Source organism: Solanum dulcamara, chromosome 11 (genome assembly GCF_947179165.1).
Source record: "Solanum dulcamara chromosome 11, daSolDulc1.2, whole genome shotgun sequence".
NCBI classification, from domain to species: Eukaryota; Viridiplantae; Streptophyta; class Magnoliopsida; order Solanales; family Solanaceae; genus Solanum; species Solanum dulcamara.
Genome location: NC_077247.1, coordinates 28,100,358 through 28,172,446, shown reverse-complemented (window position 1 = coordinate 28,172,446; position 72,089 = coordinate 28,100,358). Strand labels below are relative to the sequence as shown.

The following is a 72,089-nucleotide window of genomic DNA, read 5'->3' as shown; positions in this document are numbered from 1 at the left end:
TCGATCATGAGGAAGAGGCATTGGAGCTGGAGAATAAGTGAGGAAGGAGTTGAGTCATGCCACGATATTAAATCAGGCGCTACATGGGAGGAAACCTATAAATTGGTGTAGTACTTTTAATTTTAATGTTGTAATTTTTATTTTTTAGGATAGATTGAATTTTTTTTGTTTCTATTGTAATTTAGTCTTAGGTTGATTTTTAATTAAAAAACAAAAAACAAAAAACAAAAAAAAGGTTAGAATGCGCATGGAGTCCGCGACAAGTCTGTGTCACACACTTGTCCCCCCGCAGTTCAACTGGACCCAATTAAGTATTTCAGACCTTTTGAATTTTTAGGTCCAAGTAAAGTTCCTGCCAGGTCTGCGACAATATCAGGCACCTTCGTAAATTAAAAAAAAAAAGTCACACTAAACAGTTAAGTCTGCGATGTCTCTGCATCGCGAACTTAAGCCTAGATTTGTGAATCTTTGATTTAAAAAAATGAGTTTCAACCTATTTTTAATAAAATACCCATTCCTATCCCCTTTTATTATCCAAATCCGACCCAAAACCTTATTTCCCTCACCCAAACTCATGATTTTTCTTATGCCCCAACGCCCTAACTCCCTTGTCTTCTCTCAATTTGCATTGCTCTCTTGGATTTCAACTAGTTCCGCTTGTGTTTTCATCTTCTTCAAGTTATCAAGGTATGTGTTCTTCATTTTTCTTCACTTTGGGAGCCAAAAATTATTGTGGGCATACCTTTTTGTTCGAAATTTCGAATTATTTATTATATTTGGCTCAAAATTTATCGTAAATTATTGTGGGTGAGAGAGATATGCTCTTGAATTGAACTTTTAGGATGCTTTTGTTGGGTAAACTCTCTTGAACTAAAACCCTAGGTTGAAAACTTGTAAGAAATTATTAACATTGTGATTCCATGTACATGTTATGTGAATTTTTGAGTAACATACATGTTTATTTGTGGGAATTTTGAGAAAACTATGCTACATTGGTATTATATGGTGAATTCTTGAATAACATGCATCCCAAATTGTGGGTTATTGTTCGTATTATGCTAAAATTGATGATGTATGTGAATTATTGAGTAGCATAAGAGGTTAATTGGGGATTGAAGTGTTATGAAATGTGTTATTTCTATAATTCTTGAGTAGAGACAATAGGGTAAAACCTAAAGTAATATGTGAAGTATGGGTCGAAGAATCGTTTGTGCTTAGGTGTAATGAGTGAAGAGGAAGCGTGAAAAATCTTGTAGGATTATTTATGCATGAATAGTGATTGTTCCTTGAGTATTTGAGTAAAGGTTCAAATGAACTCATCTAATGTGATTGTTAGTGGTGTTTGAGATTGCATGTTATTAAACTATAGTAAAATAGGGAAGTATGATAACCTTACATTGTTATGCCTTCTATGATAACATTCAAGTGTGGGGTGGTCCATTGTATGTGTTTATCCTCTTGTTCAAAGTGAAATATTGAAGGTTCTTATGTAGTCTGGTGTACGTATGCAAGTTATCATGTCTTCTAGCCATCGATAAGGAAAAGAGTTAGCCTCGAGCAGCCGCAAGAGAGACAGAGAGGTTCCCTCAGTACCACCCGCACTTCCTGTCCCACATGGGTAGTCCTAGCATTATGGTCTAAAGGCAGTTAACCAATAGGGCAAAAATTGGTACAAGTGCCACACTAAATCCAAATATTTTCTGGATGTGCCGCTTGATGATGAAAATTTGGCGAGGGAGTTTCCCCAGATTATGTAGAGACTAATGGAGCTTAACATGAGTTCACATTTGCGGACCCACAACCTTGCAACTTGCACATGGTTGGCGAGTTCTACGCGAATTTCCAACCCGAAAGCCAAACTCATTATGTCATAGTATGAGGAGTGGATGTCCCTTTGTCCCCTCTGGTCATTAATGAGATTTTGGGGACTCCCGAGTTTCCTCCAGCGACATTGACAAAGCTGAACATTCACCCGCCTTATCATGATATCAGATACACTTTATGCGGGCCTTCGTACTGCTAAATGGGTGTGAAAAGGAACAAAGGCTTCTATCTCTAATATCCCTATGCCCACATGAACAGGGAAGCCAGAGTTTGGGTCAAAATTGTTATGCACTGCCTCATACCCGAGCTACACTTCACAGAGATCACTAGGGACCGGGTATGCCTTGTTTACGCCCTTATGAAGAAAGTCAAATTATTGTTAGGGTTGTCCTAAAGTCCTCCATGAGGAAGGCAAGGGTACACAAAGGTAGGGGGTATGCCTTCGGAAGTTGATCACTTTGTTGTGATGACGTGTAGGGGTACCTAAAGATCCCCTAGATTATATGAAACTCCTCTCATCGGAGCCCTTATATGTCACCAAGACTAAGGGACTAGACACCTCTTATGGGCCTACCCTCACTTTAATAGAACGGGCAAAGAGAGATGAGTAGATCATGGCCCATATGTACGAGTTAGAAATGCTCTGTTACAGGACCAGGTGCCGACCATCCCTAATACCCCCTAAATGATCATGCAAATGTTATTCTAGGAATTGTGCCCAAATTATTTGAGCCTACTTATGATGATGTCTCCACTGATGAAACCAAATTGCGGACAGGGTCCAATATTGTGTCTGATTTTAAAGAAGAAGAGGTAGAGCCCTTAGCCCTTGCAGATCCTGAAACTGTAGAGAAGATGAACGAGTAAATTGGGCAGTTTCCTACCTCACTTTTACTCTATGTTGATATTTTATCGCACCGGGGACAGTGCTACATATTTTAAGTGTGGGGTGGGGGATTGATTCTTGTTTAATTGTAAACTCTATCTTGTTTTTTATTGTTTTTGTTTCTTAGATTGTTTTTGTTCGTTTTGGGTTACATGGCATTTGATTTTAATTCTTTCATAATAGATAGTCCCGTTGAACCGTATATAAAAAATCAGAGTGTCATAGGATTAAATAAAATTCATACTGAGTAATGTTGCCCTGTGATGGATGGATGACGACTGGCCTAAGGGTATTCACCGTTATTATGTAGTGTGTGTGTAAGGTGTCCTGCTAGGTTACATGGTTATATAATTGGCAAGTTCCTTGTGAAAAGTATGAGATTAAATAGAATGACTAGTCACGACACCTAAGCTTTATTTTAGACTCAAAGTATGCATGCTTAATATTGAATTCAAGTGAATGTTTGGTTGAAGGTTCATAATAGTTGTCATTCTTGAATTGGGCATATGCCATGTGTGTGAGGTTTGTTTTATTGTCCATGTTATTTCTTGATTGATAGAACTTGTCTATTGTGTGTTTAAAGCGAAATGAGGAGTTTAGAGTTGAGGAAGTGATTTAGGCATTTCTTTGGTAGCCTCATTTTTATACCACTTTGTTGTACCCACCTTGATATGAATCCATAATTACCCCTTTTGAGCCTTTAATTGGTTTGGTTGGTAGCCTTGTATGAAGCCTATTCTCATTTTTTTGAGATCATGAATTTGATCCAAAGAGCCTAAGCGCTTAGGAAAAATAAAATTAAAAGAATAGGAAAAGTTACAATCTTATGCCCCAAAGTGATAGTCATTTGTGCTTGATAGCTTAAAAAACTCTTATTGTTAGGGAGTGAAAAAAATAAAACATTGGAATTTTGAAAAAATAAAGAAAGAAAAAAATGAAAAAGAGAAAAAAACCCTACAATGAGTGTTTAAGTGCTTAAAAAGAAAGGGGTGAACTAAGAAGAAAAAGGGGTAAAAATAAAGTTGTTGAGAATATGTTTGAAGTGTAGAAAAACTCCCTACAATGAGTGTTTAAGTGCTTAAAAGAAAGGGGTGAACTAACAAAAAAAGGGGTAAAAATAAGGTTGTTGAGAATGTGTTTGAAGTGTTAAAAGTAGTGTATTAAAAAGCTTGGGAACATAGCCACTATTCATATCCAAAAATAGTATCTACCCATCCCCTAGCCTACATTTGTCACGACCCAAGCCTAGGGCCTAGACGTGACATGGCGAATGAGGAACCCGAAAGTACCTCAAACAAGCCTCTTAGCATTCTTTTAGCCTTTCATAGGTAATGATGATAAATAAATAAGCAGAAATCATAATAAATCTTCAACTTACATATGTCCAACAATACCTCTAACTATTAGATTTAACGGGGCTAAGACAAGTCCCTAGCTCACCCTCAATCATAATAGAAGAAATTCCATAGTAAAATATCTTAACATATCATAAACTAGAAAGATAAAGGAGTATTGTTCCCGGAACATGGGAACTCACCAAAAGTAGTCTTCAATGGAATATCAACTAGCCACGTGGAGGAGAATGAGGAGGAGCACTGATCCCTACATGGTGATATCATGTAGGCAAAAGAGTATGCATTAGTACTTTGAATGTACTAAGTATGTAAGGATGCATGAACATTGAGGAAACATTAAAACATTTATGTAATATGGAACATAATTTAATGTATGCATAATAAATCATATATATATCCTTTAAAATATTCATTTTGTGGGAAATTAACCATAACCGACATTTAAGACCATGCGAGCTATTACATGGAATCCAACATAACCCCCTACGTTGGCCGGGGAGACTACTTGCCGGGTAGAACTCCGTCAACTTCATTCGTTTCTTTAACTTTAACTTTAAGGGCTATTTATGGATCCATTAGCCTAAGCCTACAAGGGCTCCTATGTTGGCACATAGTTAATGAGACAAGGGGTTGCTACTAGGATTCCCTTACCGAATCCCACCTCAATGCCTCATTCGGTGCTAAGTCAATCCCACGGAATAGTTTAATACTTCAAAATATTCATAGCATATAACTTGAGAATTCAAACATCATATTCGGTAGAATAGCTCATTAAAACATTTGATAATTCAAATATGCAAGAATTGTCCTTATTGCATAAAGAATCCATGATTCATATCATTTCATCATTCTTTCATTTCATAAGACTCCCTTTTTGATCATAGATATTACTTTCATAAATATTTATTTGGAGTCAAAGCTTTCAAGTCAAACTTTATTAAAAACATAGTAAAACTAGGTGGGTTCAAATCACTTCAACTTGCAAATATGTATGTAAATAAATATACATAAATACTTTGAAATCCATTAATTAAAAATCATGCTTTAAACAACCCACCATGAATTTCAAGAACCTTTAAATAGATAAATAAAAGAATTACTTGTAAACCATTAATTCATACATATGAAATTATGTTGCATCAAAATAGAGCAATAATCATTAGTTTAACCATGATTCATATTATTAAGTAAAATTAAGAATTACCATAAGAAAATATTACTTGAAATCAAGAGACTTAATTGAAAGAGTTTTTGGACTACATGGGTGGAAGAACCCATGGATAAATACCCACATAACTTAGAGTAGAGCTTAGAGAAAATAAATATAATTTATCATATAATCAAAATAATTTAGACATGAGAGTGGAAGGAATACTCTCATTGAAGCCTTACATACCTGGAAACCGAAGTTTTAGTTGGTACCGGAAGACTTAATGACCACTCTTGAGTCCTAGCTTTTCTCCTTGCCGGAACGTTTTGTGTACTACCCGGAATATATAAATTACCGGAATAGTATTTCTTCACTACTAAGAACTAAAACTATATTTGAGAATGTGTAAAGAAGTGTATAGAGAGAAGATTTGCTTGAGAAAGCTTGATGAATAAAATGAGGAAATAAGGTGGGTATTTATAGGTGGGAAAGAGGACCTAACAATAAATAAAATAATTATAAATAAAAATCTGAAAATTTAGTGGAATATATTGATGTCATGGATGATGTTAAATGGAGGACAATTTATGTCATGAGTGATGTCAAATGTATCTAGATCTTTCTATGGTAGGTGAAATGAGTTATCTTTGACAGAATACTCGTTTTGGGAGCTACGTTTGAATAAGATAAATTCCTTATTAGGATTTGGTGTCTTCATAAGAAGTGTAGATATGGAAGTCTAGTTTCATATCGTTCAAGAATCAACCAATTTGGATAAACCTACAGTGAGATATGAGTTTTCTTCTATAAACACTCATTTCCGTCACAGCATCCTACCTTACAAAGATTAATTTATTTGACCTACTTAACCTCCGAATCGTAAAATATGGTATTCATAAAAGTTGTAGGTAATGATCTTGTGGTTACTCAGAAATTTGAATCACTCAATTTGGATATTCCTATGAAAAGTTATGACCAAAATACAGAGGATGTATCATGTTTAGGCAAAAATTGAAACATCGTATACAACGTTTTTAGGGGATGTTACAACATTACAATCCCGAAAGTCCGAAGTGATCCTTAATCTTAACTTCCTTAAAGTAGCGACGCATTACACTAAGGTAAATCCTATGGTTCATCTTGAGTAACAAGTGAATTCATTTGGGAGAGTGAGCGAACTTCATCGTTGATACCCATTGTTGTTTAAATTGATTATATTTGTGAGTGAATATGGGTAAATTCTTTGTGGTGAGGGCACATGTTCATTCAAGGAGTGGTAATTTTGCATGATTCTTGACTAAAAAATTCACATGATTTTACGGTATTATAGAGTCAACTTTTGAGGTAAGGTTGTGTTGGATTTGTCATTCTCGTGGGAAATTCGAACATGGTTGTTGTGATGTGAGCTTTTTATGCAATCAGTTGTGGCTGAGTAGGATTTCCTTATGTACAGGTTGTTTTAGTGTTGCATACATGAGTTTGAGAATTTGTTCAAGGATGAACAAACTATAAGTGTGGGGTGGTGATCTTGGGTGTATTTATGCGCCCAATAACCAACATAACCTATATTTGTAGCTTAGTTTGAGAACAAATTCCCTAAGTTTATTGCAATTTTAGAGTCATTTGTATGTACTTGAGCTAACCAGCGTGATTAGATACTTTCAGGGCTAAACAAGGAAGAATGGACCTTGAAAGGGCATCATCATGGAAAGTAGGAGCTTAGGAATGAAATTGGGAGGCAATAGTGGAGAATTTATACTGCAGGGAGCAGCTCTGCATCGCTCCAATGATCCAGGAATGAAGGCCTGATTTTTACCTGAAAACCTCGCTCAATAGTTGAGTCTACGCCAGCTCCGCTTCGCGGACCTGGTTGCTAAGCAATGTAATTCTACCGAGGAGCTAAAGATTGAAAAACTATGAAGGAATGAAACAAGTCTACATCGCGGACTTCGGTGCCAGTTATGGTTTTTCATGATTTTTGAGCCTATAAATAACACACTTGTAATTTTCATTATTCATTATGTATTTTATTTTGGAGATTACGAATGGGAACGAAGAGAGAACTACTCTAGTGTTATTTTTCTCATAGAGAACTACTCTAGGGTTATTTTTCTCATTCTCTTTCATTTTAACTACTCTTTAATGTTCATTAATTACTTTGGTATTGTAATTCAAACTATGAGTGACTAAGTTTTCTTATTATAGGGTTGTAGCCACAAGATTATGGTGTAATATTACTTTGCTTTAGTTGATAATGGGTATGCATTCATGATTACTCTTACCTTCTTGATTTTACTATTTTAATGTCTGGCAAACATTAGGATAAATTTATTGTCTACATTGAACTCAGATGGATAGGAGATAGAACATGGAATGTAGGGAACATATTTGTTCTAGGACTAACTAGGATGATTTATGTATAGGGTGCCCGTGGCACATAACTATACACCATATTTGGTTATTAAACATGATCATAACATTAATGCATTTTTGTTGGTTAACGCTTATCCGCGCTCATCAATGTAGTTAGGTTGTCAACAAAGGTAGGAAATTAGAGGTTGGAAGACCATGATTGTAACATCAATCCTGTGAATTGGTGATTTAAATGAACCATTGGATACCAAAGTACTGAATATTATACCCAACATCTATAAATGCTACAGCCCTGGAATTTATTTTAATCTAATTAAATCTCCAGTGGAATCATTGAATCGCCTTTAGTAGTAGTTTACAATTGTTTAAAATTAGAAGTAACAAAATACTTCAACTCTTTACAACACACGCAATTAATTAGTTCATTGAAAAGAAATTAAAAGCCTCATTAAAGTCCTTTGGATTTGACAATTCGTCTTTGAAAAAAGTCACTTTACTACATGTGAGACAGCGTACACTTGTGTGTACTTTGGTAGCAACAAGAAACTCAACATCAACATCTCGAATATGAGTCAAATATGCCAAACAACCACCTTAGCTGACTTAGGCTTGTACACCTCTTCATACTCTAAACTTTCACTCTCTGAGATCCCTAGAGTCACGGTCTTAGCATTATGGTTAAGCACAACATAATAGGGGGACAACCATGTCATGCCTAAGATCACACCAAAATCAGTCATATCTAAAATTACCAAGTCAGCCCAAGTCTGGAAAACCATAAACATAACAGGACAAGCACGATAGACATGGATAACTATAACAGACTCTCCAACTGGGGTAGAAACATGGATGGGGGCATCAAGTACATCACAAATCATATCAAAACCCAAGGCAAACTGTACTGACATATATGAATAAGTAAAATCTGAATCAAACAAAATAGTAGTCATTCGGTCACAAATAAGAATAGTACCTGTGATCACTGTATTAGACGTCTCAGCCTCTATCTTGCCTGAAAAGGCGTAAAACTAAGCCCTATCATCTTGATGAGCCACCTCCTTACCTGGTTGCACTGCTATTCGACCTACATTACCAATTTACCATTACCTCGGCCTCCAAGGCCTCTCTAATTTCCTCCTCACCCACCTTATGGACATCCACTACCAGTACCACCTCTGCCCTTTGGTACCACTACTCTGGTCTGATATGGCGCTGAATCAGTCCCGTGAGGATGGGGATACTATCTCCTCATATTTCCTAGCTCTCTACAATTAAAATAGTCATGCTCAAAGGATGGCCTACTGTTTGGCATGAATGAGGCTCTCTAACCTTCTTGGATAGGATTCTGCTGTGGAGTACCTGAGTGGGCATAGCTAGTTGAATTGGCCGGGCTATAATTGTCGGCCTGCTTATTCCCCTAGAATAAGATCCCTAGAAGTTACCTGTGTTTTTGGGCTACTTGGCCAAAGATTTGGTTTGCCCATTTCATCAATCCTTATACCTTTTTCATAAAGTTTGTCACTTCATTAAAATTCTTACCTAATGAGGTCATATGGACAGACAACACTTGCAACTCGGTATTTAATCCCTTCACAAATAGTCAGATCCTCTTCTCTTCTATGGTCACCAGCTGAGTAGAATACCTGGATGGTGTGTGGAACTTAGCCTCATATGAAGCAACAGTCATACCACCCTGTTCCAAGGCCATAAACTCACCCTTCTTGTGATCTCTAAAGGTCCGAGGTACATATTCTTTTAGAAATAGAGCATAGAAATAAACTCAAATAAGTGGGGGGGGGGGGGAATTGGAGAGAGATACTCCACATAGGCCCTCCACCACTCCTTGGCTTCACCTTGCAGCTGGAAGGTCGCAAACTCAACCCCATGCTGGTGGACCATTCCCAACTTGTGCAACCTCTCAGAATAGTCAAGAATGAACTCATAAGCATCCTCATTCTCAAAACTGTGGAAGACTGGAGGCTTAAGCTTCAGAAACTTAGTCAGCATATCATGCTCAGTGTCAGTCATCACTGGGCCCATAAGTGGACGGAAGAAGGCATTAGTGCCTAACACTCCATCTATCTAAGGAACTGCAGTAGTAAATGGGCGACTAACTGGAGCTGGTTCTATGGGCATTGTGGGAATAGCTCTAGCGCTGGACAACTCATTAAAAAGGGCCATGATCTGCTGAGCTAAAATTAGGTTTAGAGGGGGAAGACTTGCAACCGCAGCTTGGGCGTCCTCCACTTGTTCAGAATTTTCTCCTTCCTAGACCTCTACATTCCCATCTACCTCATCTTGGGGTGCGGGAGGGGCTTCTTATCTCAATATCTCCTTAATTGGAGTTTTACCCCTGGTGGGTGCTACTCTTCCCTGACCTCAACCGCGTTCTCTTGTAGTTGGATCCTCTTCTGGCTCGAAGGGAGCTACGGCTCGAACACCATTGTAGCAAGTGTTAACCATCTACAGAAAAGAGAATGAAAGAGGCTAAATACCAATTTGGATCACCAAGTATCAATTGGAATTAGGTTATAGCACGAACAAAACAAGATAGAAAACTTTTTCCTAAAGTCCTGTAGCCTCTTGAAGAAAAGTACAGACGTCTATGTACCGTTTCACAAGACTCTCATTTTTTGTACAACAAGATCAACTAACCTAGGGTGCTGATACTAACTTTTTTACAACCCTGACTTGCCGTGATTGTCACCCACTCTAACTGTGGTGGGAGAAACACTATTACAACCCACACTAAGCAGCAATAACAAGCCATAAGCAATTTAAGATGTGGAAATATGTTAAACATAGAAAAAGATGCTGACTCCCCATAAACTCAACCAATCCAACTAAAACATAAGAAAATATTCCTAAAATCTGAAAGCCATTGTACTAGAACTCTAATGAAATAATAAGTCTAAAGAAAGGGGATGCAACCCAGAAAAGTCATAACCAAAGTGTTCGAAACTCTAAGTCTAGGAAGGAGCGACCAGGATAGAAAAGTTCTCATGGTAGCCTAAAAGAACTTGCTCACCCTTGAACTCTATAAATCAATGATCTTCTATGTGAGGTCTCTCAACCGCCGCCTGAAGATGTCCTATACTCAATAAAGAAAAATAATGGTGTACTGGTAGGATCACGTAGCTATTCTGGTAAATGAGATATGAATAAGTAACTACAACACTGTAAACACACATCTATAGAATACCTTACAATTTATTTTCTCATGAACAACACATATACATATACATAGGTTAGCAGCCTCGATTTCAAACACATTCAAGGATAGTTCTCTCATGGAGCCTACGCTTCACCTATTAGTGTGTCAGAATATGACACGCAGTCCAGGATTGTGTCGAAATATGACACTCGATCCAAATACATGTCAGAATATGACACCGAATCCAGTTATGTATCAGAATATGACACTCGGTTTAGTCAAACACAGCACAATTCACAACACAAAGAATAGTCTCAACACCTACAAATACCAAGAACTGGTTCATTGCACACCATTGACATTAAACGGTCATTTCCTATGGTTCATTTCACCCTTCCTACTCATATACATATATGCATACAACAAAGTAGTTAAAAAGCACATATGACACATACAGAAAGACAAAATCATCACCTACCTCAAAACCAAGCCTTGAAAACTCTAAACTGCTGGAGCTTTCCCTTTTCGAAGCCTTTTATTTTGTTCACGGTCTAAAACAGTCACACATATGCAAAGGATCAAATAAATGATCTAATTTATCTGAATTATAATAAAATTCCCAACTTTAGCCAAACTCATGATCCTAACAACCATCTACGGCTACTTCCCACCATTAAAATCAAGTCAAGAACCCTCCCCTAAGTTATCCCTCATGGATTCTAGATACTAACAATCAAAATACAAGTTAGGGGAGCGATTAACTTACCTTTAGCACGAAATTTGTGAAAAACTGCATGAAATTTCCCTAGGTTGCTTCCAATCTCTTAAGAACGAAATAAAATGATTAAAAATAGTTTTGGTACTTTTTCCCATATTAATTCCCGACAATCCAGCCACAACAAGACTATCCTGCTACAGCGGCCCTATCCTGGCGAGAATAATCCCGCTCTAACTGGATGCACGGAGACAGAATGTCCTTGTTTGAGTCCCAAGCTTCTTATTTTACAATACACCCTCATTCCATGATGTTCTAATATATATATTTCATGCCAAGTTCAATTTTGGGAGTTTTACTCGTTCGAATATAATTTTGCAAAGCCTTCCAGGCTCCGTATCGTCTTAGCTATCAAATTCAAACTATCAAACGAACAATTTATTCCCCCATCCGTTCCCAGATTACCCTGGACCTCACCTGACTTAGATTTCGTCCAAGTTTGGCCTAGGCTCCAAATTTCCAAGTTAATACCCGAAAGTTTTCTGGTCCGATTTCCTTCCCTATTGACTTATCCATAAAGACGGGAACATGTCTTTACAATTTTGATTTGACACACATTTTTTAAAAAATAAAGAAAATTTTTGAATTTTGTGATTTAAAAACTAAAAATATGTCAAATGTATCAAAATGCTCTTTAATTTTGTGGTCTTAGACATGTCATGTAGAAAGTTGAAATTAATTAGTTGCTAAAAAGGGAAAAGGTTATTTTTAAAAAAAATTAAAAAGAAAAATAGGTCAAACAAATTAAAACAGATGGAGTATATAACAACAATTGTATTGTTTATTCCATTGAGTAGTTAGTTTTAGCAGAAAGATAAAATTATTCCAAAGAAGCAACAACACATTGAAATCTAGTGATAAATTTCTTGAATCAAGTTTCATCATATAAGTTTTCTAGTTTATTTTTTAATTCATCTTGTATTAGTTATTTTTACTTTATAGGCATTTTAAAAATTATTAATTAAAATTTAAATATGTCAACTAAAGAATATGAGTCCAACTATTCAAAATTCCAAAAAAAAGGTTGAAAATCGAATACAATTTACAAAAAAGGAACTTTTAATTATTTTATCGACAATTATTTTTAGCTGAAATAAGTTTTTGAAAATTAAAATTGATCAAATCTTACTCAAGATCAACAATGTATTAAAAGACATTGAATTGACTTGGTATATTATCAATTCAAGAAAAAAATTTATTAGAAGAACTCGATTATAAAATAATTATTCATCACTTTGAATTTCAAAAAGTTAGAAATATATATTTTAAATTAAGGTTTCATTTTAAAATTTGCTTTAGATCATCAATAGTATCGAGCCGCTCCTCGAAAAAATAATTGGTTACATGAAATCAACATATTATTTGAGTGTTTACATTTATACAAAAGAAAATATGAGTAGTTTATATCTAATTGAAAAAGAACAATTTCATTGGAAAAATATTATATATAAAAAGTTGTCATTTCTATCCGACTTGTGGCGATGGGATTGTTTCCCAATCCTTAAGGGGTAGTTAGATAGGATGTATAAAAATGGTATTGAATATGGTATATTAATAATATTGGCATTAGTAATGTTTGTATTAATTATGATGAGATTATTTTTCATGCACTATTTTCTTTGATGTTTTAGAAATAATATGTATTGCATAATTCTTAAAACTAAATATTTGTTTACAAAATATCTTTCATAAATATGATGGAAAGGCTATGGAAAGATTTTAAGGGACAGTTGTGTCTTTAATCATGTTAATACATGCATTAAAACTTTTTACAATACTCATACCATGAATTTTCATGTATTAGTTATATATATCTTTAACATCAAATAAAGTGTATAACTATGTATGGGTTGAAAAATATATCAAAGTAATAAAAATACACAAAGTTAATACATATATTATTTTTTCTAATGCACTCTATCAATTGATCCCTAAATGTTAAGTGGGTAAAGTAGAATTGACTCAATAAAGAATGAGTAGAAATTGTTTACTTATGTAAATATAAATTGGGAGAAACGATACTCACATACAATATTAATGATAAAAATTCTAAATAAGGAAAGACACCAAATAAAAATAAGTAATAATACATACGGTGAAAAATTTTGAAATGTCATTATTAAGATATTATATTTTGAGTTATAACAAAATGTTATAAGTTTCAAATTGTAATAGTAAAATTTTATCAAGTTAAAATAAATTTTAAAATATAATACAGTAATTAATTTATTAATAAACGAATTAAAGAAAAATGTAATAATAGTATTAATGGTAATACCAAATTATCATTCAATCAGGACTCTAGTTTTAATTTATAAATTAATTAATTATACTTTATTAAGTAATTAAATAACAATATACTTTTCCTTAAATATAGTATTTTATAAATGGCCTGATATATCAATCCTTAATTTTCTCCATTTAGTTGGACACTATTTTGATTGTTATCAATCTCCTAATTAATATCCTAATTAATAGTATCCATCTGTTGTTTTAGTTTCTCCTTCTTTCTACGATATTTTTTTTATTGTTTTGAAAATTGATATCATTTTTTAATTTTTATTTGAAAATAGTTTTTTTTAGTTTAATATTCTTATTTCTTAAATCTGTTTTTTTAAAATCTTTCCTTAATATTCTTACACAATTTTCTCCCTTAATATACCCACATTAGTTATTTTTTCTTTAATTTTTCATGCACATTTTTTTTTCCTATTTATCTTCAATAAAAATTTTATACTTTCATCCATGATTTTAAATTAATTTATTTTTTATATAAATTTTATAAAGTAGAATAATTACCATCAATCCAGGAATTAAACCCCTTATTTTTCTCATTTAGTTGATTTAGTTGTAACAGTAATTCGAATTTATTGTTCTTAATGTTCTCAATTAGTTGATGTGGTTAGATATACTCTTGAAATTTATTATTTTAATATATAAAGAATTAATTAAAATGAAATAAAAGAAAAGGGCAATTAATTTGAGTTATCATAAAATCTGGAATTACCATCAATCCAGGAATTAAACCCCTTATTTTTCTCATTCAATTGATTTAGTTGTAATAGTAATTCGCATTTACTATACTTAATTTTCTCAATTAGTTGTGTAAAATATTTTGTTTTGTGTATGAAATTTGTTTGAATTTGGAATATACAAGTTCTTATCAACTATTGTATGAAATTTGGTTAAAAATTTAAATTTCAGAAGTGTTTGTATAAAACATGTGTATAACAGTGAATGAAATATGTATCCAAGTAATAAATTTGAGTATTAAAGGTGTCTGAATTTGTAAATCCAATGAAACCACACTTATTAAATATGATCAGTGTTGAAAATATAAAAAAATATACAAATTTCATAAATCATAATCATATTTTAAAATATAATCACGTGTAAATATAATGATGTCTAAAAAAGATCAAAGTATATAAATTTTATGACAATATCATACATAGTAAAAAGGGTTCAGTGTTGAAAAATGTTCGAATTATACAAATATCATACCAAGATCATAATCAGATATGTTATACTAGAAAATATTTGTATTAATTTAGAAGTCATATGATATAAAATAACAAATACACTTTCATAAATCATTCTCATAACAAAATAAATAATGTTTTAAAAAAACACAAAATAAAATCCAAAAGCATAGTATGTGTTGTTGTTTTGTTAGAAAAAACGCATTAATACTAGAATACAAAAGCAAACACACGAGTCCATCCTTTATTTGGGAGCAGGTTTCCTTGATTTTGGCGTGGGATACTTGGTGGTGTCTGAATCCTGTTCAATTTCATGATAAATGAAAAAAATATTATCAAGTTTAGTCCAATTTAACCCAATTTTGGATAATTATAAAACAAGCATAAAATTAGGACTATGATACATAAACTGTGATTATATCAGTTACATGTCTTTTATATACAAATTTCATATAGAAAAACTACTATATACTTATCATATTATGCCAATTTCATACCATTTACAGTCCAATTAAAATACACATAATAGAACTACAAAAAAAATCATAATTATATAAGTTTAAATGCAGTAATGAAAGACAAATTCATATCAATTTCATTAGAAGTTAATGTCAACACAATTAAAAGTTAATATCAAACTTAATGACAAATATACAAATAATATAGCTAAATTACATGACTTTCATACTAATTATATATCTTTATATATACAGTATACACCCATTGACCACTATGCCAAGTCTATACAAATTTCATGTCACTTTCCTTCCATTTAGGTTAATAGAGTACAAATTTCAATTCAAAGGTATATGCCAATTTCATTTAACTTTCATGCTATTTCATATCTGGAGCATATTTCATGCCAAAAAAATATTACAAATTTAAAATACAATTGTAAAACGCACAACAAAAAATGTAGTCCGTAATAATAATAAACAATCTAAAAATATACATAATGTATACCAAAATCATCTCATTTTCACACAAAAAATCAAGACATAAATTATACCAATTTAGCAATAATTTCATACAACTTTCAGTACAGGGGTATGCATAAAAAAATTAAAAAGAATTTGTTCATAAATATAAATACTTTCACAACATGTTTTGCCTTTTTTGATTTGAGGAGTTTTGAATCCTTCAATGTTGAACTACTGGGCCTTTTTGTAGAGGGTTTTGATGGCTTACCCTTTTTCACAGTCTTTGCCTTCTTTGATTTATTCTTACTTACGAAATCAGAATCAAAATCTAAATTCGAAAAATCGGATGAATGAGAATCGAATGAGTGGGACTCCAACATCTTCCCCTTTCTTTTTTTCCTTCTCTGTGTTTCTTTGTTCTTCACTTGAGTTTTCTTCTTCTTGGGTGTATTCTTCTTCTTAGGTGTAATCTTCGGAGAGGTTGGATTCTTCTTCTGAGGAGTTGGATTCTCAAAAGAACCGTTGAAGTCGTATTGAACACAAATGTTTTGAAATAGAGTGAAAACTGTTTTGAATAAAGTTCAAGAGAGAAGATAAAGTAGAAAAAGAAAGTGAAACTGAAAACTACACGATAAAGGTAAAAATCAGAATGTAACAATCTCTCTCCACATAATTATCTCTTATTAAAGGTAAAAATCAGAATGTAATAATGTCTCTCCACGTAATTATCTCCTATTAATTATGTACTAAGTAAATATATTAAAAAGGAATTAATTTAAATAAATTTTAAATAAATACAGATATGTTAAAACGTGTAAATAAAATATTATAAGTGGTAAATACTTAAAACTACATTTAAAACTTGTAATATTGACTCTTAAATACATATATGGTGTGATTTCTCCATACATAAATATACTCTTTAACTTGACTTCAGCTTGTATCTATGTCCTCAAATTTTGAATGTGCACAAAAGATACTTCAATATGTATAAAATTGAACAAGTACGCATATGCGTCCTATGTAGTATCTTACATGGCCAATTTGCATCCTATGTGGCATCCTATATGTATTATGTCACTTAGGACACATGTGCTACGTGTTCAATTTCACAATTCATACAAGTTAAAATGTCTAATTTTTGCATATCCAAAATTGGAGGATATAAATATCAATTAAAACTAAGTTAAAAAGTATACTTATGCATTATGCCTAAAAATAATGCACGACACATGTCCTATTTTTCTAATAAATTTCTATCACTTAATCATATCAGTGCTGAAGTCTTTTGAAAGGGGAATAATCGTATAAGAAACCTCTTTTTCATTGGTATAACCGTAAATAAAAAAATCTTAAATAATAAAATCAGCAACAATTGACATGTATGAAGCTAATCCACTTTGGGATGGGATCAATTCAATGATAAAGTTGATCAAATCAGCGTTTAAGTTATTTTTTAATTTTTAGAAGTGTTTGACAAATCAAAAAAAGTTGTTGAAATAAGTTAAAATTTATACCAAAAAAAATCAATAGTTAAAAATTGATCCCCCAACTTTTTCTTTTTTGACTTCAAAGTCATTTACGTTTGACCAACACTTTTACTTTTTTATCCTTAATATTTTTTATAATTTCAATACTATTTTCCTCCTATTTTTTTCCTTTTTTTCTTTTTCTTTTCTTTCTTTCTTCCCTTTTTTTCTTTTTTTTGTTCTTCAATTTTTTCCTTCTTCTTCCTCTTTCTTTATTTTGTTCTTATAAATTATTAAATTATTTGTAGTAAAGAAGAAATATAGTCGTTATTATTTATAAATATAATTAGAAAAACATCTCAAATTTTTCATGTGCTTTACAATAATAGCATTTTATAATGTTTAACTTTTTAAAGAAAATTTCAGACATTTTGATTAAAAAAAGTGTTTGACAACATTTCTGTACCAAATACATCAACTTTTTTTCAATTGAAACACTTTAATCCAAACACATAACTAGCTATTTTAAAAATAAATTTTTGCACTTTAAAAAGTAACTTTTTAAAAGCTACTCTTTTCATCAAATCCAAACAGGCTCTAAGGTTGTTCAATAGAAAGAAAAATGGGTTTTTTTGAAAAATATTTTTTCAGGAAAATAAGAGATTTTTTAACTTATTTTTTTGTATTTGACAAAGTAAAAAAATATTATCCTAAAAATATTTGTATATACCTAAAATAAAACTATAAGGATGGGAGAGGTTGGGGTGGTGCAGGAATGGGGTTCAGGTAGGTAGTTGTGAGGGTATGGATCGAGACGATGTGACTTGTTTTTTCTACTTTCATTTAGAAAAGTCATTGTACTTAGTTTTAAGAGCCTGTTTTTCAAGAAATATTTTTTAAAATTTTTGACCAATCGAACTGACAAAAGAAAAATATATGTTCCCCACTATCTTCCTTTCTCCAATTTAGGGGGAAAGAACTGCTCTTCAAAGATTTTTACATCCAAAACTGACCAGCAAAAAAAAGAGAAGTCAAATTTTGAGTTGAACTTGCTTTCAGTTGGGCATATTCCTAGAGTTGTGAACGTCCTGCAGCAGAAGAAAACTACAGCACTGGATGTTGCTAATGTCTAGAAAGCCATACTCCCAGCAAGCCTGCTTTCTGAGACTCTTCTGTCTATTGCTGCATCTATTGAGGTGTTAGGGGAAATTGAGTTGTTCACTTTAGCAGTGGAAATTGAGTTGTTCACTTTAGCAGGTGAGCTTAATGGCACACTTGTTGTCCGCATCGGCAAACTTTGAACAAAATTGTTGTTAGGAACCACAGAAAATAATGGTTGAGACACAGGAACAGGTGGGGTAGATACTGTCAGTCCTGGAGGAACAACAAGTAATGATAGTTGAAGTATAGGTGGTGCAGTTGCTGGCACTAGAGGCCTCACATTCTGCACAGGAAACATTGGTTGTTGTCGCAAACCCATAGGTGCAGGAGGTAGAAGCATGACAGCAGGATACTATGGATACCAAGGTTGGGGGCGACGGGGAACTGGCCAACCAGTAGGATGCATTGGAATAGCAGGATTGTAGCTATAATAAAATGTTTATTATGATAAATTTATACAAATAGATTACTCAACGATAAGTTGAACCAAATTGATGGATAAAATAACTAAAATATTAATGAACTGAAAGTACTTTTATTTCAACACAAGAAATGTTTATTTTTCGCCAAAAATAATTTTAATATTGCTATGTACAATAATTTTAACTTTAAAATTCTCATTTTGATTCTTAATGAGATGATTTATGGCACATAAAATACATGGCATGCTTTAAATCAGATGTTTCAAGTGCTTTTTTCTTAAACTTTGTCTTATAAAATAATGATGTCACATAAATTGAGATAAAAAGAACACCAAAAATTATGAGTTCATGGTATTATAGCTCTATAAATTTTTAGAAGTTAAATTCACAGTACGTGCAGAAAAATAATTTAATTTGCTGACAGATCAATCTAACATTTACTCTTCTAAGTATCAACAACAACAACAACATACCCAGTGAAACCCCACAAGTAGGGTCTGGGGAGGGTAGAGTATACGCAGACCTTACCACTAACTCATGGACAAAGAGAGGTTGTTTCCCAAAGACTCTCGGCTCAAAAGTATCTGTCCCAAGAAAGAGAGAACAACAATATATATATATACTATATCGGCTAAAACGAGAAGTGATGCAAATTCTACAAGACAAGAACAATACCAATAGCAAAATAAAGTGATAATCAAAGGGCAATAACAACACAACTATACTGACATGCCTAGACCTAAGACCAACCCTAAATCGTCACAGGGTGAGACAACATTCTACCCCTGCTAGCCTTCTATACTAATACGCGACCTCTACTCTTTTCTATCTAAGGTCATGTCCTCGGTGATATAGAGTTGCCATATCCTGTCTAATCACCTCTCCCCAATAATTTTTTGGTCTAACCTACCCCTCCGTATAATCCCCAAATCCAACTGCTTGCACCTCCTAACTAGGTCGTCGACACACCTCCTCTGCACATGCCCAAACCATCTCAGACTCGCTTATCTCATCTTGTCTGCCACAGAGGCCACTCTCACCTTCTCCTGAATAACCTCATTCTTAATCTTATCACTCCTAGTATGTCCACACATCCATCTTAACATCCTCATCTCCGCAACATGCATATTCTTAACATGAGAGTTCTTGACTAGCCAGCACTCCACACCATATAATGACGACAGCCTAACCACCATTCTTTAGAACTTACCTTTAAGTTTAAGTGGTACCTTCTTATCACACAGGACTCTAGAGGCAAGCTTCTATTTCATCTATGCTGCCCCAATGCGATGCATGACATCATCATCGATGTGCGCACTACTGTGAATAATGGATTCAAGATATTTAAAGCTTTCTGTCTTGAGGATAGGTTGAGTGGAAATCCCCACTTACATGCCCTCTTCATCCATCGCAACACTGAATTTGCACTCCAGGTACTCTGTCTTGGTCCTGCTCAATTTGAACCTTTGGACTCAAAAGTTTATCTCCAAACCTCCAACCTATCATTGACTCTGTCCCGAGTCTCATCAATCAAAACTATGTCATCTCCAAATAGGATACACCATGAAACCTCCTCATGGATAGATCATGTCAGCTCATCCATCACCAAGGCAAAAAGAAAAGGACTCAACACCAATCCCTAATGTAGTCCTATCTCAACAAGAAAGTGCTCTGAGTCACCTCCCACAGTACCCGAGTCTTGGCTCCAGCATACATATCTTTTATCGCCCTGATATAAACCATAGGAACACCTTTAGCCTCCACACACCTCTAGAGAACATTCCTCAGAACTTTTTCATAAGCCTTTACAAGATCAACGAACACCATAAAACGATCCCTCTTTCTTTCCCTAAATTTCTCCACAAGTCTCCGCACAAAATGGATTGCTTCAGTAGTCGAATGTCCTAGCATGAGTCCGAATTGATTCTCTGAAATTGGCACTCCTCACCTCACCCTCATCTCCACCACCCTCTCCAAAATCTTTATAGTATGGCTTAACAATTTAATACCTCTATAATTATTACAATTATGGGTATCACCCCTGTTCTTATACAATGGAACCATAGTACTCACCTCCATTCATCGGGAATCTTAGCTGTCTTCAAAATAATGTTAAACAACCTAGTCAACCACTCTAAATCTGCCTTGTCAATGCTCTTCCAAAAGTCCACCAGAATCTCGTCGGGTCCGATCGCTTTCCCCCTTCCTCATCCTACTAATAGCACGTCTAACCTCCTCAACCCTAAAGTACCTGCAGTACCCAAAATCCCAAAAACTATGAGAGTGCACCAAATCACCCAGTACAATATCTTGGTCCCCTTTTTCATTTAAGAGTTTGTGGAAGTAAGATTGTCACATTTTCTTAATAGATGTCTCATCCACTAACACTTCACCTTCCTCATCCTTGATGCACTTTACTTGGTCAAAGTCGTGAGATTTTCTCTCTCTCGCTTTGTCGAGTCTATACAATCTCTTATCCCCACCTTTTCCCCCTAAATTGACATATAAGCGTTCAAAAGCTGCCGTCTTAGCACTCGTGACCGCCGACTTTGCTTCCGTCTTTGCCATCTAATAGATAACTTTAAGCCTACACTTCTCAGCTTCATCCACGCACTCTAACCATTCCGTATAGGCAACCTTCTTAACTTTTACTTTGTCTTGAACTTCTCCATTCCACCACCAATCTCCTTGACGACCATAAAAGATTCCCCTCAATACCCCTAGTACCTCAATAGCTATATTTCTAATGCAACCAGCACTCGTTTCCCGATATTTTATTCACATTCCCGCTACTACTCCAGGCCCCCATATCAATTAACCTCTCCCCCATCTCTCGAGAAAGGGCAGGGGTTAGGCCCCCTCATCTAATCCTTGATCGATTATAAAGGGTCTTCTTTCTCCTATTTAATCTCCAAGTTCATCACCAAGAGCCTATGTTGGGTAGTAATATTTTCACTCAGAATAACCTTGCAATCCTTACAAAGGCATCCATCACCCTTTCGAAAGAGTAGGTAATCAATCTGCATGCTAGCTACCGTGCTACTAAAAGTAACCAAGTGATTTTCCCTCTTCAGAAAACACGAGTTAGCAATTACCAACTCAAAAGTTTTAGCAAACTCCAAGAGAGATGCACTGCCACCATTCTTTTCCCCAAAACCAAAGCTTCCATGGACATCATCCAGACCACTAGACATTGTACTGATATAACTATTGAAATCTCCACCAATGAAAATTTTATCGGTGCACGATATACCTTTCACTACCTCATCCAAATCCTCCCAAAAGAGCCTTTTGACTTCCTCATCCAGGCACACATGGGGTGCATACGCACTAACAACATTCACAATAAGCCTGCCTATAACTAGCTTAATAGTCATTATCCTATCACTAATCGTCTTTACCTCCACCACACTCCCAAAGATCCGCGTCAACTAGAATACCTACTTTATTTCCATCTCTTGAGCTTCCTGAGTACCATAATTTAAACCCATCCACATCCCGAGCTTTAATACCTACCCATCTAGCCTCCTGAACACAAGCTATATTAATATTTCTCCTCTTAAGACTCTCCACTATCTCTATGGAATTCTCTATAAGTGGCCCTTTGTTCCACGATCCTATTCTCAACTTAAGAAAACCCGCCACCCTCTTACCACTATTTCCCCTTGCCTTCAACCCCAATCGAGGACATGACCCTAATCCACCATCAGTTTCTATCGCCACTAAAAAATATGAACTACAAGGTGATAAACTGAGAACAAATAAATCAAGAGAATACAAGCAACAAGATAATAAATGATAATATAGAATGTAGAGTAGAGACAACACTCATTAACTAATAGGCAAGTATGAGAAAACAAGAACACTACTCAATAAGTGGCGATAGAGGAAAGAATAGGAAGAACAATAAAGGTAAGACTAAAACAAAAACAAGAACAGTAGTGGTAAGCAAACTGATTAGAGGCAAGAACAATAGTTGGAACTCAAGAAATCATCTAGGGAAGGGAAAGGAAAGGGAAGATAGAACCTGATTGGAGAAAGCTGTGAGTAAGAGTCTGACCGGAATTCTGGACATTGCCAGAATCTGCTTGAAGCCGCCGGAATCTGGACAATCCTGTTTCGCCGGAAAATGCAAGAATATAAAAGAAGAAAGAAAGAAGAGTTTTGTCGGAAAACTTTATTGAAAAATAAATAAGAAGATGAAGTCCGCCGGAAGATCACTCTGGAAAATAACCAAGAAGGAGACAAAAGTAGCTCCTCACTGTAAAATCTCCAGATCGATAGGCCACTAGGTTGAAACGGCGAGATCGATATCTGATGTCGTCAGAGGTCGTCGAAAAATATTGATCGTCACCGGATATTATTGGGAGTTACTATGAGATCCTAACAATCGCCGGAAACTGGTAGATTGTATTTCGGATTTGGGCAAATCTAGTTTCGTGGCCACCAGCAGAAACAAAGTGTTTGAGAGAGGTTTTATCGTTCACTAAAAAAGAAAGAAAGAAGAAGATCAAAGTTTCTTATGTTCGCCGAAAAGGAGAGAAGAAGTAACAAACTTGATGAAAAAGAGATGTTGCTGGTATGATAGCACTGTATATCTAATCGAAATATTACAAAGTTTGGTTGTATTGAATATGAGAATACCAATAAAACAAATGCACTGGGAGAAAGTGTTCAATTACTATCAAGATTAGAAATGACACCTTTTACTTGTACATGTTCAATCCGTTCCCTCACACTGGGGCTGGTTTTTTTCTTAAAAAAATATTACTCTTATCTATGAAATTTTTACATTATATATTGTATTATTAAATTATATATGATAATAATCAAACAAAAAATCAATTTCTCTTTTAAGTTGTTTAAGCTACCATAAGCTACAAACACGGGGCCATGAAAGAGAAAATCAAAAGGCAGTAACTTTCCACAAGCTACATACATGTGGCTATGAAAGAGGAAAAATATATTCAAAAGGCTGTAACTTTTAGTTGATGCATCAAAGGTTAATTCGGTCAGTACGGTGAAATATTCATTCAATAGCTATAATAAAACTTAATTCAAACCAATCATGTTATTCCTTTAAACTGAAATGACTAAATTTCCCTTACAAACCCAAGAGGACATATTGACCAGCTTCTTGGTTAACTCCCTCTTATAAGATAGTTATTTGCCAAAAATCAAACTATTTTTCTTTGAGAAAAAACTCGACCAACTTCAACTATAAAAAAAAAAGTGAAGTGGTGCAAACACTCCTGAATTTGGCACGAATTATCATTTCAGACCCTAAACTATGCCCAATAATTAAAACACCCCTACATTTATCTAACATTCTAACTGAACTTAAATATATTCTAAATCTGTCATATGACATAGTAAGTGATCTCAGACCCTTTTAAGAGCGTGAGACTCTTAATAAAAATGACACCTAAGTAGCAAACACTTGAAAAACAGTAAAAACATGATTTTTACTTTTCCATTTAATTTTAAAAGACCAACAACTATAATAACCCTTCTTCCTATTTAAGTTTCCTCCGTTAAAACATACCTCAAACGCACTTCAAATTTGAACTCAAATTTAAGTCTCCTCCATTAAAACATACCTCAAACACATCTCAAATTTTGAGCGCAAATTTAAGAGCCTATTTGGATTGGATTTTCATTTTTGATTTTTGGCTTATTTATATCATTTTAGCTTAAAATCAAGTGCTTATAAGCATTTAAAATTTATCCAAACACTCCAAAAGTTCTTAAAAGTTAATTAAGCTTAGAAGCACTTAAAATAAGTCGATCCAAATAGATTCTAACGTGTGACTTTTGGCTTATTTTTATCTTTTTTAGCTTAAAATCAAATGTTTATAAGCATTTTTTAAATTTATCCAAACATTTCAAAAGTGCTTAAAAGTTACTTGAGTTTAGAAGCACTTAAAATAAACCAATCCAAACAAACTCATTAATTCATGTTTTTGAAATTCTACTCAATTTTCAGACTCCCTAATTAATAATAAAAAATGATCCTTTGAAGAAGCACTAACTATTGAACAGGATGACTAAAATACTTGACGAAAGGAGCAGAATAAAATACTTGACGAAAGGAGAGAAGACCAATCGTAGAAGTACCGGCGATCGGAACTAACAACCCAACGGAACCCTAACCAAAATCACAAATTGAACCCCCCTTCCAAACTAAATAAATCACAAATTAGTATAATACGGTCTAAAACCCTAACCCAATCTTTGAATTAAAGATTTCTAGGCTAAAACCCTTTGATTTCTTTGATTTTCACTGAAATCAAAGGGTTAGGTTGTGATTTTGAGAGAGATGGGTTCTTTTGAGAGACAATTCGGATAGAGATAGATGACTTCTTTTGAGAATTTGATCGATGAGGTTATTTTAGTTGGGTACGTAATAATAGAGTGAAGTGGCTTTAAATTATCTATGTGGAGGACACATCTATAACACATCAACACAATATTCCAACTGATCACAAGTGTTTACACGTTATTTTCTTGTGGAAGATCAAGGTGTATTTAAGTTCAGTCACATAAGTGTAGGATGTCTTAATTACTTGACATAGTTCGGTGACTATAGTAATAATCTTGTGAAGTTCGGGAATGCTCTCACTACTTCACTCAACAAAAAATAAAAAAGCTCACTAAACAAAAGCATTAGTGCTAAAGGTATCAGAGAATCGTGAGTAGATATTGACAGTCGGGGTGAAACAATAGAGATCTTTTGAATAAAAAATGCCTCTTTTTAGCTCTAACTAGGGAACTGTGTCATTACCCCTTTGTTCCTATAACTCTCTTCGATGAGGCCTTCTCCGTTGAAAGTTTCTATTACACTATGGGTGATAATCTAATCTTTACTTCAAATGATAAATCATTTGAGTTAGCAAATATAAGTGATGATCGCATCCATTGGTTCTCAATCATGGAATAAGACGGAAGCTTTACAAGCAGTATCAAGATCGACGAACACAACCTCTGTTGGTTGTGCACAATCCTATGTATAGCATCTAAAGGGACAAGAGACTTATACAAAAGATGTAAAGGAAAGAACAATCTAATCTACCCAGGGTCTATCAAAACTACAACATATTTGGTCGATTCTTGAGTGTGGAAGTGTGACTAGGAGATCAAAAACAGGACCAGAGAATGATCTATTGTACGAGAGAATTTGTAGTGAGAATCCTCCGTGATCTGAAGAATCAACGTTCATTTGCACCGCCGATGCCATTAACAAAATCTATTTCTGCAGCTGCAACTATTCTGAACAAGCCAGTAGAGCCAACAACAACTCCGTATGGGTATGATAGCAATCATCCTATTGCTAGGTGTCTAATTGGAAGATCCAAGGATCCTTTCAACCACAGCCCAAAGGAGGAAATTATCCTGAAATAGTTTGTCTCAAGATGAAAAATCACCGCATGCCTGAAAATTACTCTAGTTGACCATAATATTTTCCTTTTTGAATTCTCATTAAGACAGGAGGCAGTTAGAGCTTTCTTGAAATGCGAATGGTTTTGGAGTGGAAAATATTTGACTCTCAAATAGTGGTTTCTAGATTCTGGCTGAAAGAAAGGGCAAGCACCTTCACAAAGTATCTCGGTTGAAGCTTTTGTATCTTGTTGAATGCTTGATCATTGGATACCTTCAAATTCATTAGAAAAAATGTGGAGGGTTCATCGGAGTCGACGAGGACACAAAAGGTTCCATTTCGTGTTGTCTATTTGTACTTAATGTTCTTCAACAATCTTGTCTATCTTCTTCACCTCTATTTAAGTGAGAAACTCTAAGTTCGTGATAGCTAGGAGGCTTTATCCTTAGGCCATGTTTCTCTACGACCACAATGAATTTATCAAAAGTTTTGTAATTGACACAATTAAAAGGAATCCATACATCATAGAACTGTAATGCAAAAGCAGTTACAATGTGCTCCCTTAGATCTTCTTGGTTTCATCAAATTTTTACTTTTCTAAGCTTCCCTTTTGCTGTGATTTCTGCGAAAAATAAAAATTGAGAGGACCTTTCTTCATGGTATGTACCATGGATGATCCACTAGAAGACCTGTTTTTGAGTTTTCGAGGGAGGAAACATCATTTCATCATCTTATTTAATGATATTAACCACATATACTTCGTGTCTCATTTGATTTTTTGGATTACTCGTAGCTTTATTTTCAACACTCACTTTTACATCGACCCTAATTGCAAGCAAACAACCTGGAGTTGCTATTACATTTTATAACACCACCAATCAAATGTTGCTTGTGACGATCACCATTATAAGTGTTTGCAAAACATACCTATAACAGAATCTCTTGTTGGACTTTGAATACCATAAGTTCAACCTATATCTTTCTTTTGTCACTCTTTTTGCTACAATCAGATAGTGCCATTGAAAATTATTGTTTATAGGCAAACATTTCATGTATTAATTAGTATATACCTAAACTGAACTGGGAAGAAAATAAAAAATAAATGGACTAGAAAATGAAAAGATAAAAACTGGTCAGGAAATGAATAACAAAGGACAAAAAATAGAGGAAAGAAGTTGTGCAAGGAGAATCTACTGGAAACAGCGGAGAAAGAAGAAAGAAGAAGAAAGGATCCGCTAGAAACTGAGGAGAATGAAGAAAGAAGAAGAATAAAGGAAAAGAAAGATCAAAGAAGAGAACAAGGAAAAGATGGAGAACTCTGTCGACTGAAAAAAGATTAGTCAAAAAAACCCTAAAACTGAGACACCCTCTGCAAAAACTCTAAAACTGAGTCATCCTCTACAACTGGAGTAGCCTTACCCCTATAAATTGCGAATTAATTTTTTGGATTTTTGTTAGCTCGTTAAACTTAGCTTAGTTACATATGTATGGAGTTAGCGCTACTTTTGCTTTTGTATCTATTTTGCATCCGCTTGGTGTCTTTCAATGAAATCACTGTTACTTCAATAAATAAAAAAAAGGATATTGACATACTGTACTAATATTATAACAGTACAGTACGAGCCAAGACATTGTTGCAAACACTGTACCAAAAACCTTGATAACTGCCTCCAATCTCAGTCTAAACAACATTCTGCTTTTTTCAATAATCATGGTGTCCTAGGTAGCTTGCACGCCTTGACTTATTCCATAGGATATCTGCTACCTCCCGCCAGCACATGTACCATTTAACTTTGTCCATTAATGCTTGGTTGGTACATATTGGAAGAAATCGTCTAATGCTTTTACCTCTGTTGGGATTTGAACCTAATACCTCGTGGTTCTCAAACCACTTCATTAACCACTAGGCCACACCCTTGGGTGCTTTAACATTTTGCTTTTTAACTAAGCAAGATAATCCTAACATATAGATTCTACATAAAGTTAACAATGAGTAATCATAGCATGGACATTACAGACAAGTATAGAAAAGAGGAAGTACAGAACAAGTTTAGGTTCATTACAAAGATCAGAAATAAACTAAAAAAAGAAAAAACCCATCTCAAGGTGAATGTTTTCTAAGGGTACTCAACATTCTGCTTTTTAACTAAATAAACAAATCCTACCATAGAGATTCTTTAAACAGAAAATTATAAGTTATCCTGGCATGGAGATTAAAGACAAGAATAGAAATGAGAAAGTACAAACAAGATCAGGTTCATTACAAAGATCAGAAATCAACTAAAAATGAAAGAAAAAGAAATAGCTCAATGTGAGTGTTTTCTACTCACCTTTTCCTGATCTACCCACACAAAATGAAGATTTATTTTGCACTTAACTCGCTATAGATTGTCTCTTCACAGTATTAGTTTCGTTCTTGACTATTAATACATATCACATTGTTTTCTTTGTATTACAACAATTTTCTCATTTTGGGAATATTAGAGGTTCATCTTCATTTTATTCTATCTAAAAAAACACAGAACTTCTTCTCAGAACATACTCTGTGGTCCAAAAATATATGAATGGAAGAAATATTGATCATGGAATGACTCCTGACTTCTGATTTTAAGCTTCTCGGGTAATTCACCGATTCCACATAATTTCATTGCTACTAGAAAAGAAGCTATATGTCCAAAGTTTTAACGAACAGCATATGAAATGAACAAAACCCTCCAAATTTCTTTAAACATCAGGAAATTTCAAAAGATGGGAAGTATATCCATGCAAACATACAGTGGTGATACTGTGCCCAAAGTTGCCTGGGGAGGATAACCAGCAGCGATTGATCCTGGAAGCATACAACCAACATACTGGGATGATAGGATGTCCACTTTGGCAGTCTTCGTCGGGGCCTCATCCTCTGCAAGAGAATGCAATCCATTGAAGGAAAAGTTTAAATTTTGCAGTCGCAATATAAGAGTGGAAAATCCATTTTAAAAATGAAAGTGTAACGCAATATGCAGTTGTACCATAGTTTATGTGAAAAACTAGCAGAGATAGAAATAAGCTTTGTATCAACTCAAACATGGAATTAAGAAAGACATAAAAATCTCAAGAATCCTAAAACCAGAAACTGAGAAGTTGACAACTCAACTTACTGCTTTTAGTTTATTGAGATGGTAACAACCAAACTATCAACTTCTGAAAATTAGAGGCTTCTAAAAATTATAAAACTTGAGGAGCCCATATTAAAAAAACAGAATCTAAGCCTAGCAATAATTGGATATTTAATATGATAAAGGCGCTAGAAAGCTGCCCTAACAATTCAAACTAACATTGAAACTTTTATTTAATTCACATCTTGACTTTAACTTCATATAAACAAATTTCTTGCTACCATCTTTCTGTAAGAATAGTACAAATTGGATAGTATCATGGAATGAAATGGCAAGGGTATAAAAATGCAAAAATAACTCTTAACTTTCTATAGTACAAGAGAGGAGTCGGACTTCTAGTTCCTAATAAATAAAAGGGCAAATTCTTTAACATCAGACAACAATTGTCATACCTTCTTCTCCATAGTGAGCAGCCAACACATCCGGTGGGATTCCTTGCATTCCATATATTTCAACATCTGTTGATTCTATGCCTGCTTTGGCATTTGGTACCATGTAACAAGAAATCATTTTAAATTTTCAAATTTAATTGTAAATTCCAGCATGCAAACGTTCCTCCTCTTCCAAAGCTAAAATGATACACAGTAGATAGTCTATTGCTAGCTTTCTCCTGGAAAGGCTATCAGTCACTTGAGCTGGCAACTTTAGGTGATTTGAAAATCTATGGAGATAAATGGACAAGAAACAAGGCTTTAACTTTATTTCTTTGTGTGTGTGTTGTTGGGGGGAGAGGGGGTAGATCAGGAAAAATAAAAACAACTTACACAATTCAAAGTAACCAAACACATAAAAATGACTCGATCAATATTTTATGTCATATCAAACAAACCATTTAGTTAAATCAAAACCTTTAAAATTTACTCTCAGGAATGATGATTGTAAGGAACTTTACACATACACGAGCGAAAGACAAAATAGTCCCTTTAAGTATGTCTGTAGAAGTATTTTAATCCTTTATACATACCTCTAAACCTTACAACATCATTTATGTTTGTAAAAGTGGACAATTTTGGTCTTTGTCAAAGAAAACCATAAAAGCTAACAGAATTGTACACATTGTTGGTTAAAACTAACGGATCTAACTTAAAGTTTGGTTCTTGAGCCACTAGAAGAAGATGTGACCTTTCCCATCTACTCAATCAAAACCTGAACTTTGTCTGTATTTTTCTCATCATTTACGCAAGATGGAATTAGTGAATTGGTGGAGAGCAATTCCCTCATGCATATGGTGGACGGTGTAGAGGGGAAGTAATGAGAGGTGTTTCGAGGACAAATTTAATCCTACCCAGAAAATTAAGTGGAATTGTATTATAAACTTTTATATTTGGTGTAAAGAAGCGTGTGGAGGGGAAGTAATGAGAGGTGTTTCGAGGACAAATTTAATCCTACCCAGAAAATTAAGTGGAATTGTATTATAAACTTTTATATTTGGTGTAAAGAAGCAAGTGTAGAGGAAGCTGATCAGTTAGTAGACCTTCTACTGTCTCTCTAATTGGTCTTAGGCTACAAGTCTCTATAATTTTTTGGAGGTCTTCAGCATGTCCTTAATGCTGAGGAATATAACTTACCAGTTCTCAAAAAAGAAAATCGAGTTTGGAATCCATCAAATTTGTATAATGGACTTAACCTAAATCTAAAAGAGAACGGAACAAGTTAGAGGGACACAAGGGGTTGGGACCTTTTGGGAGTTAAGGTGTAGGAATTTTCAGATTGGGAGGTTACTGAGTTTCAAAGATTGTTAGTTTTACTTCAAAACCAATGTGAGTCAGTTGACAGACAACCAATTGCTTTGAGTTGTGAAATAACAATTTGTTCTCAATTAAGTCCTTATATGAAAAGCTTCTGGTCAGGGCAGAGGTTAGTTTTCCAAATATCTTGGTTTGGATTCCTAAGGTGTCAAGAAATGTGTGCTTCTTCACATTAGGGGTGGTTTTGACAACGGAGAACCTTAGGATACAAAAGATTGTTTGCTTGAGCTAGTGTTCTTTTGTAAGGAAGCGGGTGAGGACGTGGATTATATTTTATTACATTGCGAATTAGCTACGAGGTTATGGGAGGATATCTTTAGATATTTAGGAGTTTCTAGGGTAATGCCGAGACCCATAAAGGAGTTGATGTTCAATTTGAAGAGTGGAGCTAGAAGAAGGCATAAGGCTTGAAATGTTACTCCTTTTGCTTTAACATGGGTCATTTTGAAAGAGAGAAATCAGAGAGATTTTGAAGGGGTGGAGATGAGCTTTGCTCAACTGGGGAGTAATATCTGATCACTTATTTTCTTTTGGTGCACCCATGTAATTCCTATTTGTACAGTAAAACCTCTATAAATACATATGCTTGGTACCAGAAAAAAATATTCATTTATTGAGATGATTAGTTTATCGATAAATGCATAAAATATTTATTCATCGATAAATAAATATTTATTATTTTAGAAAATATTTTGTAGTATGTGCCATAAGAAAGAAAAAAAAATTGAATTAAGAATTTCAAAAGTTTAAATCTAGGAAACTAAAAAGTGTAGTCTTTGCACATTTATTATTTAAATCTAGGAAATCTAAACGAATTTAGTGAAGTTTAATATTTCTAATTGTATTCATGCCGAGAGTCTTTCGAAAACAGTCGTCCTGCCTTGGTAGGAGTCAGGTCTGCGTACACTTTATCCACCCCAGACCCCACGTTGTGGGATTTCACTGGGTCGTTGTTGTTGTTGTATATAGAATATGAAATGTGATGGATGTTGAACATCTTTTGAACTACCCTAACGAAAACGATACAGTTGTGGAATCACCTATAGAGGAAGATATTATTCAATCTGTAATGAATAATGATGATGAGAATTGTCACACCCCGATCTCAACAGGGTGTGATGGGCACCCGACCCCATGCTTGGAGCCGAGCGAACCCGCTGCTTCATAGTACATACTTAATCTCTTAGAATTTTACATCAACAAGAAATGAAAAACATAACTAAGCTTCGTGAATTATTTTTTTCCAAAATCTATCATCCCATAAAACTCATAACATACGACATAATAACATATCGGCTGGTGATGCCGCTTACAAAGATGACACTCTATACCCACAACTCTGTCTGCAAAGTCGCTAACTTCGAATGAAACATCATAGCGCATAAACTCTGACTCGGTAGCACTCCAGAACAAGTGGAGTTGCCAACCCCGCTGGAACATCTTCTATAGTAGCTTCTACTTGTCTGGGTGTACCTGTGTGGCACGAAACACAGTCCCTAAAGAAAAGGGGGTCAGTACGAGTAATGTACTGAGTATGTAAGGCATGAAAATCAGCATAATAAAGAACATAAGGTATGAACAACCATATCGTAGAATCATAGACATATAGTGAGATAAGAGAGTAACCTGTACATATGAGTGCCCTTTTAGGCCGGATGCCATGCATGCCTGTCTTATCATATAAAACATATCTTTTTCATATGCATAGAAAATAGAAGTCATATCACCGAACAACGTCGGCGTGCCCACATATGTCCCGCATCCGGGCATCCCGCGTCCAGGATGAAAATTACTCCAACTGATCAGGTGGGAATGCGTCTATAGCGCCACATATACACCTCCCCATATCCCACATATACATATACATATACATATACATATAGACAGCATGCTGGAGAGCTCAACGAAAGTCGTGTATTTATCGGAGTGACGGAAGGTCGGTAACCTCCGATTGTATTATAGACTAACCATGGTCGCTTTGTCTCACCTTGAAGGAACAATTATTATAGGATGAGACTATCAACGAAAGATAATATTAAGAGAACGTAGAATAAGGTCACAATCTTATAAGGCGTCAAATCGTATACATATGCACATAGGACCAATTTTCAAGACTCATAGAATAATCGGAATGAGCTATGATTAACAAAACAAGATAAGAGTCATGTCAAGTACCTTTCGAAAATTACCATGGATTATATCAAAATAAAACTTTTGGAATCATATACACATATCTAAGCACGAGAAAATATCTTTTTGAAACTCAAGAAAATGGCCATCCTAGTGGCTCTACGAATAAGACTTCCTTGAAATTGTATAAAATGTCATTTACTTATTTCATAAAAACCATGCCCAAAAGAAAGAGTAGCTCTATATACTTATGTCAAAACATGTCAAGAGAAAGAAGGATAAACCTTACATACATGAAGCCGTTCTTATCATAGCCGTCATAGACATATTCTCATCCTCAATATCATCAATGTCGTTATAAAACATATCCATCGTCATTATCATAAAAGCTTGTAATATTGTAAACCTTTGTTTTGGAAAACTATAGACATTTTAGAAAACATTGACGGGTTATAGAAAAGGTAGTCATTCCCTTGGGACCATTGAGACCTAGCTCTTGAAAACAAAGAAAATATGGAAGCACTTATGAAACCATAACATCGGAATCATGCCTTGAAAAAGAAGGGTAAGCCTCACATACTTATACCAAAGATATGCCAAAAGAAGGAACGGTTAGCTTCACATACCTGTACCGCGCCTTACTAGCTTTTCTTATCTTCCAACTTGCTAGTCTACATTCAAGAGAGTTGACATAACCATTAGATTCATCACCATATACTTGTCTCAATCCTTCAAACAAATTAATTTCCAATCTGCCGAAATTTCGGCAGCATCTCCCCTATAAATACACCATTCCCGAGATCTCAACTCGGCCACCATGTCAACAACCATATCAAAAACAACAACCAGCAGTATATATACAATCAAATCACCTCAACTTTACACAACACAAGCTCCAAACAACTAGCATAAAACTACGATACCAAAATAGAGTTTTTAACCTTTATTTCGTAAAATCTTTAACCATACCAAACGGGGGGTCGTGTGGCTGCAACCAGCAGCAACCACACCCTTTTTAAAATACTTTAAAGCCCTGCAACATACAATCCAACCAGCTGCACCCGCAGCGCCTCAACGACCATACACTACGCGACTTCGATTTAGCTACTACGACTTTAATTTAGTAGTTTCCAACATCATGCCTTCTTATACATTTTCTCTGATTCCAGCCATATTTAGGACACGTAATACACCTCATAACAACATCATAAACTCTAATTTGAAAGGAGAGACCTTACCTTTACCGAAACTCTCCAAAACTTGCCTCGGAAGCTCTCCTAGCGCGGCTAAAACTTTGGGGCTGTTTGGTAACGTTTTTGGGATGCTACAAACCATAAATTTACGTTACCAATACCTTCATAACATCTTGGTACACCTTAGATACTTAATTCACGAAGCAAAATCGGAGACTTACCTTTTTTTTTCCTTTGGCCGAACCCATTCTTCCTCTAGCTTCAAGTTTCTTCTCTTCCTTTCTCTCTAGAACTCTCTTGAATCCTCTTGTTGATAAAGAAAACTTAATGGATAAATATAACTTAAAAGTCATCAACATATATATATATATATATATATATATATATATATATATATATAAGCCACTTAATTAATGGGCTAAGTTCCAAGACTTGGGCCTTTTTCCTTGTGTTGGGCCTCTCTTGTTTTCCTTTTTGTTTTCCAAGCCCAATCACTTAGTTCCTATTATTATTATCATTATTTGAGCCCAACAAAACCATAAGTCGTATTAGTAATTCACCAACTAGTTTCCAAAATTTCCAATTTTGCCCTCGGCCTTCCTCCGTATTTTCACACCAATTTTTCCATGAACATCACACCGGTACTAATTAAAATGAATAAAATAATTCACAACTCTACTCCTTGCAAGCCAAAAATATATTATTTTTTTCCCTCTTTCTGCATGCCCAAAAGTGCGGGATATAACATCCTTCCCCCCTTTAGAACATTCGTCCTTGAATGTTAAACCGACTTTATGGGATGTCTTAATACTTCGGAAGGGTTCCTCTTATTGTTGTCCTTTTCTTCATGCCCATTCCTTATCCCTCACTTCATTCTCCTTATACTCGAACTCCTAGGTCTTACACGAGTCCTCATTCCATGTTATGGGTTTCCTTTTCTGGTACTTGAGAATATTGTGATCCCTCTTTGGCCTAATATAATATGGTCTCGCGCATTATCGGTGATTTCTCTCGGGAGTTTCACTTACTGAGGTTTCTTTACTTTTCGCCTCCTTCTAATACTTTGATCTCTTTGCTTTCCATCTACTCACTCTCTTTATTTTCCAAATATCGTTTTACGAGAATTTCCAATCCTAACCTATGGTCAAATAATAGCAGCGTACGTTACAACAGTTGTACCCTTTATTCTTGCTGTCGCTCGATCTTCGGTACCCTTATATGATTAATGCCCTCCTTACCATGACACCAGTTGCTGGAACTCACATGTCCACCAATACAATCATACGTGGGACATCCTACACATTCATATGTACATGTATATATTTACCATCGACTAGCCCATAAAATACTTCCAAACGTTGTTTAAGCATATCCTTATTCTAGAGCTGTGATGCACTTTCTGTCTCTTCACTAGCCTAGTCTACCTCGTCTTACGCGACCTCTTAAAGTTTCCAGCCATTCCATAAACTCTAGTTTTTCCTTAGGTTACTCTAACCTCTCATTTGTCTCTTACGTCTGGATATATAGAATTCTTGCTTACTTCCTAGGGGGTCACCCATTTTAGTACCACTCTTGCCCAAGCACGCTTAACCTCATAACTTTGATGGAATCGGGTGCATTAATGCCGATATAATCGCGTCCACTTCCTCGCATTACCTTTATTACATCATCGGGAGTGAGTCAAGGTCTTACAGGTTCCGAGATACTTTCATAACACGTCCTTCTTTTACAATTATTGTTTTGCCCTTTTTGATTCTCAATCTTCCCCTTTCGCTTTCGTGCATGACTATCTTTCGTTCTTGACTCCTAGATTCTCGAGGGTAGTGATCGCATTTTCATCGCCATAACCTCTGTGAAACAGCGCATCTCACTTATTGTTTATTTACTGTATTTCCTTCCCACGCTTCTTCCTGTTAGACGTACCCAGTCTGGCAAGATCTCCTTACCATGCCCACTATTCAAAATCTGTGCGTAGAAAATATCAACAGTACTTCACAGAACATACAACTATATGACACATTCCATCCATCCAGTATTTCCAGTTTCAGGTACCAACGCAGATATATCCAGACTCACCTCTATAACTCGTCATATCGTCACTCACCTCCTTCAGTCGCGTATAAAGCTCATATAGGGAATCCCTTTTCCTATGACTTGGCTCTATCGCACGAAGTAGGATGGAAAGAAGGTCGACAATTCCTAGATGCCCCGCAGCCTCCTGCTTATAAATGTGGCCGCTTCACATCCATAAACAAGACTCTACTAGACACGACTTTGCAGACAACCCTTTGACCGACCTGCTCTGATACCACTTTGTCACACCCCGATCTCAACAGGGTGTGATGGGCACCCGACCCCATGCTTGAAGCCGAGCGAACCCGCTGCTTCATAGTACATACTTAATCTCTTAGACTTTTACATCAACAAGAAATGAAAAACATAACTAAACTTCGTGAATTATTTTTTTCCAAAATCTATCATCCCATAAAACTCATAACATACGACATAATAACATATCGGCTGGTGACGCCGCTTACAAAGATGACACTCTATACCCACAACTCTGTCTGAAAAGTCTCTAACTTCGAACGAAATATCATAGCGCATAAACTCTGACTCGGCAGCACTCCAGAACAAGTGGAGTTGCCAACCCCGCTGGAACATCTTCTATAGTAGCTTCTACTTGTCTGGGTATACCTGTGTGGCACGAAACGCAGCCCCCAAAGAAAAGGGGGTCAGTACGAGTAATGTACTGAGTATGTAAGGCATGAAAATCAGCATAATAAAGAACATAAGGTATGAACAACCATATCGTAGAATCATAGACATATAGTGAGATAAGAGAGTAACCTGTACATATGAGTGCCCTTTTAGGCCGGATGTCATGCATGCGTGTCTTATCATATAAAACATATCTTTTTCATATGCATAGAAAATAGAAGTCATATCACCGAACAACGTCGGCGTACCCACATATGTCCCGCGTCCGGGCATCCCGCGTCCAGGATGAAAATTACTCCAACTGATTAGGTGGGAATGCGTCTATAGCGCCACATATACACCTCCCCATATCCCACATATACATATACATATACATATACATATAGACAGCATGCAGGAGAGCTCAACGAAAGTCGGTTATTTATCGGAGTGACGGAAGGTCGGTAACCTCCGATTGTATTATAGACTAACCATGGTCGCTTTGTCTCACCTTGAAGGAAAAATTATTATAGGATGAGACTATCAACGAAAGATAATATTAAGAGAACGTAGAATAAGGTCACAATCTTATAAGGCGTCAAATCGTATACATATGCACATAGGACCAATTTTCAAGACTCATAGAATAATCGGAATGAGCTATGATTAACAAAACAAGATAAGAGTCATGTCAAGTACCTTTCGAAAATTACCATGGATTATATCAAAATAAAACTTTTGGAATCATATACACATATCTAAGCACGAGAAAATATCTTTTGGAAACTCAAGAAAATGTCCATCCTAGTGGCTCTACGAATAAGACTTCCTTGAAATTGTATAAAATGTCATTTACTTATTTCATAAAAACCATGCCCAAAAGAAAGAGTAGCTCTATATACTTATGTCAAAACATGTCAAGAGAAAGAAGGATAAACCTTACATACATGAAGCCGTTCTTATCATAGCCGTCATAGACATATTCTCATCCTCGATATCATCAATGTCGTTATAAAACATATCCATCGTCATTATCATAAAAGCTTGTAATATTGTAAACCTTTGTTTTGAAAAACTATAGACATTTTAGAAAACATTGACGGGTTATAGAAAAGGTAGTCATTCCCTTGGGACCATTGAGACCTAGCTCTTGAAAACAAAGAAAATATGGAAGCACTTATGAAACCATAACATCGGAATCATGCCTTGAAAAAGAAGGGTAAGCCTCACATACTTATACCAAAGATATGCCAAAAGAAGGAACGGTTAGCTTCACATACCTGTACCGCGCCTTACTAGCTTTTCTTATTCTTCCAACTTGCTAGTCTACATTCAAGAGAGTTGACATAACCATTAGATTCATCACCATATACTTGTCTCAATCCTTCAAACAAATTAATTTCCAATCTGCCGAAATTTCGGCAGCATCTCCCCTATAAATACACCATCCCCGAGATCTCAACTCGGCCACCATGTCAACAACCATATCAAAAACAACAACCAGCAGTATATATACAATCAAATCACCTCAACTTTACATAACACAAGCTCCAAACAACTAGCATAAAACTACGATACCAAAATAGAGTTTTTAACCTTTATTTCGTAAAATCTTTAACCATACCAAACGGGGGGTCGTGTGGCTGCAACCAGCAGCAACCACGCCCTTTTTAAAATACTTTAAAGCCCTGCAACATACAATCCAACCAGCTGCAACCGCAGCGCCTCAACGACCATACACTACGCGACTTCGATTTAGCTACTACGACTTTAATTTAGTAGTTTCCAACATCATGCCTCCTTATACATTTTCTCTGATTCCAGCCATATTTAGGACACGTAATACACCTCATAACAACATCATAAACTCCAATTTGAAAGGAGAGACCTTACCTTTACCGAAACTCTCCAAAACTTGCCTCGGAAGCTCTCCTAGCGCGGCTAAAACTTTGGGGCTGTTTGGTAACGTTTTTGGGATGCTACAAACCATAAATTTACGTTACCAATACCTTCATAACATCTTGGTACACCTTAGATACTTAATTCACGAAGCAAAATCGGAGACTTACCTTTTTTTTTCCTTTGGCCGAACCCATTCTTCCTCTAGCTTCAAGTTTCTTCTCTTCCTTTCTCTCTAGAACTCTCTTGAATCCTCTTGTTGATAAAGAAAACTTAATGGATAAATATGACTTAAAAGTCATCAACATATATATATATATATATATATATAAGCCACTTAATTAATGGGCTAAGTTCCAAGACTTGGGCCTTTTTCCTTGTGTTGGGCCTCTCTTGTTTTCCTTTTTGTTTTTCAAGCCCAATCACTTAGTTCCTATTATTATTATCATTATTTGAGCCCAACAAAACCATAAGTCGTATTAGTAATTCACCAACTAGTTTCCAAAATTTCCAATTTTGCCCTCGGCCTTCCTCCGTATTTTCACACCAATTTTTCCATGAACATCACACCGGTACTAATTAAAATGAATAAAATAATTCACAACTCTACTCCTTGCAAGCCAAAAATATATTATTTTTTTTTCTTCTTTCTGCATGCCCAAAAGTGCGGGATATAACAAGAATGATCCTGAACAAGATGATAGTAGCATTGTCCCACATGTATCGTCAAAGGAGGCATTTCAAGCAATGACTACATTGTCAAACTATTTGGTACAACACAAATAAAATACTTCAGAAATTGTGTTCGCTCTTCAAAAAGTTAAGGATAAGATTAATTTTGGTTTTGGTGGGAAGAAAAAACAATCAACTATAGAATCATATTTTAAAAAGAAATAGTTTTTGATCTAGTATTATTGACTGATTAAATATATATAAATTCTTGATTTATTCTGGTAATTATTACCTTATATTTTTTTGGGGCCTTTAAAACTTTATTTTTAATTATTATCTAATGCATTTAGCAAGAATATTACTTTAATATAACTGGCCCAAGTCGGGACCGGAGAAAAATATTCATTTAGCGAGATTATTACTTTATCGAATATTACTTTATCGAGATTTTACTGTATAGAGGATTGGTGTCTTTTAAAGAGAATGATATTTTGTAGGTTTCTCTTCTTTTGGTATAGCACTTGTATATGGCCAAGTTGGCCTTGTTTTTATGAATGAAAACTTTTACTTGATATGTAATGAAATAATTTTTTTTTTAAAATAAGCAAAAACAGAATATAAAAGCATAAATGATCCTACAAGCTTCAGTGCTAGTTAAAACATAAAGGCTAAAAGTAAAAGAGCAAAGATTCTCCAGTGATAAATTAAAATATTAAATAAATAGAAAATCAAATTAACATGAAACCTAAAACGCAAATATGAGTACTTTCACCATAACATGGAGTGTTGGGGTAGTCTTCCACGACTCTTTTTGATAAGCGATGATAGTAACTGAAAAATATCACTAAGTCAATTTTTTGACATGGAAGAATTTAGGTCATTTTGCCTTTCACATCTGACGAGATTTAGGAAGAGAATTGCTCCCTTTTCCTTGTTTCTTTTGTTGTTATTTCCAGCCATTTAACAAAAACTCTTTTCCTTTAGTTTGTGGTGATTTGCTTGGCCAAGGAACAAAGCTATGCACTTTTGTAAACTTGGGTTGTTTTATATTCAGTGGATATATAAAGGATCAAAATAATATTTAAGTTAAGGGACTATTTTAGTTTGTTCCTCCACATACACGCATACATTAGAAGTAGTCAAGTTTCATATCAATAACAAATATCATCTTTCCAACAACACTAAGCACACATCACTTTTGTTTCTTCCAAGTTCCAAATTAAGCCTTTTAAACCACAAGCAAAGATATCAGTATATTGAAAAGGATGGGAAATGAAGAGAGTAAAATTTTACGCACTTGTTGACAGGCTCTTTGAGAACCTGGAGGACGTGAATGGCCATGCCACCAGCAGTGGAGAGCTTCCTATGGCAAAAGCTGCACTTGAAGTGTGTGGCTTTCTGGTGCTGAACCAGTATCTTCTCATCATCAAATTCCCTATCACAGTAATAGCACCAAACCTTATCTGACGCTCTCTTCTTCTTTCCCATTCCTTAATTTCAAATCAATTCGAAGATGTATACACGATCCTATGTCAAGAATTAAAATTGGGGATTGATGTTAGGGTTAGGGTTCTAAAAGCAGCAGGTAATATTTGGGTTTATTTCCGGTTCTAGAGTTGACGGCGGTTCAAATATGATCATATGTTGATGTACTGAAATCTCTCAAATATATGATATCATTTGATAATTAAACTGTGAAAAAAAAATATTTTTGTTATAAAATATAGCAATATAAAATAAGAAATATAAATTTACAGATATAAAATATAAAATGTAAAAATTATTTTTATTGAAATATAATCAAGTGTGTTCTAGTATATCTTTTTTAAGGTGAATAACATTCTAATTTATAAAATAATAAACCACGTAAAGATTATAAAAGTTAAGCCTAATATTAATATAGGACATTGTTAGCCCTTTGATGAGCGAGCACGAATGGGTGGCAACAGCGGCAAGAGTATGGATTTTTTGGCCTTGTCATGCGCGTACGTCGGGGCGTAATTAACATGCAAAGGCAGGCACAGGCAGCAGGACTGTTGGCGAAGCTAAGGTGCGCGCAATGCAGGCACCACGGCTTGACACTGGAATGGCAAGTACGAACCAAGAACTTGGGTGTGGCAAGGCAGATTGGTGAGGGCTAGACAATGGCACAAGGATGTGGCATTGATATTCAAAACAACAGTCGGCAAAAGATTAGCACTACTAAGAGCAGCAAGACATGGGGCATTGATATCAAGACAAGGCAACGTATGGCTAAGGCATGTGTGGGTGGCATTGGCATTGGCATTGACATAATGGCATTGAGCGAGGAGCCGTGCCCAACTAAGAAGTCCAAAGTTAGGAGTGTCAAGCACATGTGCGGCACGTCCAGCAGGCAGACATGATCGGTAGTTACAAAATGAATGTCAGGCATATGGCAGACAATTACGGCGGTCGAGTCTTGTCCAAATTCGATTGTGGCTAAGTTTAGGCTACTGGTTTAGATTGTTTTGAATATCCCCAGCAACGGTAGTCCGTCAACTGCATTAGGATAAAATAGGTTGAGTGGGAAAAGTGTTCCTATAATTGTACGTCACATGTTGGTAGTTGACTGTCACACAAATTGTAAATGTGCATGATGCCTTATTGACAACAATGGATTGTATTTCTTAGAATATTTGGGAATACTTTTTTGAGAGCAGAATCTAGTAAGGTCAAGATGATCTTAATGTCTAGGGTGGTGCGAATTTAAATGTTCTTGTATTCACTATAATAATGCAGGTTGGGAATTGAGTTTTTTGTAAAGCAGTCTCATATGTCTTTCATTCAATATTGTTTCTTTTCATAAATTGCCTCCAAGAAATGTCTAAGCTATAGACTGCATTATTGTTGCCTAATAACTGAATCAAGGCTAAACTGCTTAAAATCTGGCTAAGTGTTGGAAGAAACTGAGTTGACAAGGGTGTTGGTTGTCGCGTAGAGACAAACCTCGCTGCACATAGTGTTTGGAAATCGCCCATATAACAGACACTATCCATGGACATTCATCAAATACAATAGATTTATAACATTCTCCATTGAATGTCCATAGATAATATGTCTCGCTAAAATTTTACTAGAAAAGTTCTAGTGGGAAAGACCAACGAAGAAGAAAAAAAATACACATTTATAGTAATGCATATTTGGGAGCAAATGAGCCTCTGGATGTGATTATTTCTGCGAAGCTGCTAAGTACATCGAGTGAAAGCTCCACTTTCGATTCTAAGAGTGTATAAAAAAACTTTGGGCTGGTCTATTGAATTCCTCTGAGAATTCGCACTCATAAGACAAGTTGGGGAAAAATTGTATCCTGAATATTAAGCATCAAAGAATGTTGAATTAACTCACACGAGAGGTGGTGAAAAAGTAGATCATAAAGTGGTTGGATGCAGAAGTTGTATATCTAATTGCTGATAGCAAGTGGGTGATCCCATTTCAAAGCATGCTCAAAAAGGGTAGCATGATAGTGGTTCTCAATGATAAAAACAAGTTCATACGCATGTGCATTTAGAGTGTTTGCATGGATTACTAGAAGCTATATTGGTAGACAGAGAAAAAACACTTTCATATGTCATTTTGTTGCACTCTATTTTTCTCGTAAATTATGGGTCATCGACGTGACAACTCTGTTCAGATAAAAAGAGAAGAATTATCACCTAACGAATTAAAGACGCATTAGGGCACATCATTCTACATTAAATTACAAAATAAAATTAATTTAAAAATTTACAAAAGTATAGATCGGAAGATGTTAAGCACCTTTCGAGGTCCACAAATGTGGATTCCAACCGAATCTCATATTGCAGTATAATATCTTTATATATTTGGTAGCATATTTGTAGGGAAATAATTACCATATAATTCTTTGTATATTTGGTAGCATATTAAGGAGATATTTAGTTTCCTTATTTCAATATTGTATCACATATATATTCTCTCTTGGGGGAATGGATAAAGAGTAGTCAAGATTGTACAGTTCTTTTCATGGTATCTGAGCCAAAAAAAATTTCTTCATCGTAAATTTCCATGGCTGGTGACGACGTACCTCCTCCACCACCACCCAAAATTAAGTCTAATTCTCTCTATTTTCTCAATCCTCAAGACCGACCCGGGGAATATATCACGCCTACTCATTTCAAGGGTAATAATTTTGATGAATAGACAGCTGCATCAAATACCACTGTCGTGGGTCAGCACTTTACTTCCGATCAATGGAAGGCTATTAGGGGATTTTTTGGTAATGCTATAATTCCAAAAAATCGCTTGAATGGTAAGTTTGATGTTTCTTCTTGGATTATTGACACCGGTGCTAATCATCACGTTATCAGTGAGAAATCTTGGTTGTTTGATGTTCATACTGTTGATTGTCCTGTTGGTTTGCCTAATGGTGAAAAGGTGCTTGCTTCTTTGGAAGATTCCGTTCGACTGTCAGATAAAATCACCTTATATCATGTCCTTTATGTGTCTTATTTACGTTGCAACTTACTCTCTGTCCCCCAACTTACTAATAATTTATGCAATACTGTCTCTTTTAATTCTTATATGTGTGCTATTCAGGACCCACTAAAGGAGATGATTGGAATGGGAGTTGGGAGGGACGGACTATACTATTTTAGCAAACCGAACGTGGTGCAACATCTGTCTACTGTCATGGCAGCGTCAGCATTGGCATTGTGGCATCGACGATTGGGCATCCTTCCGGAGTAGTTAAGTTGCTTCTTCATGTTATTAGTGATAAGAGTAGTTTGGCAAAGGATTGTGAAGTGTGTTTACGTGCTAAGCATCCTAGAGACAAATTTTCTTTAAGTGATAATAAAGCGTCTAGAATGTTTGAGAAAATACATTGTGATATGTGGGGTCCATATCGACATGTTTCTTCGTGTGGAGCTCGTTATTTTCTAATAATTGTTGATGATTTTTCCAAGCTATTTGGATCTACTTGTTGATTGATAAAACAGAAGTGTTTCAGATGTTTATGGCTTTTGTTGCTATGGTTGATCGATAATTTAATCAAACAATTAAAATTGTACAAAGTGATAATGGTACTGAATTTAATTGTTTGATCAATTATTTTTCCGCCACTGGTATTCTGTTTCATACCTTTTATGTGGGTACTCCGCAATAAAATGGGAGAGTAGAGAGAAAGTATAAACATGTGTTGAATGTTGCTAGGGCTCTAAGATTTCAGGCCAATTTGCTTTTTTTTTTCTAGGGTGAATGTGTTCTTGCTGTATCTCATCTCATAAATCGCACCCCCACACCCAATTTAAAAAATAAAACACCTTTCGAAATTTTATTCAATAAACTTTTTTCTTTCAATGTTATTCTTACCTTTGGGTGTTTGTGCTTTTCTCATAATCAAAACACTCGGGGTGAAAAATTTGCTAGTCGGAGTAGAAATTGTTTGTTTTGGGATATCCATTTGGTAAGAAAGGGTGGCGGTTGTTTGATTTTAATACGAAAGAATTTTTTATCTCTCGTGATGTGAAGTTTGTGGAGGATGTATTTCCTTTTGCTTGTCCGGATGATGTTCATATTTCATCTACTTTTTTTGATGTGGTGTTGAAATCGATAGTGATTTTATGGTGTACGAAGATGACTTAGGGGGTGAAGTTGATAGTTCGAAGGCTGCCGGGCAGCAGCCGCAAGCAACAACCCAACCAGCGTCTACTGGCAGCCAGGACGAGCTGCAGCCAACGGCCACTGCCCAGCCCGCTGGGAACCCAGTGCCCGCTGGCAGCGAGGGGGGTCAGCAACACCATACTCCAGCCACGGATGTGGAAGGTGGCTTGGGGCGTGGTTTTCGGGAGAAATTTCCCTTTGTTTTGCTTCCTGATCATGTGACATACTCAGTTTTTGCTAATAGTCTGTCTCCTACTACTCCGGTTAACAATCAATCCTCAGGTACTCCCTATCCTTTGGCACACTATATTAATTATGACAATTTCTCTGTAAATTATCATAAGTTTCTTGCAGCTATTATTTCGGGTAAGGATCCTAAGACCTTCAAAGAAGTCATAAAACATGAAGGTTGGAGACATTCAATGAAAGACGAGATACGTGCATTGGAAGACAATGGTACATGGACTTTGGAACATCTTCCTCCAGGTAAGAAAGCACTTGGTAATCAATGGGTGTACAAGACCAAGTTTTTGTCAAATGGAGATGTGAAACGGCTCAAATTGCGCTTGGTTGTCTTGGGAAATTATCAACAAGCAGGGATTGACTACAATGAAACTTTTGTTCCGATCGCCAAGATGACTACTATTCAAGCCTTTCTAGCCATTGCAGCATCCAAAAATTGAGAACTTCACCAAATGGATGTTCATAACGCCTTTTTACATGGTGACCTTGATGAGGAGGTCTATATGAAGCTCCCTCTCGGGTTTGAAAGTCCAGATCCTACGTTGGTGTGTCATTTATGAAAATCGATGTATGGGTTGAAACAAGCCCCTAGATGATGGTTTGCAAAATTGGTGACTGCTTTGAAAGGGTACGATTTCCTACAATCTTATTCTGATTATTCTCTTTTTATATTTACTAGAGGGAATATTCAGATTAATATCTTGGTTTATGTTGATGATCTTATTGTTTCTGAGAATGATTCCGCTGCACTTTCAATTTTCAAAGCCTATTTGAGTGATTATTTTAAAATGAAAGACCTTGGGTCCCTCAAATATTTTTTGGGTATTAAAGTAGCTCGTAGTTCACCAGGGTTATTTTTGTGTCAACGCAAGTATACTCTTAATATTGTCTCTAAAGCAGGGTTGTTAGGTGCAAAGCCAAGTGGGTTCCTTATTGAGCAAAATTATAAACTTGATCTTGCAAGTGGAGATTTGTTGTCGGATTCGGAGATCTACCATAGATTAGTCGGGCGTTTGTTTTATTTGGGGGTCACTCGATCGGACTTGGCATACTCTGTTCATATTTTATCTCAATTCATGCAAGAACCTCGAATTGAACATTGGGAAGCGGCCTTACGAGTGGTCCATTATTTGAAAGGCACCCTAGGACAGGGTATTTTGTTACGTGCCGACAGTGAGTTGACTTTGCAGGAATGGTGTGATTTTGATTTGGAGGCTTGTCCGCTTACTCGTCGTTCGTTGACAGGTTGGCTAGTATTTCTAGGTCAATCTCCCATCTCTTGGAAGACAAAGAAGCAGCACACAGTTTTTAGATCTTCTGCAGAAGCTGAATATAGGTCTATGGCTGCGGTTACTTGTGCGTTGAAGTGGATGAAAGGTCTGTTGTTGAGTTTAGGTATACAACATCCCAAAGCGATCAAATTATTTTGTGATAGTCAGTCTGCTTTGACATTGCAAAAAATCCGACTTTCCATGAACGAACAAAGCACATTGAGATAGATTGTCACTTTGTTCTTGATGCAATTAATGAAGGTTTGATCTCTCCGTCGCACGTTTCAACATCTTCATAATTGACAGACATTTTTACCAAAGCTCTCGGCAAAACTTAGTTTGACTTCTTGCTTTCCAAGTTGGGCATTTTTGATTCTCATGCTCCAACTTGAGGGGGGTATTGCAGTATAATATCTTTATATTTATTTGGTAGCATATTTGTAGGGAAATAATTACCATATAATTCTTTGTATATTTGGTAGAATATTTGTAGGAAAATAATTACCATATAATTCTTTGTATATTTGGTAGCATATTAAGGAGATATTTAGTTTTCTTATTTCAATATTGTATCACATATATATTCTTTCTTGGGGAATGAATATAAAGTAGTCAAGATTGTACAGGTTTTTTCATCTCGTGAATTATATTATGGATTGTGTGGCAAACATAGGTCACTAATTATTTATTATTAATTAAAAAAAATTATGTGATAAAAGATATAAAATGTCATTTAATACAAAATGATCAAAAATATGTCAAGATTCTATTATTAATACCAGATCTAAGTAATAAGATAATTAAAGAAGTTACTTATTTATTATTTAAGTAAAATATACATGTGAGGCTAATTATTAAAAATGAATATAAAATAATAAGACAAATAATTTACAAAGAAGAGAAAAGCACGAAGGAAGATTTGACACTAAGATATACGGTAAAATCGTAAAGGTTATATCGAAACTTAAACTACCCCAAATAATTTTACACAAAAATATATAAAGAAAAATGGGAGAGATTGTATTTTACGGAGTAATTATTCAACCCCTACAAAGTCCATAAATACTTTTTGGCCAAAGTGCAAGGGCTATCAGGTTATAAGTGTATCATGTTGATTACTCCTTTAGGAGGAAAACAAATAGAGACAAAGGAGTTTTTTAACCTAACGAGATCACCCATGCAACTAAAATAATACTTCAACGGATTAAAGTTGCTCATATTATTTAGCGAGCACATCATCTTTCACTATACACTTGGTTGGTTAAAGCTATTATTAATCCTAAAAGCTTATTATAAAGAAATGATAAAACTAATGCCTCAAAATGTGTTTATTCATCCTAACTTAATGTTCAAAAGGCACTGAATTTACTATTTTGAATTAGGTTCTAGACTCAAAGAAAATTTCTTATGTTCTTAATAAGACGCATTATTGTCAGACGAAATAAACAAGACTAAAAGAAGTTGGTACACGAAGATTTCACATATGCCTCTAAATTATTATTAAAACAAACAAGTTGAATACATGCAGAAACATTCATCATGTTATAACAGTCCGTGTGAGCGGACAAATGTATGCCACATGGTTTAAAAAAAAAACTAAGTGGTAAAAGGCTATATATAGTTATTTAGCAGGTGATACATTTAAAAACTATGTGAGATAACAGAGTCATTTAGTTAACATATTAAACAGATTCGTAATACCGTAAATGCATTAATACCTATAGGCAGTATATCTAGATAAGGTTCATAATAACGACATACTAAAATTTTAAATTGTTATAGGCAAACGTGCTGAAATTTGATAATAAATATATGATATTCAATGACATGGACATGATAAAATTAATATTCTTGGTAGAATACATATATCATGGTAATAGCAGGAACGTTAACAAGTAATCTCTTATATCCATGATTTTAGATTACAACATGTTTGAACATACAGCTTTTCATAAACATGATATGCTGAAAATTAATTATGTGATTGAGTCCTATAGACAAGCTATATAACATGTTAATGAAATGGGTATGCAAATAATTAAAACCCGATAGATATGGTTCTACATGGATACTGATATGAAATCTATTTTGAATTAAATGACTGTTCTTCTAAGCATGGTACCAAGAATGTTAAAATTAAGCATTGTGATGCACGATCATTGAACAAAACATTATAGTGGTGGATCTGCTTAATTCCACATATATGCATACTTTCTATATTAATTTTTACAAACATGCGAGAGAGAATAAAATTTCTAGTCATGATTTTTTTAAATATACTGTACAAATTAAAGCTGTCAAATGGGCCGGTTGGCCCCTTAACCGCCCCCCTATGACCCGCCCATTAAGGATCCGAAACGGGGGAGACCGGACCGGCCACCGGCCCAACACACAAAAAAATTGAGCCGGTTTGGTCTATTTTTGGCCTCGGACCGATAAAACCGGCCTGGTAAGGGGATCGGTACCGGCCCACCGGTGCACCGGTCCGGTTCGCAAAATCTTTTATTTTTTAATTTTCAGGAAGTTTAGCTTTTGGGCCAAATACAAAAAGAGTTGTTGGACCCAACGGCTATATAGCCGTTGGCCCAATTGCCAAATCTGAATATATGCCTTTTTAAAAATAATAAAAAATTAATTATCAATTTTTTTTCTATAAATACCTACAACATTTAATCATTTTTTTCCACCAACAATTATCTAATTCTCTCAATTTCTCAATTCTCTCTTAAAGTGATATCAATCTTTTATTATTTTTTGCAATTAACAACAATAAGTGGAAGTTTTCAACTTTCAAATGTTCAACATTTCATCAATTTTACGATTCTTTGTTTGATTCCGACAATTTGGTATAATTATTTCTTCTCTTGCTTTTATTTAGTAAATTAATTCTAGTATAATAAATATTTAATTTTTGTGTTTATAATTTTTATCAGTAAAATTTTCATAATGGATGATTAAAAAATATAGGTAAAAGTGTTAAAAATTTGTGTCTCAGTGAAAGTAGTGGGAATAAGAAAAAAGTGCTTCAGGTAGAGGTAGTACAAGTAGAAATTATTCTTGTATGCCTGAAGCACCACCTAGTGAATTTGGAGAAATAGGTGTAGATGCACATGATATGAATGAAAATGAATATAAAAAAACATACGGTATAGAAGAACCAAACGAATTTGAAGTAGAAATAGAACAAGATACCAACTAGTCCTGATGTAGATTTAGGTAATGCTCAATCTAGAACTGTTAATCTTCCTCCACAACCTGTAAAAGAAAGGAAAAACCTAGTTTAGTATGACATTATTTTGAACGCATAGTCGGAACAACTAAAGTTCAATGTAAAGAGTATCAAAAAAAATTTGAGCATAAGACCAAGGGTAATAGAGATGGAACAGGTCAATTGACTAGACATCTAGACAATGAGCATCCTGGTTGGAAAGAACAAATAGGGGGTGCTATTGGCCCAGTACAAGCTAGAATAAACCCACAGACCAAAAAATTAACAGGGATGTATAATAAAATGAGGGACCGTGAAGAGATAGCGAAAATGATAGTTGTGGGTTGTCTACCTTTTTCATTTTTTCTTCTGATGCTTTTATTCATTATATACAATCAATTTATAATCTCATATTTAACGGTATTCCTAGAAGTACTTGTAGATCAGATATTTTTAAACTTCATGAAAAATATGCATATTATTTGCGTTGGTTATTAACAAATCTTTCATGTAGAGTTTCACTTACTTCTGATCTTGGTCGTGCTATAAATAATAATGATCATTTAACTGTTACTTGTCATTGGATAGATAGTAATTTTATTATGCAAAAATGTATTTTAGCATTTCAATATGATGAAGACCGAAGGCATAATATAATGCATAATTTATTTCTGATTCTATATCAATGGTTGCAAAATATTATGGTCTTGAATACAAAGTTTTATGTATTTCTTTTTATAATGCATCTAAAAATACCGTTGTTATTAATTCTTTGAAAACTGAGCCCCCCCCCCCCTCCCCTTTAAATGATATTTTTCATGTTAGATATGTTTTTATATATATAATTTAATTGTAAAAGATGGATTTTATTTTTTTAGCCAACAATTAAAAAAATTAGGCATGCAGTTGGTTTTATTCAAGAAAATAATAGAAAATCTAGATTTAAAGAATTTAAAAGAAAATGCGAGGAAAATAATCTTAAACCTAGATTAATGCCCGAAGAATTCGAGACTAGGTGGAATTCGACTTATGATTTTTTAAAGACTTGTAACATTTATAAAACCCCTATAACTACAACTTTTAATCAATATGCATATAAATTTTTTGAAGTCATGTTAGAAGAATCTGATTGGACTAAAATTGATGATGTTGTTTTGTTTTTAGAAAAATTTTATTTGGTTACTCTTGAATTTTTCGGTGCTTATTATCCTATTGTTTCTAATATTTTAACTTATTTAGCCGAAATATCTATATAGCTTATGAAAGATAGAAAAAATTTTAAAATATTTTTTTCCTATTCCTCCTATTTATTTAATTGGTGCTATGTTAAATCTGTATATGAAATTTAATACTATGTCTGAATGTGTTTGCCTTGTATATACTTCTATAGAAATTGGAAAAGATGAAAATCATAGTATGTTTAAGGCGATGAGTGATACAAATGATTATAGTCAAACATTATATAATCATTATATCGATTTACTTGATAATGTTATCCCTAGTCATAATGTTCTTCCATCTGGTCCTTCTGACGAACCATCATCTTCTAAAAAGCAAGCATGTGGTATGCTTGCCCATGGTTTTTCTAATTTATCTATTTGGAATAGAATACAGTCTACATCACAACGGAGTATAAATTGAACGAGCTTAATTATTATTTGAGATAAACTGCAAAGACCTATGATGAAAATTGTGTCACTACACTGGAATGGTGGAAGAACAATCAAAAATAATTTTCAGTATTATCAACCATGGCTAAGGATGTGCTAAATGTTTCAATGTCAACTGTTGCATCGGAGAGTGCATTTAGTCAAGGAAGACAGCAGATCAGAGACAATCGACACTCTTTAGGAAGCAATGCCATGAATGTTTTAGTTTGCCTCAGAGATTGGATTAGATCAGAGCGTAGGAATAAATAAAGAGCAGAAGACACGAAAAAAGATGAAGAACTTGAAGAAATAAAGTCAATTGGAAATCCTTCAACACAAGCTAGTCCAAATTACGGATTTGTTGATTTTAAAAAATATGAGTCAATTCATGTTAATGTTAATACAGATGAATTGGAGAAAATGATTCGAAATATGTAGAAGTTATAATTTATTATATACAACTAATTGTAAGTTCGTAACTTGTATGTTTTGAATTTTATCAATATATTAATAAAGTCAAAGTCTTTGCATTGCTTAAGTTTTTTTCCTACAAATTTTGTATGATTCAAAAATAATAATTTTTACTTTACATAATCATCTAAAGAAAATTAAATTTGTAGTCACTACAAAATTTCAATACTTAAAAAAATATTATTATAATAAATAGTATATTATGAGTATATATTTGTTATACATTGTAAGTATATATAATATATAATGTAAGTAATAGATAGTATATTGTGACTATATTAGATATACATTGTAAGTATATATAATATATAATGTAAGTAATAGATTGTATATTGTGGGTATATTAGATATACATTGTAAGTATATATAATGTAAGTATAACACTATAATAGATAGTATAATGTTAGTATACTTGATATACATAGTACATATATATATATATATATATATATATATATATATATATATATATATATATATATATATATATATATATATAGTATAATGTAAGTATATACATACTAATAGATAGTATATTGTGAGTATATAGTGAGTATATTATTATAATAGATAGTATATTGTGAGTATATTAGATATACATTGTAGGTATATATAATATATAAGATAAGTATATTATTATAATAGATAGTATATATTGTGATTATATTAGATATACATTGTAAGTATATATAATGTAAGTATATTATTAGAATAGATAGTATATTGTGAGTATGTTAGATGTACATTGTAAGTATATATATTATAATATAAGTATATACATACTAATAGATAGTATATTGTGAGTATATTATTATAATAGATAGTATATTGTGATTATATTAGATATACATTGTAAGTATATATAATATATAACATAAGTACATTATTATAATAGATAGTATATTGTGATTATATTAGATATACATTGTAAATATATATAATGTAAGTATGTCACTATACTAGATAGTATATTGTGAGTATATTAGATATACATTGTACGTATATATAATATAATGTAAGTATATACATACTAATAGATAGTATATTGTGAGTATATTTTGTATACTTTGTAAGTATATATATAATATATAATTAATTATATCACTATAATATATAGTATAATGTTAGTATATTAGATATAGATTGTAAGTATATATATAATATATAATTAAGCATATCACTATCATACATAGTATATTGTGAGTATATAAATTGTTATAATTACTTCTAAATTAAATATATAACAATACACTATATTCATGATTGACTCAACTTTTCGAATACATAAACGCTGCAAAAAAGAAGAAGTCCAACAGGCCCAATCCAGCCCGACCCATTAAGCCCGGACCCTATACCCTTAATGGGTCATGGGCTGGGTTTTTCAGAATTTTTTCACTCTTCAAACCAGCCCGGCCCGACCCACTAAGGATCCGATCTGACCCAGACCGATCCGATACCCGGTGATCCAAAAAAAAGGTGGACCGATCTGACCCAGTTCGACCAACTTAACACCCTTAGTACAAATTGATTATTATGCTCATAGTTATTAAATGACGTGGTGACTAGTGAATATGATAAGAACGAGACATGAAGAAAATAGCTAACTTCATTGACATATTAACTTCATAAGGACCACATTAAGAGTGGTAGTTGTGCAAATTGAGAAAATAGCTAAAAGTCCCCCCAAGCTATAATTGGATTTTCAACTACACACACAATCTTCACGGGGGTCCTATCACCTCCCTGGACTATTTAAAATTAAAATTATCACCCCTAAATGCTTATGTGGCAAGGTGAGTGTATTTTATTCTTTTTGAGAGAGTGAAGACCAAAAAAAAATCTTAGAACTTTATTTTTCCCTTTTGTCCTTATTTTTCATCTTACTTTTAATTTTTTATAAAATATTTTTATAATACATTTGACTTTTTGTTAAACATAATTTTTTTTTACTTTTCTCTTTTATTTTCTTATCCTTACGGGTTTTTTTTGTCCTCTTTTTCTCCTCAACTCAACACTCACCCACTGCCATCTCCTCCACCTTGAACCACCACCACCACAACAACCCCGTCAACTTATCATCTTGTAATAATTTCTTCATGATTTGCCTTATCATTATCCACAACTAACACTACAAATCACTATTAAAATCATCAAATAGTTATTAAAATAATTATTCATGTTATCGAAAAAAATAAATCGTCATTAGTTTCACTTCTCCAAAAAAAATTGCACAGAAAAGATACAAAAAAATCAGAAGAAGAAAGAATGGAAAAAAAATAAAAAAAGAATAAATTTATTAGACACCTTCCATCATAAAATTCATTTAATTACTAAAGTCTTTTTTTAAAAAAATTATCAAAGAAGTTCAGTCAATTAAAACCACCATAACTGTAAAATAATTCTTTTGATCAACAATCTCATAAAGTAAGCTAAAAATGAGTTTTTTTTTTTTTTTTTTTTTTTTTTACGGGAACAGACCCTACACGAGGCTCCCACCTCTCGTGCACAGTCAGGGGTTAAGCAACACCCCCAAGCCTTAACATAAATAATCAAAATAAAATACAAGGAGGGGGACATAAACCTTACCTCCAATCCTATGGTGGTTCATAAGTCGGCTAACCTATTAAGGTCGGCTAACTCATCCCCGATACAAAAAGAGACTAACTATAACTAGAAAGCAGTAAACCTGTGAGAGGACTCCTCCCGGTACAATTTCAACTATGAAAGCATAAATGAGGGAGACTCTCCCCTTCCATGAGAAAAAAAGAAAGTAACCTACACTAGTCCTATTCCAACTATGCTACGTACCAGACATAGCTACATTGAAGAAGAACAAGTATACGAAACTTCTATCTCGCATGGGATGGGAAAATTCTTTTCATCTTTGCTCTTTCTAGTCTTGTCGTACCAAGTAAATCCAGGTGAGATGTGTCATTGCATCAGTATCATGATTATCAGCTATGGGGGCTGAAAGGAGAGGAAATATATGGAGCTATAGTATTTAACAGCCTTGGAGTTGTTGTGGATAAAATTGAGAGCCTGAATATCAGAACAAGTGTAGCTGCATTCGACCACCCTAGTAAGCCATGCTTTAGTATCCAGTTGTTTACAATTGTGAGGATCTGCACCTATAAGTAGCCAAGGAGACAAACAAACATGGGTGTTGCAGTCCTGTATCCAGTTCCTTGCTACCTCTCTAGCTGCAGTGATAGCATGCTTGTTGTTGCAGGTTAGGTTCAGTAGTAGATCCCTTTTTTGGTACCTGCACATGCAAACAACACCAGAAAAACACACAAGCAAACAATGGCTCTTGTGTGCTGCATATGCTGCATATTGCTGCTGCTGTGCTGCATTAGCAACTAACAAAGGGGTAGGCAATTGTGGGAAATGAACAGGCTGGTGCAGATTTGTGTGCAGCTTCTTGTTGTTGCCATTGTAGTTAGGCTGCTTGTTGGTCCTTGCTTTGAAGTGGTTCAGCTTCTTGGAGTACCTGCACAGCCAGACAAAACCAACAAAACATACAACCAAAGAAGTGTGCAGGTCTTGTTTGGTTGTATCTCCATCAACCTTCATAAACAAAGAAGCAAACAAACAAGCAAGCACACAATTATAAGAACTTGCAGCTGGCTTCCACCTGCCAATCTGCAGGTTGCTGGAGCTGATGGCTGCAGGTTCCCTAGGCTGCTTGTTGGTCATTGTTTTGAGTTGGTTAGACTTCTTGGAATACCTGCACAGCAAAACAAAACCAACAAACTTGTGTATGTTTCTTGTCTGCTGCAGGTTGATGGAGTTGTTGCTGAGGTTTGTTGATAATGGAGAAAGTGGTTGGCAAGCTGATTGTGCTGCTCCAAAGCAACCCCAGGTTACTGCAACCCTTTTAGCATTTCCAAGGGAGGTCTGCCAGCTACATTGGTGAGAGCTGTAGCTGGGGTACCTGCATAGAACAAAACCACCAAACCTCACAAACAAGGAGATCTGCAGGCTGCTGTATCCATGTTCTTTATGTGCTGCCAGTTGGTGGAGTGTTTGCTGTGGTGTGTTTATGTTAGAGAGTGTGGATGGAAGGCTGAGTGTGCTGCTCCATGGGAGCCCCAGGATATTGCAGCTCTCATAGCAGTTCCAAAGAGGGCCTGCATAAATGAAAAAAGGCCATGGCCAAACAGGTTGAGAAGAACAAAGCCAAAGGTTGGAGTGGATGTAATGAGATTGCTTCTGTGGAATCCTGGTAGGCAGCTCCAATTTGTGATGGAATAGCTCCCCAGTTGTTGATGTACCTAAACAAAAACAATCAAACAAATACAAACAACCAAACAAACACAAAATGAGTTATGGGATATATGATATGGGTCTTCATCCTTTTTTTTTTTCATTTTATCAATCTCATATTAGATCAAAATCAACACCATTAATCTACCTCCTCGCTGGAAAAAAAAATTCAATGCAATTTTTTTTCTCTTTTTTTTTTAGTTATTCTATATAAATTTTGGATCAGTAACATTCATCAACTTCAGATCTTATCTTCAATTTGTATTATTGTTTGGCGAAGACCCAAGAATTTAACCATCGACAACTCGTAAATAAAGTATTACAAATTTGGTGTGATGAAGAAAAAGAAGGAACACAATAAAAAAAATTAAGAGGAAAAGAGACGGGTAATTAAACTAGTTAAGGTGCTTGAAGGATGGTATAAATTGATGAAAAATAAAAATGAAGAAGGGAATGAAAAATAAAAGAGAAAAAAAAGAAATAAAGTAAGAATAAAGATCTCTTTGTAATTAATGAAAAATTGGATAAAGAGAGAAAAATAAATATAAAAAATTTAAAATGACAGTTGGCAGCGAGCGTACGTCACTATATGTTAAGAATGTGGTTGTCTAGTTTTAGAGTGATATATATTTTTTTTTAAAAAAAAAAATCAGAGGGGTAATACAACCTCCGATCCGTAAATATGTAATTAATAATTCAATAATAGATTGGGAGGGATTTAACTATTTTGTCTAACGAATTTAAAGGTAATGAATATGGATAACCAAATTTTGTACACTGACAATTCTAGTAACATGCTGACAGTAAAGGTAACCTGCAAATTTTAATATTAGTAACATGTGAATTTAAAGATGATGCAGAACATGTTGATAGTAGGTTATTTTAATTACACATTTAAACAAATTCAACAGTTAATGATTCTAAACACCAGTTTAATAAATGATGGCAAATAGTTACTTTCTATAGACATGGTTTCTAACGTGCACAAGTGTAATATGATAAAAAATAAATACAAGTAGTGTACTGTCCCCTCCTCCATAGACAGTCACCGAGTTATCTGATATATAAAGCAATGTTAATACAGTATTATTACAAATCAAGAATGAATAACAAAATAATACATATATCAAAAGAATATGAAATTCTTAAGCAGAATTGGTCCTGTCTTGAACATCTCATCCCTGGCGAACTCTTCACATTTAATTTTGAACTTACATTCAAATTTTTATTAATCAATAAAAGATGCACAAATGCTATTTAAGAAAAATAAAAATATACACTAATTAATTTTAACTATAATAGTTATAGACAAACAGATAAGAAGATACCAAATTATTAATTTTGCAAATAAACAGATATTACACACAAAGGGAGAGTGAAGATTAACTTGGATGTTTTTTTTTTTTTTGAATAATAATAACGATGCAAAAATTTAAAGAAGGAATATACTATATGAAAAAAAATTGAAACTGTTCAAATAAGAATTACTAATTGGGTAAGAAGACAGCAATAAAAATAATTAAAAAGAGAGCTTGGATCCATAGATTCGACAGTAAAAGCAGCAAAGAAGTTTTAGGAACTATGAGAGAGTATTACTTTTTTCAGTATTCAAAAGCATATCCAAGTGTAAAAATGATGGATTGTTAATATAGATAAGAATACTGTCACGATCCGAATCCGGGTGTGATGACACTCGTCTCAACCCACCAAGTCAAGTGAGTCCAAAATCCAATAAAAATGGATAATAAGCGAAAACATTATAGTAGATAAGTAACTACAATAATGCGGAAGACTTGAACAACTATAAAACCTCAAAGGATTGGTTGTCACATGTACAAGCCTCTAAAACAGTAGAATTGAAATAAACATAAGTCTCAAAAATGCATTTGTCTCTCGAATGGAACAAAAGCAGGAAAAGGAGCAAGGGGGATCGCCAGCATCAACATCTACCTCTCAAATATTTCCAAAAGCCACGGATGAAGAAAGGAGAATTAGAATCACTGTCCGGCCTCAGAACCTACACAGATGTAGTTACCAAGGGGTGAGTACCAAACAACACGGTACCTAGCAAGTAAAATAGTAAACACATCTAAAGCTAAATAGAATGAGTACTCCTAACACCCCATTCGAACCTCCCATAACTACAACCTACAAGAAGAACAACCAAATCTAATAGTCTATGCAAAGATATAGCTCATGTAGCAAGTAAGTTAAATACACCTCCGAAGCCCAACATATAGTATCAATATCGTACATATTTAAGTCTCAATAGCTCACATAATAAGGCAAGTAATCAGATAATCAAGTCAATGCAACAATGCAATGCGATGAATGCCCAATGTGATGCTAAAATAACAACCATGGAGCATGGCATATCCCACGTATGCAAAATATAATAACCACGATACGTGGCATGTCCCTCGATGCAATAATATAACAACCACGATGTGTTGCATGTCCCTCGAGGCAATAGTATAACAACAACGACACATGACACGTCCCTCGATGCATTAATAGTAACAACCACGGCACGTGGCACGTCCCTTGAATCCTCTTTGTTATTCTTTTTCATATTCATTTAGCTGAAACTATTTCCCTTCGGTGAATTTCTTAAAAAAAAGGGGACCTCAATACATATTTCAACCCAAATACAAATGAAAATAACCGTGCAATCGATGAAAAAGGAATGAAGTCCAGTATCATATAAAGTCCATGTCTTTATTAACACCAAGTAAGCTTCACAACGAGACAACAAGATTAACTCAATTCAAATAGGCCAATTCATTGGGTTAATTTCTCTTTTATAACACCGATTACTCAATTCTAAGCATTTTGCATGATTCATATCAACTCAATACAAATTTCAATCAATTTACATAGCACATATCAAGAATACACATTCTATGAAGCTTACGAAAGTTTAGAATTCCACTTGCCTCGATATCTCACCCTACTACTCTGGAACTTGGACTTTTCCCTTCCATCGATGCTCCGAATCATAGGAATCTAATCAAGTACTAATTCTAAATCAAATTACATAACTAATGACATCCAAATCATAATTTTGAAATCCGGACAAAAACTGACTTGAAATACCTGAGAAAATTCGATTTCAAAAACGAATAGTAAATTCAAATTTTTTTACATGAAAATGATCCGTGAAGTATTTGAAATCTATTAATGAAAATGGAATCTCATTTGGACTTGAAATGAGTTCAAAATCATCCAAAACATTAAAACCCCATGTTCTTGAAAACTCCCAAATTTTCTCAATTGAAAACCTCAAATTCAAGCTAAAATCAGTGAATAATTAATGGGTAATGAAGAATTCATGGTTAAAGGACATACCCAGCCAATAACTCTCGAAAATCCTTCAAAAATAGTCCCTCTCGAGCTTCCCAAAGTTCAAAAATAGTGAAATGGGGTTTAAAACTCGATTTAGGGAAATAAACACTGTTCAGGCCTAAATATACCTTCGCGATCGCGAACAACTTACTCCGCGAACACGAAAGGTAAAGTTCCATCTCTCCGCGAACGCGGCACACCCCCTCACGAACGCAGAGGTCAAGTGTCAAAGCCCTTCACGAATGCATTCAAGCTTCCACGAACACGAAGGCCAAATCAGCAGCCTTTCGCGAACGCGAAAAATCTTGCACCAGACCTTAGATATCAGCAATTCACCACTTAGCAAAATCTCAGTTTGACCCCTCGGAATTTGTTAGAAATCCCGTATACACAAACCATATATGCACCGTAATAAATTCGATGTTCAGGACTCAATGGAACTATCAGAATTCGAATTTGAGGTCTCTTTGTTCCGAAATTCCATAAGTCGCAACCAAACTAACTTTAAGTCTTAAAATAACCCCCTGGTTCCAACGTAATCGTCAGAATTCAATTCCGAGCATCGAATCCCCAAATATTGATCAAAGTCAATCCTATGCTTAAAATTTCAAAAATTCTCAACTCAAGACCTCAAATCTTCGTTACAATCCAATTTTGATTTCCGTCAACTCTCCTGGACCAATTTCCACATTCTGAATCTGTTGAAATCGATGAAATTCCATTTCAAGACTCGTAGCTTCAGTTGGTTCCGTATACCACTTTTAAACACTTTTAAGCCTTTAAACTCAAAAACTCCCTAAAACGCACCTTTTCATAATTCCCACAACCAATCCCCAACACATATTACAAATGACTCAGGACGACTATCAAAAGGGATAAAATGACCATTTTTTAAAAATTTCTAAAAATGACCTTTAGGGTCATTACAAATACGAGCTCATAGAGAGCGAAAAGGAAAGAGAATAATGTGTAAATCAATTCCGTATTTTGGAAATTCAATTAACTGACATAATTATTTAGAGTTATCATAAACATGCGAGTAAAACAATTAAATCAATCAATGCTATCTAAATAAAAAAGTAAAGAAAGCTCGGATTAAAAAGGAAAAGAGCAAGAGATGTGAAATTTATCATAAATAACTTAATATCAAAGTTGTAACAAGATCGAATATCAAATTGTCCGTATAGTAATATGATAATTACTATAATTATTTCTCAAAATCAAGCATTTCAGCCATTAGATCAAGTAATGCCATAATTAAGTTAATTACATAAGCAACAAAATCAATTCAGAAAGTATGATATGCTAGGATCAAGAAATAATCAACTACATACCAAAGTTTATCAAAATAATCAAATACTAGCAATCTTCATTCAATTTTAAAAAGGAATCAAAATATATAGAATATAACTGTCTTACAACTTAAATTTAAAAGGAATAGCTCCAATTGGTACACAAATTATCACGAATTACATTCAAACAGATTAGAAAAATATTAAGGTTCTAACGACATTAGGTCAAATTATGTCTTTTCAGTAGAGCAACAGAGAACGAGAATTAAATATAAATACACAAATTAAGCGAAAGTAAACATGAATAAAAAATAAATAGCCCACACACATAAGTAGGATCCGAAATCTTAAGAACGAACCAGCATGACGTGTCGCATATCTAAGAGTCCATTTGAAAAAGAATAAAGAGTTAAAAAGATGAGTATAGAAATTAAACCAGACAATATTATATCTGAACGAATTTGTAAAGATTCATTTTTACCAAAATGAAATTTCAGAGTTTTCTAACCACGATGGAGTAGTCAGAAATGGGGCATTGTAGCTGTAAGTGCCTATAACTCATAATCAACCTTGTCGGAGTTTGCTCATTTGCAGGAGAGTTCACTGTGAGACAGAGAGATAGAGGGAGGCAAGGTGGCGCTCGCCGATCTACGGGTAGAGGGAGAAGAGGAGGAGTGAAGAAAAAAGAGAGGATTTCAGAGGTGGTGTTCACCGGAGTCCGCTGGTCCGCAGTGAAAGAAGCGAGAAACAAGAAGGAGCCATCTTTTTCAGAGATAGCGGTCTCCGGCGGAGGAAGAGAGTGCGATGAGAGAAGAGGGAGAGGCGACTCCTACTAATCTCTTAGTTGATGGCCACAATATTGGTGGAGCAGAGGGTGATTCTGGAACAGTGGTTTAAAGGGGGAGGCACTGCCTGTAAGACGTCGTAAGATGTAAAGTCGAATGTAAGATTTTTTTTAAAAAACAATTGGAACTGCCCAAACTTACGAGTCATTCTACGACTCGTTTGAGTTATTACGGGTCGTAAACTGGACTCGCAAAGGTGAAGAAGATAATTGAAAATTTAGCTAAGGCAGGTGAGAGTCTACGAGTTGTATTATGACTCGTGAAGGAGTCTGCGACTCGTTGAAGGTAGTTGTCACGATCCAACCCCGTGGGCCGTGACTAGTGCCCGAACTGGACACTCGTATATACACCTGTCAACAACTAAACATGATAGGGGACTTATACGAGCAGAACTTTGCCTCAAAACAGTCATATATATATATATATATATATATCAAAACCACCTGTCTCCTGGGGAGTCATAATTGTCAAAAGATAACATAGTATGTAAACCAACAAGGCTTTCATTACATGTAGGAATGTCCCACTATATATCATATACAGATACGCAAGCCGACAAGACTGCCACTACACATCACATTCCAAATATACATGTATATACGCAAGCCGGCAAGGCTGCCACTATGAATGAGGACGTTTCAAAACATTAGTCATACTAGTACAGCTGGATAACATCTATATACAACCCACACATATATGCCTACAGACCTCTAAGAATATCAATAATAACATATGACGGAACAAGGCCCCACCGTACCCTTAGATAAATAAATATATACATCAAAAGGTCGATATCAAAAGTCAATGCTCCGAAACAATGGAGCACTTTCAAAATAGATGGATGGAAATCCTAAGCTAGCGGATCCCCGAAATAAGTATCTGTATCTGCGGGCATGAAACGCAGCTCCCCGAAGAGAGGGGGTCAGTACGACATATGTACTGAGTATATAAAGCATAAAATACCATAAAGGAGATAACATTTGAAAGGGGCAATTAGGAAACAAGTATAATACCGATAATCAAGAAATCACTTTACTTGTGCCTTATGAAATAAAATCATTCATGATCATATCATATATCATATCCGGCCCATTATGAACTCGGTGAATCTGTCATATATATGCATATCATATTTAGCCCATCATGGGGCTCGGCGCCATCATCATATCACCATGTCATCATATCATATCATCATATATATATATATCGTACCCGGCCTTCTAGTGAGAGACTCGGTGAATAATGCAGTGAAACTGTGCACGAATACATACCCGACCCGGGACTCGATGAAAGATACATTAAGACATGCATGAGTAGAGTAGTGAGTAACCATATGCATTTAAATCATCATTTAAGACTTCATGGAATAATCAAAACAAACCATTATTTGAAAATCAGGATGGTAGTCATTTCAAGTACTCTTTGATTGTCGTTAGGCATTATGTCAAACACGAATTATACCAAAATATATATTGTACCAAAATATAAATTATACCAACTAGGATGGCTGAAATCATACTCATGAGACAAGACATAACAATATAAATTCTGTAAACCAAGAACGTTAGCCATCCGAATGTATCTAAGAATAGGTGTTTCTTTGGAATTTAAGTATGCATCGTCCGTTTGTTTCATATGGATCATGCCAAAAGGAAGAAAGGTTAGCTTTACATACCTTTAGCGTTTAATTGCGCTCACTACGTATATGCTTCCAATATTGTCTCAACCTATATTAAAACGTTAGACACTACGATTAAGCTATGGAAAGGCATAAAATGTACTTTATCGTTAGTAGGTTATTTCTGGAAAAAAACTGGACAGCACCTCCCCTTAACGTCATCACCCTTTTTTGAGTATATAAAAGTAAAAATAGGTTTTAGATCCTGAATAAAAATTTTAGATCTATGAAATAGCTTTCCAAAACATCTTCAATGACTCAAAATGAAGCTTTACACAAAGAGTTATGCTAAAATTACTAACAGCAGTCCCATCCAAAAATGGGTTTGCAAAACACAAAAATTTGAGCAGCAACTCCCTTATACTACTCACTTTCTCCACTTCCAAATCATCCATACAATCACCAAGTAACATCAATAATCACACATTAAAATGCCATGTCAAGACAATCCAAGACGATATTCAAAAATACTTCAAATAACCCACATACAACTACTACATCTTCCAATTATCCTTAATGATCCATAGTCTTAATGTTTTATCGAAACAATCCTAAAATAGCCTAACCAACATATAATGCAACATATAACCTTAATTATCATTAATCTTCCAAGCTCAACAAGAACAACAACAACCTATCAAAACAGCCCCTAACCAACAACATAAAGATGCTCAAAAATTTTATGAACACCTACAACAAGCCAAGCAAACCACCTACAATTTTTACACCTTATTTCATACTACTTTTCATCCAATTTTTGTGGCCTATAACAACAGCCACATACAACCACAACATCATTCATTCATATGCAAGAAAGCCATGTTAATATCACCACAAGTTCTACAACAAATTCATTCTCAACCTTAACCATTTAATTCCTTCACTCTCATCACAAAATCCATAACAATAACAATCCAATACTAAGCAAAATTAATTCATCCTTTTCTACATCAAGCAGCTCCAAATATCTCCTACCATGCCTCAACATCAACACCCATAATTTCATACATTCATCACTCATTTATCAACTCACACAAGCTTCAATTACCTTCAAGACGAGGGAAAAATGAAAAAGGAGATGAAATCTTATCTTAGGCTTTTATGACATAATTTGCTTGAAAACTTGAGGGCTTGGTCAAAAACGTTTTTGCTTCTCTAATGGATCCATCCTTTCTTCCATGACCTTGAATAATCACCACACTTAACCCTTCAATTTCTTCCTCACTCTCTAGCTTGTCCGCCTCTCTCTTTCTCTACACTTCCGTTGCTTTTCTCTATCTTCATTTGTTGAAGATGAGAGTTCTTCCTTCTTGGAGAACTCTCTAGAGTTGGAAAAGAAGTGGCTGCAGATTTTTGTCAATAAGGGGACCAAGTTGATACCCAAGAGGCCTAATTGTCCCTTACAAAAATGTGGGCCAATAGGAATTGGCCATGTGGCAGTGGGGGACCACTTTTCATTCCACTAATTAACTTAATTCTTCTTAATTAATCCCAAATTCCCACTTAATAATCCAACGATGGTTAATTAATTCATAATATCAACTAATATCTTCTAATTAGAATTAGGAATTAAAGATTTCTACCTCATGTCTAAAGATGATCCCGTCTTTAACTTGAGTCAATTCTCTTGAGATTGACTCGATGTATGAAAATACAGAATATAACAGCCCATTAGCTCGCGAATAGTCTAATGCACAAAATCATGGAATATAACAATTATCATTCTGTTTATGACATGTTTTTTAGCCTACTTATAGATAAAGGGCGGTGGAGTGGTCCGACCACGTGTCAGGCTCTCTAATTACGATCAACGCCTTTGTTTTATAAAATAGTCATATCTTTTGATTTCGATATTGAATAAATTACCATGCCTATGGTTAGAAAGATAATTCAATTATCTACAACTTTTATTTTATGAGATTTTCCAAATTACCGAATCATGATGACGTTATGGTCTCTCCAAATCAGATCTCCCGAAAACATAACTTAGAAATATCTTTTTGGAGAGCTTACACTTGGATTTGGCTCAAGGTTCCTTCTTGAGTTGTGTTTAACTTTACATATATTATCCATATAACTTATCATATATCATTTTTATATATTAAAAAAATTCCATCATGTGGACCCCACCTTAGCTTACGATTACAAGGGCTATATATCTTTTAACATACCATTCCAATCATATTGTACGAACTCCAAATATTATACTCGTGCTATCCTCATACTAATACGATAGAATTTCATTCTTTATACTCGTAATATTTTCTCCTCCTCGAACTCACATTAAGCCATCAGTAGCCTTAGTAACACGGAATGTTCTGGGGTGTAACAGTAGTTGTAGTGCAAACTATTGAACCTTAGAACTGTCTATGACCCAACAAGATGATTTGTAGAGAAGTTTACGACTAGTAGAAATGAGTTGTGATGAAACTTCAGAGACTATCTAACTTGCAGGTTTTCAGACCTGCAAAATGAGTCATTTGATGACTCGTAAAGACAACGATGAGTCGTAAACATGACTCTAACAAATGATCAAAAACTTGTTTTATAGGTCTTTTACAGGACCTGTAGGATGAGTCATTGGAATGACCCTTTACTGCTTCTACGAATCGTAGTATCAAGTCATAAAAGTGCCCTTTAATGAGGGGTAGTTTGGTATTTTCTCTACATTTTAATAATGTGTGCGAACGTTTTTAAGGACTAGATTCATAATGAATTGTATCCTCAATACTCCTAAAACTCTTTTATTCCCTTATTATTTCCCCAAATAAATTCTAGACTTCTCTCCTAAGGTTTTCAATAGTTCATCAACCTTTGGTTAGAGTTTCGTCAAGATCAAGTCTCCTTTCTCAAATTAAAGTCCAAATTCAATCAAGGTATGTGTGGATTAATTCATGAGTCCCTTCCACTCATGGAGTCCAAGGTTTATTTTAAAAATCTCATGAAATCTCATTACTTTTAAACTTCAATTTTGATGAATTGTGTTAGGCTGATTTGGTTTCATTTTTTATCATTACTAATGATCATTATAAGTATGTTTCTATGTAAATTGCATGATTTCAAGTTGAATTATGAATGTCCATGCATGAATCTATTTTCTATGATGAATTATGTGAAATATGATTATGAAGTTCAATATTTTCAAGGTATTCTCATGACTTTTAATCAAATTGATTATGTATACGAATTTTACTTTAAATTCAAGCATGAATTATGATCATGAATTATAAGTACGTTTAAGATATGAATTTCATGAAAGTTATGAAGAAAGGTGACTTAGGGCCCTATGTGGTGACGTAGGAACTAATGATATGAATTATGCAAGTACTATTTGAAATGATGAAAGGCAAATACTCACATTACAATTATGTTATAAAATGAGATATTTTATAAATTATGAAGTTTATGAACAAGTTATGATATATGCTAGGTATTGTTTTCTATATTACATATTCCGTGGGATTTGACTTAGCACCAAGTAGACTTGAGGTGGGGGCCCTACCAAAAGCCTTAGTAGCAGCCTTATGTCCCTTAAACTAGCCTTAGTAGCAGTCTTATGTCTCTTAAATTATATGCCACCATAAGTTGCCTTATGGCTTAGCTAGTGGATCCACATATAACGTATATACATAACCTACCTAGCGGGGTAGAGTCTACCTTAGCAAGTAGATTCCTCTTTTCTTCATTGTATGGGGAGACAACGGGATTCTATGTTATAGCTCGCATGGTCTTATTGTCGGCTATAGTTCCTATCCCACATATGTATATGATTATTATGTTATCCTATTATCTTCAACTATGACTCTTAAATGCTTTGATCATTATGACTTTTCTTATGGTTTTACTTATCCTCTTTATCATGTATATTCTTGATCATTATATCTTGTGCTTTATATTGTATGTCATGATCACATACTTAGTATATTCAAATGTACTAACACATATTGTTGCCTATATTGTCTCATAGTATAGGGGTTGAGGTTGAGGATCATATCCGTTAATGTGGCTAGTAGAGCTTTCCTATTCCGACAAACTTGTGGTGAGTCCTCATCTATCTAAGGCTAGATATTGAGTTGGTTATTGCTTTCAAAAATATTTATTTCTTTCATATTGAGGGTGATCTAGGGACTTGTCTTAGCCCTTACCCAAGTTCATGAGTAGAGGCATTAGTTGGAAAAATGTTTTGAGTCTATGTTGTCGACTTACATTCTTCTTTATGAATCATGGTTTAGACTCTTTTATGATATTTTTGCATTTACTTTACCTTATGTATTCTTTATGATATGTCAAAAGGCTTAGTTGAAGCCTTTCGGGGTTTCAATTTCCGTGTTACGACTAGGCCCTAGGTCGGGTCATGAAAAACTTAGTATCCGAGCACAAGGTTTAAGATGTCCTAGGGTGTCCAACATGCCACACCAAGTAGAGTCCTATTCATGGTTGTGAAGCATGCCACATCTATGAATACAAGGCTGTAAGACGTTTTAGGATTCTTCACTTTTTAATGATCTATGTCGTGCAATAATGTGTGTTCTAAGACTTTCTATCCCTAATGGTTGTTCTTTGCGATTTTCAATAAAATGCCTCCAAGAAGACCACCATTGCCAAGGGGGAACAATGCTAACAAAGTCCAAGATCCTCCAAATTCTTAAGGGAATGTTCCTTTGCTCGAGCAAGTGACACATGCAGAATTCCAGACCGCCTTAACCATGCTAGCCAAAGTAGTGGCCAACCAAGGGGTTGCGGATCCTCCTAATACTCCTACTTCGACTTATAGATTGAGGGACTTTGTACGAATGACCTCTCTGGAGTTTCATGGCTCAAAAGTTGATGAGGATCCCCAAGAGTTCATTGATGAGGTCTACAAAATAGTAAGTATCATGAGGGTTACTTCGGAAGAGAAATCGGAGTTGGTGGCTTACCAACTCAAGGGTGTTGCTTAAGTTTGGTACACTCAATGGAGGTTGGAGAGGGTAGATGAAGGTCCTATTGAATAGGAAGTCTTCAAACTTGCTTTCCTTGATCCCCTTTTCCCTTTTGAGCTAAGGGAAGCTAAAGTGTTGGAGTTCATTAATCTTCGATAAGGAAATATGGGAACGAGGGACTATGCCCTCAAGTTTACTAAGCTATCCAAGTATGCTCTTTTATTGGTTGCCGATCCATATGCCCGATTGAGTCAATTCATATCGGGGTTATCCGACTTGGTTTCTAAGGAATGTCGTACTACTATGCTTATTAAAGAAATTGACATATCTCGACTCATGACTTTTTCTGAACAAATTAAAGGAAAAAAGCTCAAGGAGATGAGAATGAGGGATTCTAAAAGGGCCCTATATGAAGGTGGGTTCTCCAATTCTAGGATCAGTGGTGGTAGTAGTGGCCTCTCTCAAAAAGGCCAAAGTTTGGGGAATAAGTTTGCTAAGAATAGGGTTTCATACCCTAAAGCACAAGGAGGAGGGGGTATGAATACTAGTAGCCCTTCTTTTCCTAAATATGCAAAATGTAGAAATAATCATGGAGGGAAATGCCTTATGGGAATGGGTGCTTGTTATGGATGTGGAAAGATGGTCCATAAGCAATCCAAGTGTCCTCATGTTGCCAACAAAGGTGGATAAAGTCATCCTCAAGAAGGCTAAGTGCAACAAGGTGCTCAAGCTCAAACTAAGGACGGCCAACACAACAACCGATTCTATGCTCTTCATTCTAGGCAAGATGTGACTGAGACTCCTGATATAGTCACGGGTATGTTACGATTCCTTAACTTTGATGTTTATACATTACTTGATTCAGGTGCCATATTGTCTTTTGTTACTCCTTACCTTGCTGTGAGATTTGATATATGCCCCGAAGTGCTATTAGAACCTTTTTCAATTTACTCCCGTTGGTAATCACTATTAGCCAAAAGAGTTTATAGAAATTGTCCTGTGTTGGTCTTGCACAAAGTTATTTCAAGTGATCTTTTTGAACTTGACATGACCGATTTTTGACATTATTTTTGGTATGAATTGGTTACATGTCGTTTATGCATCTATATGTTGTAGGAATCATGTGGTTAAGTTTCACTTTCCTAATGAGCCTATTATTGAATGGAAAGGTAATGATTTGGTGGTTAAAGGTCGATTTATCTCTTGTCTTAAGGCCTGGAAAATGATTTTCAAAGGGTACATTTATCATATTGTGCGAGTTAGGGATGTTGATTCTAAAACTCCTACTCTTAAGTCGGTCCCTATCGTTAATGAATTTCCCAAGGACTTGCCGAGTATTCCTCTCGAAAGGAAAATTGACTTTGGCATAGATCTTCTTCCTGATACTCAACCTGTTTCTATTCCTCCTTACCGTATGGCTCTGGCAAAACTTAAGGAGTTGAAAGAGAAATTGAAAAATTTGTTGGATAAGGGTTTTATAAGACCAACTATTTCACAATGGGATACTCCCGTATTATTTCTTAGGAAGAAAGATGGGTCGCTTCGAATGTGTATAGACTATTGACAATTGAATAAGGTCACCATAAAGAATAAGTACCCAATTCTGAAGATAGATAATTTGTTTTACCAATTAAAAGGAGCAAATTACTTCTCTAAAATTGATCTCCTATCTGGTTATCATCAATTAAGGGTGTGGAAGTGTGATATTCCCAAGACGGCATTTCAAACAAGGTATGGTCATTTTGAATTTATAGTAATATCATTTGGTTTGACTAATGCTCCAGCTATTTTCATGAATTTGATGAATCATATTTTCAAGCCATACTTGAACATGTTTGTAGTGGCGTTTATTGATGAAATTTTGATTTACTCTCGAAATAAGGAAGATAATATGGGTCACTTGAGAATTGTGTTACAAACATTAAGAGAGATGCAATTATTTGCCAAGTTTAGTAAGTGCGAATTTTGACTATGGAAAGTTGCCTTTATTGGACACATAATTTCCGGTGATGGGATTAAAGTAGATCCAAAGAAGATTGAGTCGGTTAAGAATTGTTCTAGACCATTTTCTCCTTCGAATATTAGAAGTTTCTTGGTCCTAGCCGGAAACTATAAGAGGTTTGTTGAAAGATTTTCTTCTATTGCTTTGTCTTTGACTAAGTTGACCCAAAAGAAGGAAAAATTTCAATAGTCTGATAAATGTGAAAAGAGTTTTCAAGTATTGAAGGATTGACTTATGTCGGCTCTTATTTTGACATTGTCCAAAGGTTTGGATGGGTTTTCTGTTTATTTTGATGCTTCACTGTTTGTTTGGGTTGTGTTTTTATGCAACACGGTAAGGTTATAGCCTATGCCTCTAGGCAATTCAAGGTGCATGAAAGGAACTATCCAACCCATGATCTTGAACTTGAGGTGGTTGGGTTTTATTTGAAAATATGGCATCATTATCTTTATGAGGTGCGTGTTTATGTGTTTACAGACCACAAAAGCTTGCAATATGTGTTTAGCCAAAGGGACTTGAACCTTAGGCAAATGAGATGGCTTGAACTTCTAACGGATTATGATATAAGTGTGTTGTACCATTCGGTAAGGCAAATGTTGTAGCCGATTCTCTTAGTCGGTTGTCCATGGATAGTGTTGCGTGTGTTGAGGAAAATAAGAGGTAATTGGTTAACGATGTCCATAGATTGGCACGTTTAGGTATGCATTTGGCTAATTCCAAGAATGGAGCTATTCTTGTATATAATGGCTCGGAATCGACTCTTTTGGAGGATGTTAAGGCCAAACAAGACAATGATTCGGTGTTGGTTGAATTGAAGAAGTCGGTTGCCAAAAAAGCCTTTGAGGCTTTCTCCCGAGAGAGAGATTGGGTACTACATTACCAAGGTCATTTGTGTGTTCCTAATAATGATAGGTTAAGAGAGTTGATATTGAATGAGGCTCATAGTTCTCAGTATTCAATTCATACGGGATCCACCAAGATGTATCATGATTTGAGAAAAGTGTATTAGTTGAATGGCATGAAGAAGGACATAGCGGAGTTTGTGGTTAAGTCTCCAAATTATCAACAAATTAAAATTGAGCATCAAAAGCCGGAAGGTCTAGCTCAAGACATTGAGCTTCCTACTTGAAAGTGGGAAGATGTGAATATGGATTTTGTAACTGGTTTGCCTCGTACTAGGAGACAACATAATTCTATTTGGGCTGGACCGAATAACTAAATCAGCATATTTTCTACTGATTAAGACTTCATATGGTGCCGAGGACTTTGCTAAGTTGTACATTCGTGAACTTGTGAAACTTTATGATGTTTCTTTATTGATTATATCGGATAGAGGTACCCAATTTACTTCACACTTTTTGAAGTCGTTCCGAAAAGGTCTTGGTACTAAAGTTAAGCTAAGTACCAC

General features: G+C 34.8%; 1 protein-coding gene across 2 annotated transcripts; it reads right to left on the bottom strand.

The window, feature by feature from the left end:
* Nucleotides 1-28,555: 28,555 nt before the first annotated feature.
* LOC129872852 (protein SUPPRESSOR OF FRI 4-like) lies at nt 28,556-41,503 on the bottom strand. 2 transcript variants are annotated; one of them, XM_055947790.1, is made up of 3 exons: nt 41,147-41,503; nt 29,900-30,168; nt 28,556-29,251 (listed from the first exon to the last, which is right to left on the bottom strand). In XM_055947790.1, exons 2-3 carry the CDS (start codon nt 30,015-30,017, stop codon nt 29,091-29,093), a joined length of 279 nt encoding a protein of 92 aa, XP_055803765.1. In that variant the 5' UTR covers nt 30,018-30,168; nt 41,147-41,503; the 3' UTR covers nt 28,556-29,090. The 2 variants fall into 2 exon arrangements, with proteins under 2 accessions (XP_055803765.1, XP_055803764.1); XM_055947789.1 differs by having other exon boundaries at nt 29,900-29,980.
* Nucleotides 41,504-72,089: the final 30,586 nt, after the last annotated feature.

What these genes read in the sequence shown, in the direction of transcription:
- LOC129872852 (XM_055947789.1), bottom strand. Translation starts at nt 41,276, where the DNA reads ATGATGAGAAGATACTGGTTCAGCACCAGAAAGCCACACACTTCAAGT. An exon ending in CTCAAAGAGCCTGTCAACAA is followed by an intron (nt 29,981 to 41,146) that starts GTGCGTAAAATT and finishes ATGCCAAAGCAG; the next exon opens with GCATAGAATCAACAGATGTT. An exon ending in TGCTCACTATGGAGAAGAAG is followed by an intron (nt 29,252 to 29,899) that starts GTATGACAATTG and finishes ATTCTCTTGCAG; the next exon opens with AGGATGAGGCCCCGACGAAG.